The 72,089-nt window shown below is 38.7% G+C and overlaps 4 protein-coding genes across 6 annotated transcripts in view; all 4 read right to left on the bottom strand.

Moving 5' to 3' along the window:
• LOC141444384 (proton-coupled amino acid transporter-like protein pathetic) overlaps nucleotides 1-17,068 on the bottom strand; it is a 127,154-nt gene extending 110,086 nt beyond the window's left edge. Inside the window, exons 1-9 of one of the 2 annotated variants that reach the window (XR_012453170.1) lie at nucleotides 17,007-17,068; nucleotides 12,693-12,841; nucleotides 11,174-11,318; nucleotides 10,383-10,513; nucleotides 9,592-9,815; nucleotides 8,744-8,941; nucleotides 8,222-8,330; nucleotides 7,872-8,088; nucleotides 193-1,559 (exon numbers count right to left, since the gene is read on the bottom strand). Coding sequence is in view for 1 of the 2 variants with exons in the window: in XM_074109939.1 (XP_073966040.1) it covers nucleotides 1,362-1,559; nucleotides 7,872-8,088; nucleotides 8,222-8,330; nucleotides 8,744-8,941; nucleotides 9,592-9,815; nucleotides 10,383-10,513; nucleotides 11,174-11,318; nucleotides 12,693-12,841; nucleotides 17,007-17,027 (1,392 nt within the window). In the remaining variant the exon portion in view is untranslated. Of the gene's footprint in view, nucleotides 1,560-7,871; nucleotides 8,089-8,221; nucleotides 8,331-8,743; nucleotides 8,942-9,591; nucleotides 9,816-10,382; nucleotides 10,514-11,173; nucleotides 11,319-12,692; nucleotides 12,842-17,006 lie in introns of both variants that reach the window. The other variant, XM_074109939.1, reaches the window with a different exon arrangement.
• An 11,429-nt stretch (nucleotides 17,069-28,497) lies between these two features.
• Nucleotides 28,498-41,195, bottom strand: LOC141444171 (proton-coupled amino acid transporter-like protein pathetic). Its single transcript, XM_074109630.1, has 13 exons — nucleotides 41,018-41,195; nucleotides 38,967-38,999; nucleotides 36,611-36,765; nucleotides 35,543-35,687; nucleotides 34,071-34,201; nucleotides 33,368-33,452; nucleotides 32,769-32,919; nucleotides 32,298-32,495; nucleotides 31,990-32,095; nucleotides 31,376-31,489; nucleotides 30,935-31,034; nucleotides 30,676-30,770; nucleotides 28,498-30,167 (listed from the first exon to the last, which is right to left on the bottom strand). The coding sequence occupies exons 1-13, from the start codon at nucleotides 41,036-41,038 to the stop codon at nucleotides 30,077-30,079; spliced, it is 1,425 nt and encodes a 474-aa protein (XP_073965731.1). The 5' UTR covers nucleotides 41,039-41,195; the 3' UTR covers nucleotides 28,498-30,076.
• Nucleotides 41,196-45,077: 3,882 nt separating this feature from the next.
• On the bottom strand, nucleotides 45,078-51,695 carry LOC141444163 (uncharacterized). Of its 2 annotated transcripts, none has more exons than XM_074109618.1 (3): nucleotides 51,586-51,695; nucleotides 48,197-48,391; nucleotides 45,078-45,535 (listed from the first exon to the last, which is right to left on the bottom strand). In XM_074109618.1, exons 1-3 carry the CDS (start codon nucleotides 51,616-51,618, stop codon nucleotides 45,095-45,097), a joined length of 669 nt encoding a protein of 222 aa, XP_073965719.1. In that variant the 5' UTR covers nucleotides 51,619-51,695; the 3' UTR covers nucleotides 45,078-45,094. The 2 variants fall into 2 exon arrangements, with proteins under 2 accessions (XP_073965719.1, XP_073965720.1); XM_074109619.1 differs by having other exon boundaries at nucleotides 45,078-45,523.
• A 4,218-nt stretch (nucleotides 51,696-55,913) lies between these two features.
• Nucleotides 55,914-58,540, bottom strand: LOC141444343 (uncharacterized). Its single transcript, XM_074109876.1, has 3 exons — nucleotides 58,406-58,540; nucleotides 57,804-58,013; nucleotides 55,914-56,224 (listed from the first exon to the last, which is right to left on the bottom strand). Exons 1-3 carry the CDS (start codon nucleotides 58,448-58,450, stop codon nucleotides 55,943-55,945), a joined length of 537 nt encoding a protein of 178 aa, XP_073965977.1. The 5' UTR covers nucleotides 58,451-58,540; the 3' UTR covers nucleotides 55,914-55,942.
• Nucleotides 58,541-72,089: the final 13,549 nt, after the last annotated feature.

The raw sequence follows: 72,089 nt of genomic DNA, 5'->3' as shown, positions 1-72,089 counted from the left end.
TTCTTTTAAAAAGTTAGTTTTATCACTTATCTAGATATTTTTTGTTCAGTACTTTTCACAACCAGGTTAGAATGTAAAAATTGTGAAAGCTCAGAAGTATCGGCAAATTATCTTGTATTTTTGAAACATTTTATTTTAATTTTTAATTAATTTTATTTTTAATGTTTAAATTTACAGGCGTCGTTATTTTACAATATTATTTAGATACTTACTTGGTTATTTATTATATTATGTTTTATTTTAAAGAATAAAATACCTACATTGTTTATTTTTTTCTTTTGTTCCTCATGCGGATGATGATTAGTGACGAATGAGGCATGTTACTTTTCCCTAGGAATCCATTCGTCCACTATTTATCCTTTTTTATCTTTTCGTTATTTTTATCTTCAACATTATTTTAAACATGAAAAAAGTTGCTTCCCGGTGTCTGTCTGTGAGACAATTTACATGAAATTCCCCGTTAAACATGCTGGAGCTACCTAATTCACTTCGAATCGAATGATCTTATTGCAAATCAATATTCATTTGTACAAAATGTTCGGCATAGCATTAATTGTTGCTCCCGCCAGTTTCCTTCCTTCATTCAGTGGTTGTAGCACATGTAAGCGTTTCCTTAACCTTTACCCAGTGCCTTAACCTCTTCAGTCGTGCCAGCCACGGTTATCTATACATGACCAACATTCAACTCAAAATTAATCTTTCTGCAATGGAATTAAAAATCAAGATGATTTTTTGGTGCTTTTTCTGTGGCGTACCTATACGTACAGAGCACGTCAAAGAGGCAGAGAAGAGGTTAAATGCGGGGTGATAATGTGCTCTGTGGCGTAAAAGTAGATTTCCAATTGAATTTCTGGCCATAGTTTCGGACGATGCTTATTGTGTAGTACTTTTCAGTTTTTTTTTTATTGAGGTCTTGTGATTTTATATTTTATGTGTCGTTGTTGGGACAGTAACTTTCTAATTGTGCATTTTATAAAGAAAATTCACACAGTTCCAATGGACAACTTTGAACTCGCTAATCTTAGTTTAAAAGATCATCTTTAACGCGTTCATTGACGGCTGTCAAACAAGAGACTTCTTTAGGTGCCTTAAACTCATACATAAGTGTCCTATATGCGTTATAAAACCTGCAACATTATGAGAATGGCACTGGGCAAAAGCTAAGTGAATGCGTTAAGTCTTTTTCTTTCTTGCATACAGATAGGAATACTAAATTCGAAGGCCCACTTGCACAAGTAGATTGAAACCTGGGAGACTGTACTTTACCTACTTACAAAAGACTAAACAAAAACTTAAATTAACTCTATGAAACATTTTACATCTAGACGGCAAAAACATTTTCAAGGTCACTTTGTTGCAGCTCACTTTAAACTAGATATAAGCCCTTTAAGATTCGAGTAAGTCCCAGCAAAGAAGAACAGTACCCCAATAAGGAGCACGATGATGTTCTTCCACAGCCGCCATTTGTATTTTCCCAGACCTGGGTCTTCCCAAACGACTAGCAGCTCGATGATAGCGGGAAATATGAAGCCCATGTTTGACAGGCAGAAAGCGCCTAGCTGTGAACAGAGAGAGGAACTGTTAGCGCGGCCACATAAACTGGGAATTCCGTTCTGGGGATTCAGGATTTCAAACACAATAAATCCATACAAATCTATGGACCTACCACGGTTACCACATACAGATAGTAGTTTTCCGTCCGAAGTTTTCTCCGATTCGGAATACCGCATGGTGGCACAGAATAGTAATAGTACAAGTACAGAAGCTTCACTGCCGTACAAAAGTGACGTTTAGGCATAAGAATCGTGCCTACTTTATGCTTCTCTGTCTATCGCATAATTCGTATTCATTCGAACGCGGCACGTGTAGTGCTAGGGTTGCTACTTGTTGCTACTCCCGGAATACACTAGTGAAGGTTAGAAATGTCATCATCATCAGATGTCTTTTGAGCATAGTTGCACAAAATTCACAATTAAATTAAATGAAATTTACTGCGTATGAACTAAGGTACAGACGATTAGGTTCATATTGCTTAACGTTACATCAACCATCACAAAGGCAGCCACATTGTATTTGTTTTTTTTTTGTGTCAAAATTCTATTTTTCAAGCCCTCTCACTTGATACCCATATGTAATGGAAAATCATTTTGGATAAAAAAAATATATACCTACTACAACTTTTCACATTTTAACGTACGTTACTGTGGTAAAATGCAGAATCTTATTGCTTTATTCTTCAACAGGTTAATACGTAATAAAATAACGCGACAAGTAGGTAATGTTAACATGCAATTATTCATTTTATTTACAGTCCGTCTTTTTTTACACACACGTATACACTTATGTTTATTGTTGTTATACACACGTATGTATGTTCCGACAATCGGCTGCAATGCAGTATTTTTTTGGATACATTTTGCCAATTAAAATATGACACGCGTTTGCGACGTAAAGTGAGTCGTACTGCGTAAGAGTACTTGTACTATTACTTATTCTGTGGTAAGAGGCGCGCGCGTGCGCCACGGGTCAGTGCGCGGCAACCACTGAATCGCCTCAACGTTGGGGAGGCCCGATATGTACTTATAGCTCGGCGGCGGAATGGCGTAGTGACACCCCTGATGGTGGCCTGCGTGTTGGAAATTAAATAAACGTACATGTGTGATGTATTTACGGAATCCCGAATCGATATTTCGAATCAAAGTTCCGAAACGGAATTCCGAGTGTATATGGCCACCCTTAGACTGCGTTTCCACCAGAGATGTGCGAGGATATTTTGCGAGGAAATTGTTTTACATGAATCAATTGAAACGTTTTATATATTATACTCGCACAGCACATCTCTCGTGGAAGTAGCTGAGCGGAGCGAGGGTAGCTAAATGAAACGTTTCTAATGAGGGCTATCGTTTTTTATCTCACTAGATGGCGCATTGTTGCGTGAGGTTTTTAAGTATGACCACGTATGGCTTTCAAAGTCTATTATTACGGACGTGAAAACAAAGTTTAGATTAAAATCAAATTTACTTAATACTGTAGGTTTTTAAGCAGAGTAAATGAAATACAGAAAGCACTTTACTTGTTTAATTAGTAATAATAAGTTGGATCACAAAAATAAGGCATGCGGTGAAGCCGCGAGCGAAAAAGCAGAGAGAGAGGCGCCACTGAGCGTGCGGCGAGGAAAAAAAACTAAAATTGCGTTCCATTTCTAACACCCTCCCCAGAACGCAAACCCATATTAGTTACACAATAAACATGCTTATCAGCTGTAGTGCCTTTAGTTAAAATATCAGAAATATTTTCAGTGCCCCTTACATAGCAAAACTTTAAATTATTGTTATTGACATGGTCTTTCAGAAAATGAAACCTTATGTCGATGTGTTTCGACCTAGGCAGATAGCAGTCATTCGCGGTTAGCTTAATAGCACTCTGGTTGTCGCTGTAGACTAGGAGTGTGTCGGCGCCCTGGCCGAGCTCGTCCTGCAGCTGCCGCAGCCATAGCGCCTCCTGCGCCGCACTGCCCATGGCCATGTACTCGGCCTCGGCGGTCGACAAGGCCACGGTCTGCTGTTTGCGGGAACACCAGGAGATTGCACCTCCCTGTAACATAAAAATATATCCCGTGCACGACTTCCGGTCGCGCACGTCGCTGGCCCAGTCTGCGTCACAGTACCCAGTGATCTCGCATTTACCACTCTTGGTGTATGTTAATTTATATTCTTTGGTACCCTGGAGGTACCTCAATACCCTTTTGACAGCAGCCCAATGTTCGGACTTAGGTTCTTTGTTATATCTACTCAGAGCATTGACAACATATGATATGTCCGGTCTGGTACCTTGTGCCACATATAAAAGGCTTCCAATCGCTTGCTGATATGGGCAGTCAAATATGTCTTCTTCTGTATTGTCACAAAATTTAAGTCCAACTTCTACTGGTGTCTTGACAGTCTTGCAATCTGACATGTTGAATCTTGACAATATTTCCTTTATATATTTTTCTTGATCTAGCATAATCATATTCTGGGATCTAGTTATATTTAAACCGACACATTGACTTGCCTCTCCAAGATCCTTCATGTTTAGTTGTAATTTAAAATTTTCTTTGAGTTCATTTATATCCACTTGCTGTGATGTAAATAAAATGACATCATCAACCCAAACCGCAATGAAAATCCCCTTCTCAATATTATAATAAATGCAAGGGTCGGTTTTTGATTGCTGTATTCCCATTTCCTTAAAAACATTACTTAGCTTCATGTTCCACAGTCGGCTTGCTTGTTTGAGGCCGTAAATAGACTTCTGTAGGTGGCATACCTTTGAGCCCTCTTCATACATCTCAGGCTGGAGCATGTATATGTCTGTGTCTATTATGCCTTGTAAAAAGGCTGAAACGGCATCCATTTGTTCAATGCGAAAGTTATGCTGGGCGGCTAAAGCAAATAAGTAGCGTATTGAAGTGTACCTTACGACTGGTGAATAGACCTCCTGATAATCTATTCCCTTCTTTTGTGCATAACCCTTGATGACAAGTCTGGCCTTGTACCGAACAATTTTGCCTTGTTGATCTGTCTTTGCTTTAAAAACCCATTTATTAGGTAGTGCCTTTTTCCCCGAGGGAAGATCCACAAGTTCCCATGTGTCATTCTTCATCAGGGAATCAAACTCTTCATCCATTGCCCTTTTCCACTCTTTGGCGTCTGAGGATGACAGTGCTTCCTCTACTGTCTGTGGATCAGAAGAGCTGGTATACAGACAAAACAGGCTCTTTTTGGCTTTACCGTCTCTATCACGAGGTCTCAGTTTTGTGCGGTAGGTACTACTATCTTGAGGTGAGATTGTTCTACTGAGGTAGTAACTATCATCAGGATCATCAGTTTCATATTCACTAGAGGTTTCACTGCCGGCTCCTTCCTGCGTCTGAGGCTGAGGAGTGATGACGGACTCTTCCATGTGTTTTTCACCCTTTTCTTCTATGCTGCTGCTGTCTTCTGACTTCTCTGATACCTCAGACTGAGTCTCTGCAGATGTGTTCACTGGAGTAACATATTCACATTGAGGTATTTTTTCAAAAAATACAACATCTCTACTTTTGATGACCTGATGTGTTTTAGGGTGCATTACACGGTATCCCTTAGTATTGTCGCAGTATCCTACAAAGATCATCTTCTCAGACTTTTTGTCCCACTTCTGTCTGCGTTCCTTAGGGATATGCACCATAACTTCGGAACCAAATATTCTCATATGAGACAGTAATGGTTTGCGACCTGTCCACATCTCGTATGGCGTCATTTCTTCCAGAGACTTTGTCGGCGACCTATTAACTATATATGCGGCTGTGGCGATAGCTTCAGCCCATATGGGTTTTGGTAGATCAGCATTGTACATCATGCACCTGGCCTTCTCTACCAGGGTGCGGTTCATTCTCTCAGCGACTCCCGACTGCTGGGGTGAATATGGATTTGAGGTCTGATGTGTTATTCCACAATTAGCTAAGAATCGCTCAAAATTAGTGTTGCAATACTCCATCCCATTGTCAGTTCTTATTGTTTTAATTTTGCAATCGAGTTGATTTTCCACTTTCGTTTTAAAATCTTTAAATATATCCAAAATACTTAGCTTGTCTTTTGTGAAATACACATGTACCATCCTGGTATAATCATCAATGAATGAAATAAAGTATCTCATACCTCCATATGATGTACTTTCCATCGGTCCACACAAGTCGGAGTGAATCAGCTCAAGTGGTCTTGTAGCTCTGGATCCAACATTTTTGAACGGCAGTCTGGCCTGCTTCCCTTCTTGACAGGCTGAGCATTGCATCACCTTCTGACCATCTTGCTCCAGTGTGACACCCTTGACACAGTTAGGTAGTTTCTGCAGATCTGAAATATTTAGATGTGCCATCCGAAGGTGCCACAGATTTAAGTCACTGGATTTCACTTTACAAGAGGCTATGTGGGCAATTTCTTCCTTGGGGTGCATGTCCAGAGCATATAACTTGTTTGATAATGTAGCTGAACATATATTTTGCCCATTAACATCACTGACATTGCACCCTTTCTGATTGAATGTGACTCTGTATCCACCTTTTGTGATAGTGCTGACTGATATTAAGTTTGCGGCCAGTCCGGGCACATAGAGCACATTTCTTAACTGAATTACTCCTCCTTGTGAAATCTTGACATTAATTTCTCCAGCGCCCATTACAGGCAAAGGCTCTCTGTTCGCCACTGTGATAGTTTTAACTGATGGCTCACGGACATTGTACATCAATTCCTTGTTACTGCACATATGCATAGATGCACCTGAGTCAATGTACCATAACTTTTTACTTTCTTCACTGGTTGCCGAAAAAGCTGCAGCAAAACTTGAATTTTCTGTTTTGTGATCCTCCTTTTTATGCATTTTCTTAGTTGTGTTTCGACAGTATTTTGCTAGATGGCCATAGCCATTGCAGCTAAAACAACGGGGGCCCTTTGCTTTGACAGGTGGCCTCGACTTGATTTTTCTTGAATTTGAGAACAATGCAGTGTTTTTATCTGGTGTTTCAATTTCTTGCAGTAATTTTGTCTTGATCAGATCTGCGCTGATTGTAGCTCCGGAGTTCTCAAGCCCCATGATCATTGGCTTGTAAAGGTCGGGGAGTCCAGCCAACATCAATGTCCCCAGCCACTCGTCATCCACTTGGAAGTTTATGTTTCGAAGCTTGTGAGCGGCGTTCATAATCCGACTGACATAATCTTCAATGCCATTGCTAGACTCCAATGAAGTGTTGATCAATTCCTTTAATAAACCGACTTTTCTCGTGAGACCATTATCGTCGAAAGCTTTGTGTAAATTATTCCAGACTTCTAAAGCGGTTTTGCAGTCTTGCACATGGACGTAATGTTGTGGGTTTATCAGCAAAATCAACTTGGATTTGGCTTTGATATCTTTCGCCGGGTCGATTTTTTTTCCTTCCGCGGGCTGCACGCATTCCCATAAATTTTCGTGCTCAAGATACGTTTTGACACAAAACTTCCAGGTGGCAAAGTTTTCACGGCCGCTAAGTTTTTCGAGACTAAACACATTGTTCGCCATGATGAAAGTTTTTTTTTCCTAACCTCAAAGTTCACTTCACACTTTAACACAACGACGGAGAAATTTCAATGTTCAATGTTCCTGATATTTCGTCACTGCACAACCACGCTCTGCTACCATGTAGGTTTTTAAGCAGAGTAAATGAAATACAGAAAGCACTTTACTTGTTTAATTAGTAATAATAAGTTGGATCACAAAAATAAGGCATGCGGTGAAGCCGCGAGCGAAAAAGCAGAGAGAGAGGCGCCACTGAGCGTGCGGCGAGGAAAAAAAACTAAAATTGCGTTCCATTTCTAACAAATACACCTTAAAACCGTACCATAAAAATATCTAGCATGCCACAGTGTTGCATAGTCCCCGTTTTGTTCGGAAAAAAGGGAGGACAAAGGTTTCCAAAAGACAAAACTGTCTCAAAACACAGACAATCATTGCCCCGGAATGCATATTTGCCATAATTAATTTCAGATATTGCAAAATATTCACAAAATTATTCTAATTATAAATAAACCCGCGTATCTCACCCAAAAACTATGAGATTTGACATTTCGGAGACCTCACGCTACACTAGCGCCTCTAGTGGCGAATTCATACGCGATAGCCCTCATTGATTCAGAAAAACACTTTCCTCGCAACACATCCTCGCACATCTCTGGTGGAAACTGGAGTCTAATTGGGTAGTTTACTGGATAAAAAAAGTATTATTTAATTTAGTCCGTCATTTTGATTATCAAAAAATATTGGACGATTGATTGAATATGAGCGAGTCTCACGGTAGCTTCACGGTAGTCCAAACTTACCAATCCCATTAAATTCCCAATATTAGGGAATCCAATGGCGATGGCACTGATGATCACGATGAACGTAGCCCGGTACACTCGCTCCCAGAGCCAGTGTTTCTTGGGGTCGTGTTTCTTGGAGACGTAGTGCCACACCAGGTTGAAGGGAGCCCAGAAGTTTAGGGCAAATGTGATGAAGATCATAAAGCCCATCAAGCACTTGAGAATTAAAGGGAATCTGAAAATAAAACGTTAGTTTCCTTTGACGAATTCAGTGTATACAAATTGTCCAATGTTTCTTTTCCTCGAAGATTTATAATATGCACAACGAAGAACAGTAAACTATGTTTCCTTAAGCTTAGACAACTTACATGCTATCTATAGGAAAATTAAGAGTAACGGGTGATCGAGACCGCTCTCCAAAGCCCCAGTAGCCGAAAAATCCGACTAGAATTAGGAAGGAAACCACCACGCACATGCCTGCGAACAAAAATTATGTAATATGAGAAGATTGGACTTCATTTTTGAATTCGTAGCTAAGATAAAGTGTGAAGTAATACTTTTATAAGACTACAATGAGTTTCTAGTTACTGACTAGATCTTCAAGCTAAGATAACAAGCTAGTAAGCTACATTGTTTCTAGTTAGTTTGGTAATACCTACATGAAGCCAAACTTGCAAGCTTGCTCAGTTTACACAAGCCAGAGATTACCCTTATCCTAACTTTACTTATTATTATAAAAGCGAAATGAATTCTGTCTCTCTGCTTGCCTATTTGTTACCTCTTCACACTTTTATTTATAGATGAAAAAATCAAGGAAAATCTAATAAGGGTCTTTCTTCCCCTCCCCCCTAAATCGTATCGTGGCATACAGAATAAAGATAGTAACTTACTAGCGCAAAGAACTTTGGGGAACTTGAGTGGATCCTTCATGTTGTTCTCGATGGGCAGGGAGACACCAATGCCCTCCATGCTGAAGATGACTATGCCACTGAACTCGAAGAGACCGATGGCGTCCTTCCACCCTGGCACTGAGCTGATGGGTGGGGCGTCACGCATGCTATAGTATACCGTTGCTACCACGCAAACCACTGAAACAGGGTAGAGATGGGTCAATTGCCAAAAAAAGTGGCCAAGTGGTGAATGATGGTCTTTAAGCGCTACACTCAACAAGCATTTGCTTTTTGGCTATACGAGTAATAAGATGGCAGTAAATGATGATAAAAGAGGTTGTGAGGGTGTGAAAGCCATGGTAGGTGGAGGTGTGAAAGTAATTTTCATCTATATGACCACTCATCATACTACATCGGATCGTGAGTTTGAACCCGTGCTCGCACTGCAGAGGTTTTGGAAATTAAGTATGCCAAATTATTCTTTATAATTTTACCGTAAGAAGGAAATTATCGCGAGGCAACCTGTATACATTTGCAAGGTAAATTTATTATGTTTAAGCTCCCCAATCTCTCTTGTAAATAATTGTCCAAGCACTCTTATTCTGAGAAGAGACCTGTGCCCAGTGGTGAGAGGTGTAAAGGTCGGAAATTATGCAGATGTAATCGCACACGCGTTCATGTAACATTGGTATGACTTCCCAAGTGTAAAACTCAGTTTAGACTTGCAAGATAAAATTGCAAGTTGTATTAGGTACATGTACATTGCGAGGTCGTAATGGGAATGAGATAGAAGTTTTCAATCGAGTACAGTTAATGTAATGATAATGGGATTTACAAAATAAACTTACCAATAAAGACATCAGCAAGCAAAGTGAACGGAGCCAGATATTTCAGCGTAGTTATCATACACAACAGCAGTATTGGCACCAGTAGTACCAGTACGTACAACCGGAGTCTGTTCACATCATCCTCATTGCCTTCAGCGACCTGCTGGATTGTCTTAGCTATGATGATCTGGTATACGCAGCAGGCTCCGAACAGATCAATGCAGATTGCCAAGTCTACTGCATATCTGAGGAATAATAAAGTAACCTTTGAATTAAAAGTACAGTCAAGGACTTTAAGTCACCATGGAACCATTTCACAGTAAACGTCATAGTGACGTAGTAATTAACAAGGAAAATCATAATGACTTTTCCTTTGCAAAGGTCCCATGGTGGTTCATGAATTAGAGTCCATAACAGGAACAAACAAAAAGTACCATTGAATTAAAAACTGACGATTTTTTTTCCATTCGACTGGGTGTCAAACGAGCAAGTGGGTCTCCTGATGGTAAGAGATCACCACCACCCATAGACACCTGCAACACCAGGGGGATAGCAGATGCGTTGCCAACCTAGAGGCCTAAGATCGGATACCTCAAGTGCCAGTAATTTCACCGGCTGTCTTACTCTCCACGCCGAAACACAACAGTGCAAGCACTGCTGCTTCATGGCAGGATTAGCGAGCAAGATGGTGGTAGCAATTCGGGCGGACCTTGCACAAGGTCCTATCACTTGCTAACGGCTAACGTATAACGTATAAGTTTATTCGACAAAGCCTTTGAATGACGGCGATATAATTGAAAATACCATCCTACCTGAACCACTTACTATATTTTCTAAGTTTGGGAAATGGTCCTATTTCTAAGGACGCCTCAGCGACGTCTGGGTACGACATTGTCGTCAAATGCAGCCTCCTGTACAGCACTTGTGCTGATTTTACTAATATCTGAAACATGAAGGGTTTAAAAAATTAAATACCTCCATAACATTTTCTTAGCCATTATTTAAGCTTAAAAGATACAGAGAGCGGTGGCAGGGCGGTACGGCGCGGAGGCGGTACCGGTTGTAACATTCGAGCTAACATGAAAGAGGGCATAGAATACCGCGCGGGAAACAAGCGTGACGCGGAATTCTGTGTGAACTCTTTCACGTTAGCTCGAATGTTATAACCAGCACCGCTTGCGCGCCGCGCCGCAGGTCGCTCTCCGCCTCCGGTCAGTGTGTTTCTAGCTAAAGATAGAGACGAGTGGAAATAAAAAGGGGAGATTGCTCAGCAGCGGGGTACCTCATAGGGTAATTAAAAAAATATGCCTTTCGTATTTTCACGCACGCACATATAAACACTTTCTGTTTTCATCTAACTAATCCTCCTTATTTTTGTCATTATACTATTAAGTTTATTTGTACCTGTAACTCTACCTAACCGAGTTTGTTTTAATTTCAAGTTAAAAGAGAAAAAAGTGGAAAGAACAATGTTCTGAAATAAAGACTTTTCTATGTCCAAAGTCTCAAATTATCTCCATACAAAATATAATCTAAATCAGTTCAGCGGTTTAAGTGTGAAGAGGAACAAAACAGAAGTAAAGATATTTATAAAAATACTCACATGAACACAGTAGGTTATGTAAAACCCGAAGATAATAGTTAGGACGAGGGACGTCCATAGTCCACACTTCATGTAGGCCTCGTGTATGCCAAGTATACCGCCCCCTAAGCAGCCTTTTATAAGGTGGCCGAACGTTTCTAGTACACTGTAACAAATGAAATAGATAACTAACAAAATTGTAGTCAAACATACGTACCTAAGTTACCGAATGGTTGGGTACCTAGACCTAATAGACGGTAACTTGGAGGGTAACTTTGACCTACATAAAAACCACGTAAAGAAGGGTCCAATAGAGGGTAACTTTGACCTATATGATAACCACATACCACATTTTTGTCGTTTATTCTTATTTTTAAATTTTGTTGCATTTTGTTGGTGTGTCTTTGTGAATCTGAATAAATGTCTTCTTTCTTTCTACATAAAGAAGGCTCCAATAAAAACATAAAACTAACGCCAACCGCATGCCAATGTGCCCTACTTTCAAGCAATAATAAAACCTGAGGTTTTACTGTCTAAAGCACTTGGAATCACAATCGTTTTCACTACTTCTTTCTGTCTCACGGTGTAAGACGAGGGTAGAAAGAGATGGTGGATGCGATCGGGGACGTCAGTGCGTTAGACAACGGACCCTGGGCAGAGTTAATCCCAACTACGACCCTAGCCCTCTTATTCTGAGAGGAGCCCTGTGCCCAGCACGTACAAAAGCTGGGATGAACAGTGAATGTAATCAGGCTTCGTAGTCAGATTTTCTAAGCACTTGGTTATGGGGTCGTCGATTGTCTTTTTATTAATAGTTCTGTGGCTATGGCACTTAAGCGCAGAACACACACAGGACAGCAACGGGTCGGGAAAGCGGGTCGGTTTGGGAGTGTGGCGGGCCTATTTACGTGCCTGTATATGAACAACACTGCCAGACATCGGGCTAATTGGCGATGCGTCGTGAGAGCATTATTTATAAAAGACTGAACTAATGTTGCGGAGTTTGACGAGGACGATCTATGTTTTAATTTTTTGCTTGTATAACAGGCCACACCCGGTATTACATACAAGCAACATTTTTTTTTGTTACACGTACCTACTGCTTGAAATATTTTTTTTTCAGTGATTGTTCAACAGCTACGTAAATAAGCCTGCCGCAGTCCCGACCCGACTTGCTCCCGTCCTGACCCGCTGCCATCCTGTGTGCTTTACACTTTAATAAAAGCCGTGGTGGCCTAGTGGTTTGACCTATCGCCTCTCAAACAGAGGGTCGTGGGTTCAAACCCCGGCTCGCACCTCTGAGTTTTCCAAATTCATGTGCGGAATTACATTTGAAATTTACCACGAGCTTTGCGGTGAAGGAAAACATCGTGAGGAAACCTGCACAAACCTGCGAAGCAATTCAATGGTGCGTGTGAAGTTCCCAATCCGCACTGGGCCCGCGTGGGAACTATAGCCCAAGCCCTCTTGTTCTGAGAGGAGGCCTGTGCCCAGCAGTGGGACGTATATAGGCTGGGATGATGATGGTGATTGTACTCACTTTGTAGGCTTCTTTATACTTCTTTCGGCAACAAAGTCGTATGGTTCTTTATTATGGTGGTAGACAAACTTTTTCTGATCATCAATCGGTGGCGGTTGCGGCGGCGGCTTGATCCTTGGATCCACTACCTCCGTCTGTGTATGGTTGTTCTGCGGAAAAAGGTTTTTACTTCATTTTGATAAAGTACAGTACGATAAGACTTGGAGTTAACACTTGACAGATGGGCGTGCCTTCAGTCAATTTTCAACTTTGACGTCATACAAATAAAATAGTTTTTACATAATTTGTAAACGTGGGTTGCGGTATACTAAAATGGCTTTATTTGTATGACGTCAAAGTTGAAAATTGACTGAAGGCACGCCTATCTGTCAAGTGTTAACTCCAAGTAATCGTACTGTATCTACTTATGTATATTTTTCACTAATAATTACTGGCAAATCATCTCTGTGAATCTCATCCTCAATCACGATAATGTCACGACTGATTTCAACAGTATCTTTGTCGGGATCTCAAGGTCGGGGTTGTATACTCTATAACCAAATACATTCCTACCCTACTTACTCTCATATCAACAACTAGATGGCGCTACGGTCGTTTTGTTACTTTCACAACAATATTTGCAGTGCTACTTTAAAAAAATTGCCAAGAGCGTGTTGGACACGCCCAAGATAGAGTTCCGTAGCCTTTAAGAAAAAATAAGTAATATTTTTCTAAGGATTTGGTAACTTGTACGGAATTTTTCAAGTTAGGTATATTTCATAGTTATGGCTGCTATTTATTCTTATACTAAGTACTAATACTTTTCAAGTAAACTTAGCCATAATAGTTTTTCTTGTAAATTTGATATACTTACCATATACTGTACCTGCTTTTATTGCAAAGTACCTATAATTGTAAACGCGCTTTGATAGAAGTCTTGCAAATTGGATGAATATACCGCTGCCATACATTTAATACGACGGGAGATGTGATAATGACGTGTAGAGTCAGCAAAAAAGGTTTACGTGTTAGCACGGGAGCGTAGCGTGAAAAACAAAGCCTACCAATATTCTAAACGCAAATGTCTGTACGTTGTATGCGAAAGTATGTGTGTTTGTTTATTTATTTATTTCATCATCATCATCATCATCTCAGCCGTAAGACGTTCACTGCTGGACATAGGCCTCTTCCATAGACCTCCAGTCGCTTCGGTTGGCAGCGACCTGGATCCACCGAGAACCGCGGCTTTAACCAGGTAGCCGTCCATCTCGTTGGTGGACGTCCTACGCTGCGCTTGCCAATCCGCGGTCTCCACTCGAGAATTTTTCGGCCCCAACGGCCATCTGTTCTCCGTGCTATTTGGCCTGCCCATTGCCACTTCAACGAGCTTCGCTATGTCGGTGACCCTTGTTCTTCTACGTTTCTCCTCATTTCTGATTCGATCCCGTAGATAGTGAAATGTTTTCTTTTTGTAATTTTAGCTTAGGCATTCAGAAACTTAGGTAGATTACATTGCAAAGTACTATATTTTTTTGGTATCGTCTTAATTACTAAGTACAATCATACTTAATCTTTATGTATGCTCTGTAATATTGTAGCTTAGTAAGTGAGTTTTAGAATTTGCAACAAATTTAGAAGACCAATGAACTTCATCCCCCCTTTCAATCTTCGTTAGGATCAACATAGGTACTTATTTACCAAAATTGCAAATCAAAAATGACAAAAATATATTTTTTGTAATCTTACTCAAGATTACTATGACCCTCCTAACCACATGTTAAAAATACTGTCATCTTATGCAATAAGTAAGAGGTTAATATAGGCTCAAGTTTTTTTAAGATTACCTTCTACTAATAATAATTTAACTATGTTATGTATTTATACCATGTGTTCTGTTAATAAAAAAAACAATTATTTATTCATTCATTCAGAGTTAACATTAAAAAACTATCCAAAATAAAACGTCCAGCTCCCGTCCTACTACAAGCCAGAATAAACAAAATTCATCAAAATAATCCCTCTCCTTGCTGACTGTACGTCTACGAAACGAGGCTTATTTACCACAGACTAGAAAATCCTTTTTGTTCAAACAGAGATAATGTATCTCGGTGAAAAATTAAATGACACCGTAACGTGGAAAATAATAAACACTCTTTACAATATTATCTCGTATTGTAAATGGCGTGAAATAAAGTAACTTTGTTTGTCCATTTAGTGTAAGTATTTAAACGCTGTTTTATCATTGCAAATGATCTCATCAAATCGTCAGTACATCAAATACTTTGAAGAATGGAATTCGCTCCAATTGTTTGTATTTCCAGATCATACAAACTAGAAATATAAAAAGAGTGCAATTTTTAAAGAAGTTTTACTTCAAAAATACGTATTAAAATACAACGGTTTTTGCTGACTAGCAGGAGTGATTGAAGTCTAAAATATCAGTAGGTACGAGTATGTAGGTGAAGTAGACGACTATAGGTCCACTCCTGCTGTCTCGTGCTGAGGCACCGACTTCAGACTGGTAGAAAATTATTTTCATGGTTTTTTGTAGTCGGTTTAATTTTATGTTATAATTTTTTTTTCACGCTTTTTAGTGTAAATAATCTAAGATACAATAGTTTAATGTCAAATCGACACTTTTTACGAAATATTGCTTTTTCTGATGCAGAGACGTTCATTATTGAGGAGTCCTGGTGCTTCACCACCCGTTCCATTGTACCATATGCATTACGAAATTCAACCCGTGAACTACTTGCTATTGAGTAGTAGCTCTGTTGGTCAAATGTGGTCTTCATCATCAGTTCCACTTCACCAAAATATGATTTTCAAGAGCAAATGCACGAGTTACTGCTAAATATATCCAAATTACCATAGGTGTCCCAACAATATTTGAAGAGTTCCCTCGATTTCCTTAAGATCCGATCATCAGATCCTAATTTGGTGCTTATGGGACCTAATTGAAGGCATTCATAGACGAACGCTTTTCTTATTGTACAACCTCGTTGCCATGGTTACGTCCCTTGTTTTTTTTTTGAAACTATGACTTTCATGTTTTTGTGGTGTGGTTAATTTATCGAGCGTAGGTACTTACTATTTTATCGTAGTTACAAGCCTATTATTAAATGGACTATCTCCTAAGAACATTATTATAAGTATATCCTACTTTCTACTTTATATTATAAATGCGAAAATTCGTGTGTGCGTCTTTGTGTGTTTTGTATGGATGAAATTTTGTGCGTAGACAGCTGGACGTCTGGAATAATACTTAGTAGGCTACTTTTTATCCCGATATTCCCACGGAATAGGGATAAAATTTTGAAATTTCAACCGTTGGGTATAGATTCATAAAAATTTATACGCTAAAGTTGTTCATCACAACATCAATGAATATCACACACACACAAACATCACGCCTGTAGATACCTGGGGCGGTAGCAATGGGGCAGGCAGAGCACACGAAACGTTACCGTTTCGGAGACACTTTTAGCAATTTTAGGTTTAAAGTTTGACAAAAACGGTACAATAATGACAGGTTGCTGGTCTGTCGCCTACGGTGTACCTTAACATCCTCAATGAAGATCAGGATCATGATATACATTTTGGTAATTCCCAGGGGAATTTTGTGAAATCTCGGAATTACAATTATTGTAACTAATCGAATAGTTTAGTGTGTGTGTGTGTGTGTGTGTGTGTGTGTGTGTGTGTGTGTGTGTGTGTGTGTGTGTGTGTGTGTGTGTGTGTGTGTGTGTGTGTGTGTGAACTCTAGTATTATAATAACAGTTTTTAGGGTTCTGGAGCCAAAATGGCAAAAACGGAACCCTCATAGTTTAACCATGTCTGTCTGTCTGTCCGTCCGGCTTCATGAAAATTTGCACTTTAAAGTTGAATATTTCGCAAAAAAATCACTGAATCGAAAAATCGTCTTAGCAAACTCCTAATGATTTTAAAAGACCTACCCAACGAAATATAAATCACCCCCACTTTACAGTTTTTTTTTTTATTTTTATTGTACCATTTTGTCGGCATAGTTTACATACATATTCGCGCAAAATTACAGCTTTCTAGCATTGATAGTCCCTGAGTAAAGCCGCGGACGGACAGACAGACAGACAGACAGACATGGCAAAACTATAAGGGTTCCGTTTTTGCCACTTTGGCTCCGGAACCCTAAAAATACCTCAAAATCATTAATTCACTACTTGAGAAAAACTTATCAAAATTAAGCACTACTTAAGTGTCGTGGTATAAAAAATACAAGTAGCTAAAGGAGGTAACTAAACTAAATCAAACAAGTCCAATCACTGCCATAAATAAAATGATGAATGATTTACTTACATGAGACGGAGTCAGTTCCATTTTATCTTCAAAAGACAACCTCCTTTGTCGTGCTTCTGGTCTCTATTAAGTGTCTCGAGGCATTTGCATGCACTGCGACCTTGTGGAGTACAGTCGACCGGAGTTAGGAGATAAATAAATTATTTAAATATTATTTTTGTGATAAATAAATATCACGGGCATATTAAACACCCAAGACCCGAGAACAAACATTCGCCCATTACAAATATATGCCCCGACACGGGAATCGAACCCGAGACCTCAAGATTCGTAGTCAGGTTCTCTACTTAGAACTTTAGAACTTTTTTAAACTTCTGTCGTAAAAAGAGTGGTGTTATGAGTTTGACACCAATGTCTGTCTGTCTGTCTATCAGTCTCTCTGTGGCATCGTAGCTCGCAAATGAATTGACCGATTTTAATGCGATTTTTCAGCATGAAACTGAGTTTCCTTGGGGTGGTTCTTAGCCATATTTTTATTAGAATCGGTTTAGCTATTTTTGAGATATTGAATCGGGAGTTTTTCTACTTTTCTAACTTACTCGTAGTTAGGATATTTAACTTACAATGAGTGATGTGTTGTCTGTTTGCATGTTAGTTTGTGTAAGTTCACTTTTAGATATCAAATTGACTTGAAATTTGTTGAGTATGGAGTTTGGTAGTTTGGATCACAATGTAAGTGCAATTAAGTAAAAGTATAGTCAACACAAAAGTTTCTATTAAAAGTGCAGTTATATAAAAAACTTTTAAAGTCTTAACTTTGGTATGATAAATTAAAAGGAAAATTAAACAGGGTTAATGTTACAGCTTTCATCTAAATCCGTCCAGCCATATTTAAGTGAACTAGTGACAAAATACACACACACACACACATATTCACAAACTCTCGTAGTTGTAATATTAGTAGAAAGTACACAAAATATACTAGTTGGGAATTAAGGAAGTCGGCCTAAGAGGAGGATTGTGTCCAGCAGTGTCACGTAGGTACGTACATAATTATGCTGGAGACAATGACGAAGCTGTATATTATTTACAAGTTTGTATTATATTTGTTCCTTCCGTAATTAGTTTTAAGAAAAATTTAGGTTACACACACACACACACACAACTTCACAACTGAATTCCCAAATGGGGTAGGCAGAGCACACGAATCGTTACCGCTTCGGAGCCACTTTTACCAATTTTAGGTTTTAAGTTTGACAAAAACGGTACAATAGTGACAGGTTGCTAGCCTGTCGCCTACGGTATACCTTAACCTACATCCTCAGTCGCTTCTTAAGACATTCACGGAAGAAATGGAGGTGTAATTCTAACCCGACACCACACGAGTAATTCAGGTTTATCAATAAAAATGTTGCTAACTGTACATTGAGTTAAATATCAATATTTCCATTGATTTAACAGGTCTTCTAATAAAAGTTCAACAGGTTTAAAATTTAGTTTTCACATAAATATAAAATATACATTAAAATTGTTACAGATTCTCTTTAGGTTACAATTTATAATGCAGGTCAATAACCTTAGTCAGTTATTTAAAGTAGGTACCTACTCAAAGTTATCGTGGTGAAATTTGGTAGAGAGTTAGTTTGAGATCTTGAAAAAGACATAAAGTATTATTTATCCTAGAAAATTTTATAATAAAAGAATTTTTCTCAGACGAAGTTGCAGGCCACAGTTAGCTACCGATAATTTTCACGTGACCATAATACTGATAATCGTCTTTCACTACGGATATGTTTCTGTTTAACGCGTCTTAAACACGGTCTTATCACTTGAAATAATTATTTTCCAATAATTACTTTTTAAGTTTCCGTACACAAACGGTAAAAATGGAAACCCTATTACTAAGACTTCGCTGTCCGACCGTCCGTCCGTCTGTCACCAGGTTGTATCTCATGAGCCGTGATAGTTAGACAGTTGAAATTTTTACAGACTGTGTATAACTGTGGCCGCTATAACAACACATACTAAAAACAGAATAAAATAAATATTTAAGGGTCTCCCATACAATAAACGTGATTTTTTTGCCGGTTTTTGCTAATTTCTTGAATATTGTATAGATGGTACGGAACCCTTCGTGCGCGAGCCCGGCTCGCACTTAGCCGGTTTGTCTTTCTTCCAACGTCACCGGTATATGGCATTGACTTGCTACACTCATAGTTTCTACCATACTTTAAAGGATCTACATGGAATCCTATCGCTCTTGCGTATCTGTTGGTTTGTCTATCTCTTTCTGTCATAAGGACAAACAAGTTTTTTTTTACATGGACCTCTTTAACTCTAGCTCTGCTTGTAGGTACCTATTGTCAGGACAGGTTTGTATAAAAAAAATAGCTCGCTTTTTGTTTAAAAGAAGTGAAAAGTTTTGGTTAAAATATCTCAATACCAAAAAAGGGTGACACTATTTCCCGGTACGGAAAGTACCGACATGGAAATACCGATCCGATGTTCCCATAAAAACTGGTTTCAAACTGACAAGAGTTTCTATGGGCGTGTACACGAAATATCATGTCTGTATTTCTATGTCGGTATTGTACGTTCGGTGAATAGTCTCACCCCTAAAAATTAGTGAATTAGCGGAATAGAAGATGCTTGATGCTTGACGAGTACCATCTTGCTCGCTAATCCTGCCGTGAAATAGCAGTGCTTGCACTGTTGTGTTTCGGCGTGGAGAGTAAGACAGCCGGTGAAATTACTGGCACTTGAGATATTCCATCTTAGGCCTCTAGGTTGGCAACGCATCTGCAATCCCCCTGGCGTTGCAGGTGTCTATGGGCGGTGGTAATCTCTTACCATCAGGAGACCCCCTTGCTCGTTTGCCATCCAGTCGAATTAAAAAAAAGCCTATTTAAAGTTCCACTGCTGGGTACAGACCACCTCTCAGAATGAGAGGGCTTCGGCCATGGTTCACACGCGGGCCCAGTGCAGATTGAGAACTTTACTTAGTTACTTACTTTTATCGGATAGACGATAAGAACAATAGCTGAGAGGGTCAAGGAACATATTGCAGCTGTTAAAAATCGCCAAGTGAGTAAGTCAGTCATAGCCGAACTTTATTGGAGTCAGGACCAAACCACTGGATTGAGCTTCACAATCCCAAAATCCTCTCCACGGAACGTCATTGCTACTCATGAATGGTGGTACGTAAAGCGGTTGACATAAAAAAAGCCAAAGAGAGTATAATATACGGGGAAAAGAGAGCCCTCTCTCGTCTCATTCATGCAGACGGTTTTGAAGCGCCGTCTGCATTTCGTAACTAGTACCATTGATGTATATATCCATCCATACGTATAGCTATTAATAGTCACAGGTATTCTTTTACTTTACTGGATTTGCTTCCCAGCTCAAACCACATAAAAACTAAAAACAGGGCTGCAAAGAGAAGTGAGACCGCTTGAATTCAGTCTTCTTAAGTTTAAACCAGCCTCAATTTTCCGTTTGCAGCACTGTCTTTACTTTTTATGTGGTCTGAGTTTCGATTGTAACGTAGCCATCTTGTTCCTTGTTGAGCGCGAATAGACGCCTGGCCTGACATAGAGGGTTGCTACACAAAAAATATTTGTAACGACTGAGCGGATACAATTATGTGACTTTTATATTAGAAATTACAATACGATTGTCAATTTCGAAGATAAAGTTCATTTTTGCGGTAATTATGAACGACAAAATATTTTTCAATAAATAAAATTTTGTGGTCTCAAACTTACAGTGACATCTATCTGAAACAAACGACAACAATCTGTTTTGTTTTAGGTTAAATAAAGGAGATGCGGCGCTATCGACGTGAATTAGTACGATAGGCGACTGTCCCCCCCCTGAAAAAAGCACAAAAATTTCAACCGGGACGATGGATATAAGCTTTCGTCTTCATGGAATCCTGTCATAAATAAGTGTCGTGGCGGGATGAATGTTCGGTCGTTGTTGGTGTTGTGTGTCGGTGTGATGGAGTGACAAATAAAAATGACCAAGTGCGAGTAGCTCGAAGGACTCGCGTTGCTAGGCAGACTTGTCACCCTACACTTCAGTCTACTCGTGACCACGGCCACTGTAATGTGGTTGAATTGAAACGTCGAGGTAAATGTTAGTTAGTGGTATTTTGAATACTATTGATACGCTTCGCAGGTTGTGCAGATTCCTCCCGATTTTTCCTTCACCATAAAGCTCATGGTAAATTTCAAATATAATTTAACACATGAATTTCGAATACGGCTGTTAGCAACTAAGACGTGAAAATAACTGTCATATAAATGGAACCATGCAAGAACTAAATATAGTATCAATATTGGTTTCAATGATATTGAGTGTCATATTGTGATTGTAGCAATGGGCGTCACTTGAGGCAATTTCGAGACGATGGAAACTAGCCATTGGCTAATTAGACGTATCGAAAGGTTAAACTTGGCTCAAATGGTTCAGAATCAGGTTCTAAATCAGTTCAGATACTGTCGTATTTGTAATATTAGTAGGATAGGATGAATCATAATATCTTAGATTAGAGGATATTGATGTTGCAATTTTAAGAAGGCACTAAAAAACAAGTTATATTGATTTACCTAAAGGAAAATGATCTAAACGAGTCTCAGATGCTATAAACACTTTTTGATGGAATTAGAAGAGACATGCCTAAAAAAAGCTTTAATAACAACTAGAAAGGAAAAAACAAGTCTAGTAAATGCCGCATAAGAAGTAACCTTTAGTTTGGATCAAAATAAGAATTTTATTTTGGAATCTTATACAAGGGAAAAAAAATTTGAAGATATTTTCTTGCTAATTTGCTTTTTTTGTCAAGTTTCCTTATCTATAGATAGAAGTCATAATCATACAATGTATAAGCTAGTAACCGTCAAACAAGATCTCACAGCACAAGTAACGTGCGTGCGTAAAGTTTGTGCGTGAGTGAGTGAGTGTGTGAGTGAGTGAGTATGTTTGTTACTCCTTCGTGCTGAAACGGTTGGACAGATTTGGATGAAATTTGGTAGGTATGTAGATAGCTGGACATTGGAATAAAACATAGGCTACTTTTTATTTTTATTTATTTTATTTTATTTATTTAGGGCATCAACAGCAATACAGTACATTATAATAGGACTTAGGTACTAAACAGAATGCCAATAACAGATGTCCACAGAAATACGATCATGTGTGTCTGCGTGCGTGCGTGCGTGCGTGCGTGTGTGTGTGTGTGTGTGTGTGTGTGTGTCTGTGTCTCTCTCTGTGTGTGTGTGTGTGTGTGTGTGTGTGTGTGTGTTTGTGAGTGTGTGTGTTTGTGAGTGTGTGTGTGTGTGTGTGTGTGTGTGTGTGTGTGTGTGTGTGTGTGTGTGTGTGTGTGTGTGTGTGTGTGAGAGAGAGTGTGTGTGTGTATTACCACGGAATAGGGATAAAAATCTCGAAATAACAAACCGCTGGGCTTAGACTCGTGACATTTGACATGATTGTTTTTAATGTAACGTCAATGAAAACCACGATTTAATTTTCGGGAATTGCCACGGGAACTTTTAAAAATTACGAAATTTCAATTAAAATAGTTTGTAATATTAGTAGAATTTCAATTATCGCTACACAGCCTATTTTTGCGTTCTTGGACTAAAAAAAATCTACTAAATTCAGTAAGTAGGTAACAAGATACTCGCGGCATGAAATTGAACCAAGGTCGTATTGGTCGTTTGTCTTAATTCTCCATCTAATTTGGTCAGCGGTGACACGAGCGAAGTTATTACACCATTATTTAGAACACTAAAGACAACATTATATCAATGGAGCATTCCATAAGGCAGTGATCAATCGATTTTGTGTGTGTGTGAATAAACGTTTGTGGCCGCTTATTATTTTTAACCGTTAAATAATCCTCTTCCTACTGATATTATTATAAAATTTATAAATGCGAGTGAGTAGTGAGCGAGTGAGTGAGTGAGTGAGTATGTTTGTTACTCCTTCACGCTGAAACGTTTGGAAGGAATTTGATGAAATTTGGTATGTAGATTGCTGGACATCTGGAATAAAATATAGGCTACTTTTTATTCCGATATTCCCACGGAATAGGGATAAAATCTAGAAATAACAACCGCTGGGCACATAGTCATGAAATTTGACATGATTGTTTTTAATGTAACGTCAATAAAAACCGCGATTTAATTATCAGGAATACCCACGGGAATTTTTAAAATTCTCGCAATTTCAATTCAGCTGCTGGATCTAATGATTTACGCGTGCGAAGTCGCGGATAAACGCTAGTATTATAAATGCGAAAGTTTGTGAGTGATTATCCCGATATTTCCACGGGATCTAGGGATCTAGGTTGGCAACGCATCTGCAATCCCCCTGGTATTGCAGTGTCTATGGGCGGTGGTGATCTCTTACCATCAGGAGACCCACTGGCTCGTTTGCCATCCAGTAAAAAAAAACATTAAATATCATCATCATCATGCCGCCTATTGCTCACCTTGTAATTTTCTCTCTGTGTATCTGTTTTCTGTATCGCTTACTATGTCTGGTGTACAATAAAGAGTCTTTGTATTGTATTGTATGTATTGTATCATAATCATCATCAGCCTACAGCAGTCCACTTCTGGGCATAGGCCTCCCCCAAAGAGCTAGGCATCCATCCAGCTTCTACCAGCAGCCTTCCGCAGATCGTCACTCCACCTGGCCCGAGGGCGCCCTACACTACGTTTGCCAAGACGCGGGCCACACAACATTAAAATATAGTGTAAGTAGAATGTAGATTATATCTTAAGGGGCTGTTTCACCATCCATTGATTAGTGTTAACCGACGGTTAAATGTGATGCAGTCTCCGTCTATTCGAACAGAACAAATAGAGACGGCATCACACATAACCGCCAGTTAACACTAATGAAAGGATTGAAACAGCACCTAAAGATACAATATCTAAATCAAGGATGATGCTGCGCTGTTAGTCAACAGCGGGCCTGTGTAGTTATCATTAGACTTAATTGCCTTTTCTATTTGTTTATACCTGACGCCATAAAGATTCCATTTGTACAGTCAGCTGTGTTTAGTTTAATATATATCGTTATTATTTATGCTTAGGTAAGTAGTTACCATTAAATATTACTTAAACGCTCGTGAGACAAATTGATAAAATTAGTTGAATATTTTAATGATTCGAGTCGAAACTAGTCGGATCGTTCTAGCTTAATAATACATTAAATTAAATAAGTATTATTACGATTTCACAAAAAAATGTTTAGAACCTTGCTTCTGTGTCCTTCTAGAGTCCAATGTTATCTGGAATGGATCATAATTAATTACAAAAATGACGATTAAATCAACGGTTATTCGAAAATTTTATCGATTAAATTATAGTTAGTCATTCATGATGACGCGTGCCGTGGTTCTTAATACAATGTTATTAATGTCTAATTTTCTCATAATCACGCGTCTTCGTGGATGGCACTAGGTATAGTCGCGATTAGTTATGTGACGGATGATTTTTCATTGAAATAATTACCTACGTATATTAAAAAAAAAATATTCAAATAATGGTCACCGCCCTATTTTCCCTTGGAGCTGTGAGATTCCTAAAGTTTGGACTTCCTTCCTTTCGAGGACAGTTTCTAACTCGTAATGATAATTGCTGTCCCACATTCTTGTAGTTTCACGGGAATACTCGTATTCGGACGGGCCCGGCGATTCCTTTGCGATACAGGGCCGTCTTACGATTATCTAAGGTCTTAGGCCATACTGGGGCTCTTTGTCACACAAGAACTTGAGGCCATTTTGGAAAATAAAGAAATTAAGAGGTACATTTTTCTGCGGTGAATGTGATTTTTATTTATTTACTAGCCTTGCTACCCGCGATAAAAACTATTCCATGTCCTTCTTCGGGTCTCAAATTATCTGTATACCAAATTTCATCTAAATCTGTTCAGTGGTTTAGACATGATGAGGTAACAAACAACCAAATAAACAAACAGACTTATAAACTTTTTATAATATTAGTGGGACTTTTTTAAATTCGACTGGATGGCAAACGAGCAATTGGGTTTCCTGACGGTAAGAGACCACCACCGCCCACAAACACCCGCAACACCAGGGGTGTTACACACAAAGTCAAATATTATAAGTGTGATTAATATACGGGATTCTTTTTGAGCAAAATATTCTATTATAAGTTTTTGTCTTGAAAATAAGTGAATATGTCGGTCTATCGGGGGCCCTTGAACTGGGGGGCCCTGGGCTGGGCTCATTGGTAACAAAATACTTAGAGGTTTTGTCCTCCCCCAGGGTTTCGAGCTGAACTGAATGTAGTTCAGGACTATTTGAAGTTATTCCTTCACCAATGCTATTAATGAAACTACTGAGATTTTTGTTCTCGTGAGATCTGTTGCAGGCGAGGAAGGAAGGTTATTGTAAAGGAACAAAAACTAAAAAAAACTTAATAGTTCCAAGAACTATAGCGACTAATCCGTGGTTCCACTGGAATAAAAATTTGCTAAGACAAGTGCATCAGGAAAACTATACGTAGTGCAAAATTCGAACTTCGTATCTTGCTATCGTATGTAATGGCGATCAACATTGTTCGCGTTGTCTGCTGATGCCATAATTGTAATTGTCATATGTCAATGTCAAATTATTCTTATCTTTTTCATTACACTGTTGCCATGATAATGTGGGCTATACAGCCAACTTATATTTTAGTCTCGTAGCTATTTTTGTATTTGTTTTGTTTTGTGTGACTTTCCGTAATTTCACTCTCCTGTGGCCCGGCGGAAGACCAGTGCTGGTTTTCAACCAGCGATATGCTGAGCCGGGACCTTTTTATAGCGGCAACACTTCTTTTTGTTATATTTACTAATTTATGTTTCATTGCTGTTATAAATAAATTATTTTCTTTCTTTCTTTCTTTCTTTCTATCCTACTGACGCTAATATTATTTAATACGAGAGCGAGAGAGACGGTACGATATGAACATCGATTTTTCAATTTCGTAGTAGCCCTGCAATATTATTTCCTAGAGACCAGTATTCACCGGAGCTGTGTGCAGCAGACAAAAGTGTGCCAGAAAAACTCCGCCATTCGAATATTTACTTATCGTTATCTTGTGGTTATCTTCCTAGTCCAGATCAGCGCAGATCTAGCGGGAATGGACTGACACCACTCTAATAGAAATAAAAATAGAGCTATATTTTATTTAGGTATAAATTACGCATTTTACGAAAAACACAGCATATATTACACATATTATCGACATTAGAATGCACCGTCATAAAATATGATATTAGCTACCTTACCTAGCGTCTGCCAAGAGCGAGTGTTGAGCGAGTCTAACTTGGTATCCGTGTTGTTTATTAGGCCCAGAATAAGGCTTCCAAGGGTCACCACAGTTAAGTTCTGAAGCAACTCAGCCAGCAAGGTTTTCATTGTTAGCGTTGTTTATAACGGTAGAGTCACCCTCTGTATTAATGTCTTTTAAGAACTAAAGGACTGGAGGTAGTTTTATGACACTACTTTTTCTAATGAGTGGATACTCTAATATACTACAGTAATATGCTGCAGTACCGAGGGTGGACATGTACCTGGCTCGGTTGGACAAGAAGACGACGCCTGAGAAGGTGTTCGAGCACGTCCGCGAGGCAGTAAAGGCCCGGTTTCAAGGAGCCCAGCTAGAGCTGTCCATCATCCCGCTCGAGTCTCAAAGGGCTAACTATTTCAGCTCATTTAGACTCCAAGTGCCTGCCAAGCACCAGCAGATGTTCCTGCGCTCCGACTTCTGGCCGGAGGGTGTAGTGTTCCGTTGTTTTAGGGTAGCGACGAAGACGACGTTCAAAAATCCCTAACTATTCGCAGTTTTTTTTTTCAAATATATTTTATGTCTTTTTGTTTTGTATAATTTGAATTTTACAGCGCATTGGTGTCTAACTGTAATGCTGTAATTTTTTGTTGGAATATATATAAATAAACAATACTGTGGGGCTGTTTCACCACCCATTGATTAATTTTATTTGACGGATAAATGTGATGCCGTCTCCGTGTATTCAAACAAAACAAATAGAGACGGCATCACATTTATTCGTCAGATATATTTAGTCAGATGGTGAAACAGGGGGTAAGTAGGGAGGCACTATCCTATCGCTGGCGAGTAGCAAGAAGATTCTGCGGGCGCGGGTGCTTTACCACTACCATGAGTTTACAGTGACCGTACTCGATAGAGACGGCGTAAATTATGTGTAGAGGCGCTGTACAATTCTCCATACAAATAATTTACGCCGTCGCTATCGAATACGGTCACTGTAAACTCATGGTAGTGGTACTGGTAAGATCCGTCGCACGCGCCGCGTGCAGTCAACGCTGCTCATACTATTTCAACAGGCGTTAACCCGCTCCGTGCGAACCGCGTCAGCTAGCGTAGGCCCTTAGTATGAACTTTTTAATTAGTTTTTAATGCTTTTTTGTCGCCGAGCGACCAATTTTTCATAGGTACAAAAAAAAAACACGGGACAATTCATACCAATTGACCTAGTCCCAAAGCAAGCTTAGCAAAGCTTGTGTTATGGGTACTAAACAACGGATAAATATAATTAGGTATATAGATATAGATAACATACTTAAATACATATTAAACACCCAAGACCCGAGAACAAACATTCGTATTTTTCATACAAATATCCGCCCTGACACGGGAATCGAACCCGGGACCTCAAGCTTCGTAGCCAGGTTCTGCAACCACTAGGCCATCTGGTCGTCTAAATAACACTATCATCTAATTCCTCCATCTCCATTTTGCCAACGGACTTCCAGGCGGGGGAGCGTCTTCACCCTTATGTAGTTAGTGTTCCATTGGTCCGCACATAGCGGTTTGCTTCATCTTCCATAATGAGAACTGCTAAGGAATGGAATTCGCTCCCGGATAAATACAGTCTACGGGCTAGAATGAATAGGCTAGTTACTGAACTTGTGAGATACACCTTTGGCCTCATCTGCACTTAACAACAGGTCCCTCACGTCAATAACGGTCAGTTTCATGTACCAATAAAAAAAACTCTCCTTGTTCTTCGCTGGCGGTACCTATAAGGACTATAAGGAGGTGGTGCCATACCTACTTCTCAATTGCTACACTCTAGTCGTGGCCGTTAGATATCTTGAATGAGGATCAGTAGTGAACCTTCATGAAAATCTTCTAGGCTAATACCCAGTTGGACTGTTTGCTGGGCACATGCCTCCTCTCAGGATGAGAGGGCTTTTGCCGTAGTTCCCACGCGGGCCCAGTGCAGTTGCAGTTTCCTCACGATGTTAACCGTAAATCACGTGGTAAATTTCAATTGTAATTTTGCAGATGAATATCGAAAAACAATGAGGTGCGAGCCGGGGTTCGAACCCACGATCCTCTGCTTGAGAGGCCATGGGTCAAACCACTAGGCCACCACGGCTTCCCAAACAGATTGTCTACAACAGCAGCGTTGAATTCCGGAGTTCGTATATATTTGGCAATAGAGGGCAATGTAAATAAAATGATTTTTTGTCTGTCATGGAGTATAATTAAGATTCATTATAATACAAACACTTATAAAAAATATTCGTGGTTACATAAATAAGCAGACATGATTTGTATGATTAGAACAAAATCTGTGATGTTTTTGATCAGTCGTCAATATTCTTACTAAAATAAACCTTATTGCAATTTAACGAGAAGGAATGCTGAGTTTCTTAACTCTTGTGTTGGTGGCTGTACATTCCAGTGGAAAAATATAAACTTATCTTAAGCTTCATACTCCTTATTCCGACGTAATAAAGCCTGCGATAACACTTTTTGAGCGGTTCGCATAGATACATATTTTAACACTTGACTGTACCAAAAACATTGAGATATTATTAGACTGCGATGAGATTAGGAATGGATATTCTATACACCTACGTTAAGGCACTAGTTTAATTGCCAGCCAGCAACAAAAATAGAGTGCATTTAAGTACGAAATTTACATCGCTTTAATTTTTTCATATCTACTATGTAAAAGGCTACTCGCTGGCGATGGGACTAGTGCCTAAATTGTATACGAAGAACCAAAGAAAGCGAGGTAACCCGAAGTTTTTTTTTTATTCAACTGGATGGCAAACGAGCTAGTGGGTCTCCTGATGATAAGAGATCACCACCACCCATAGACACCTGCAACACCAGGGGGATTGCAGATGCGTTGCCAACCTAGAGGCCTAAGATGGGATACCTCAATTGCCAGTAATTTTACCGGCTGTCTTACTCTCCACGCGGAAACACAACAGTGCAAGCACTGCTGTTTCACGGCAGGATTAGCGAGCAAGATGGTGGTAGCAATCCGGGAGGTCCTTGCACAAGGTCCTACCACCTGCAAGAATGCCAAATACAGTGGGGTTGGGTATTTGGGTTGGACACATTGCTCAAAGAACTGATGGCTGTTGGAGCCAATGCCTTCTTGAGTGGTAATCATCACATAGAGAAGGACGCAGAGTAAGTAGGCACTCTACAAGATGGACTGTTGACCTAGTGAAGGTAGCAGGACAGGGCATCGTGACGTTTTCTTCGTCCATTGACGATGGCGCTGGTAATGTTAACGAAATGGCAACTCCTTCAATCTTATTCACATCTCAATCTAATAATGCATACGGTACTCTTTTTCAATGTTCACTGATACATTTTTAATAAAAAAATATACATGCATATTTTCTAACCGTCTCTTTCTAGTGATCAGCCAGATATAATGACGTTCGTTAATATCAAAGTTCTCGAATGGAGACCGCAGATTGGCAAGCGCAGCGTAGCATGTCCACCAACGAGATCGACGGATGACCTGGATAAAGCCGCGGGTTTACGGTGGATGTAGACCGCTTCCAACCGAAGCAACTGGAGGTATATGGGGGAGGAGGTATATGTCCTACGGCTGATATGATGATGATGATGAGTGCCCAAGCATGACCAACGAGGAGACACTTGACTCCGTTTAATACTTAATCTGTTTATCTGTCTGCCGAGTGCAGCGATGAATTCACAGTCGAGCTTCTTTTAGAGAATCACTAAACTTCCACAACCAGCCACTAATTAGGCAATAAGTAAGCACACGTGACTATGAAAGCATCTTTTCAGCTACCATTTTTCAAATTTGCACGAATACAAAGTCATGCCACAGACTGTGCTACCAAAAAAGACCAGTAAGATGTTCTTGAAGAGTCTCCATCTGCAACAGAGATACATTTTAATTCAGAGACAAGCATAAAGGCAAGACAAGATAAGGTAAGATAATCATTAATTTTTATACTTTCTACGGCAGGCGAAAAAACGAACTGAACAACGAACAGAGCCAAGCATAGGGCTAAACATTCCTACGAACATTTACACGTGATTTAAACGATTATTATACTTCAACTTCAATTTAAACTTTTTTATTTTTCGCTACCGGTCGCTTTAGGTCAGCAACCACTACTGCTAATGACTCCTAACAGGGAACACTAGTAAGTGCTCGTCAAATTATTTATTATTTACGATGATGTCAGACGGATACTCCGCAAAAAGTTTGAAGCAAATTTACCGTCATTTCGCTGGAAGCTCGCTAAGACGCTCCTGTTTATTTTGTGAGCTCTTACCTGTAATGTAACATTCGCTAGAATGCTCATTACAAGTGAATATTCAAGTTCAGACAACACCTCAATAAAGACAAGTTTTAGGGTGTTGATAGAAAAGCAGACCTGACTCGTTTTCTTCTATCTTCTCGCCACGTCACCAAACTTTCGATGAAGGCAGGGAATATAAACCCGACAAAAGCACAGAAGACTGCACCGAGCTGCAATGACAATAAAATAACATTACCTTAAATAGACTAGGAAAGCCACGACAAATCTTTTAATCTAATTTATGATCTCATAAGTGATCCACTTTAACACACATAAAATGTCTCTGATACCAAATATAAGAAAGGTATGATAATAAAAATTAGAATATACGTACGAAAGTCATCATAAAGTTCACTTTGGGGAATGCGATGGCGACACCGGAGATTAAAACAACATGGATAGCCCTGTAGAACCGCTGCCAGATGCCACGATTTCTGATTAAAGATTTTTTTTTTAAAACTCAGTGCAAAGCACAAAACAACTAGATAAACTTGTCTGTATTGAAACTAATGAAGTTATGTAAGTCTCATTTAAAACGTCAGATACAGAAATAGGTACGGATTAGCTAGTTTTCGCAAAAGATGTCCCGTGGCTGAGCCCTAAATCAAACGTCATTGCAATCGCATCCACCATCTCTTTTTACCCTTATACCATTTGATAGAAGAGACAGAAAATGCAATTGTAACGGTGTGTCTGTGAAACATTTAAAGCAGGATATTCAAATCATTCAGGAACACGTCTCCCACATTTGCACAGGGTGTTTATAACAAATTACCTTTTGTGGCATCTTCCAACGTATGCCCATATTATCCGGAAAGTGACCCAAAATTGCAAGGCAAATGTGATAGCCATCATAAATGCTACCAAAAACGGAATTACCAAGGTTTCACTGGAAAATAAAGGATAAATGTAGCTTAATAGATTTGTCTTTTGTTTGAAATAACAGTAGAAACTATCCCTTTTGTAAATCGCTATACTCTTGACAGAGTGGTCGTGTTTGTCTGGTGAGAGAGGATCAGTAGTGATCCTTCATGATAACTTTTTTGAGAGAAGGTCTACGCTAAATTGATGATAGTATTATTGCGAGCATAATAGTGAACTAACGTCACCGACATAGCTCGAAGAATGTGTAAGTTGATGTGGCAGGCAACACATTGCTCGAAGAACAGATAGCCGTTGGGGTAGAAAAGCTCCCGAGTGGCAACCATCCACCGGAAGAAGAAACATTGGCTGGCCTCCTTCGTGGATTAAAGACATTGCGAGATTTGCGGGCAGCCGGTGGATAGAAGGTGCGCGTTGTTCATTGTTTCTAAGGGGGAGGCCTTTGTTGAACAGCGGACTGCTGGTGATGTGGATGATGATGCATAATAACTCTAAGCAGTTCCTTACGTTAAAATTGGTATGTGCATGGTTATCGGCGTCTGGCAATCTTCTCCGAAACCCCAGTAGCCGATAAATCCGACAGCAGCAATAAGAAATAGGACGGCCGACATTCCTGAGGGAGAAATGAAATTTCAAAGTATATTTCACCCACGCCATTTATTAAAGACATGGAATAGAATAAAGAGGATGTAAAGGTCCTTTCACATTTTCACATAAATAGTAGACGTTACTTGGGCCGAAACTAACATAATTTGTAGTTCTAAAAATAAGACGTTAGAGTTGGGGTAAGACGAGGTTAAGAAAATGCAACTTACCACATTGAAGGACTGTAATGAAGTGTTTTGGACTTTTCATGCTGTTCTCGAGAGGCAGAGCTATGGGAATGCCATGTATACTATAGAAACACGTGCCAAGGAACCTGAAAAGGCCTTGGAAGCTCTTCCACTTTGGCCTTTCTGTTATATTTTTCTTTAATGATATGCTGTAGAATAACGTTGCGCATACGCAGAGCACTGAAACAAAAACACCCCCGCTTTACGTGTATGGGAGCTACTTTAAAAAAAAATTGTTTGTGTTTTTTTATCCTACCACTTTATCGGCGTGACTGATATGTATATTCATGCCAAATTACAGTTTTCTAGTACTAACGGTCTCTGAGCTTAGCCGCGGGCAGACAGACAGACGGACAGACATGGCGAAACTATAGGGGTTCCCAGTTGACTACAGAACCCTAAAAAGTAACAGCTAGTAAACTAGTTATTATATTTATATAGCTATAAACTTACTGATAAATAGATACGCAGCTAATGACAAAGGCGCCATGAACTTCAAACTCCTAATCATACAAACGCATAGAAGCGGCACGCTTGTAATTAAAATGTACATCCTTAAACTCATATTTAATTCCTTGATTTCTGATGAAACTGCTTCCAGGACCTAAGTAGCAAAAAATTCATTTTGATCGAAGGAATAAAACTCACGGTCATAAATCTTAAAGTAGTAAAACAACAATAAAATAATTGATCGATGTAGTTTTATATGTAGCGTTACTCTTTGAATGTTTCTCTACTTAAACACACATTAAACAAAATAATGCGTTCAAAAAACGTAAATTGTGGCTAGCATAAAGATAAACTGTTCTTTAAGAAATAATGTCTTATATGTGAAAATATTATTGCATACTTACCCATAATAATAGATAACATTGAAAATTTTATTGAAGTTAATAGCAAGCCGTTTAAACCTTAGCTGTCGTAATTTAACGATGTAACAAGGATGTAACCTTTAAACTTTGTATTTAATCTTTAAAGCGACATAGGCGTAGGTCGAAGAGAACAATCTGTTTCTAATTAGGCCAGAGAATTAATATTTTTTTGATCAGTACCTGTTTTAACGTGCGTGCAATCATAATCTCGAAGAGACAGCATGATCCGCACATTTCAATAAATAAACACGCGTCGACAGTATACCTGGAGAAGAAATTACTGTCAAAAAACTGAAGAGGAAAGAAAACCGCAAAAAACTGCAAATTAAACAAAATGCATGCGGTTTCATAATTCAAATTGAAATTTTAACTAAACCGGGCATTATGTAGGTCTAGAGAGGAGGCGTTTGCCTAGTTGTAGGACATCATATCAAGCTATTTAATTTAAAAAATCTACTATTGATGTAAGTTTCCGATAACTCTACTATTTCTCCGAAGGCCTCACATTTCTGTCACCAAATTCAGTATCGATCATGTTTTTGGACTTGCTTAAAAAAGACAAATACATTTATTAAGACTGGTTTTTGGAGTCTTTTTGTATTTTTTAATTCAACTCCAAATTTTGTTACTTTTACGGTCATCCTGTAAAATCCATATCGAAAATACAAACTGAAACTTAGATGCACAGAAAAACCAGAAAAAGAGACCAGCGCTGGGATTCGAACCCAGGTCCTCAGCATTCCGTGCTGCGTGCTATACCGCTACACCACCACTCCAGTCCACTCTTGTCCAGTGTACAGTACATCTATGTTTTTTTTTCTGTACATCTATGTTTCAGTTTGTATTTTCGAAATACATTTATGACAAATCAAGTACGTGTCACCTGAAAACCTTACTAAACCTCCTCAACTTCTTCACGGGACCCGTCGCTAGTGCAGCTTCAGCCAAGTCGGGATAAGACAGTCGAGGCACTCGTATCATCAGATACATCCTCTGAGCTGATTGGACCAGCATCTGTACGCGAAGTTGTCTGTCGCTTATTATATATTATTATACAATAGTTATTTGTGTCACAAGGGAGCAAAACGGTGTATTTACGGCGAGGGCGTACATTGAATCCAGAATGTAGCGAAGGATTCTACAATAGAATCCTGAGCGTAATGAGGGATTCAAGTGTTAACGCCCAAGATGAAAATAATTTTGCTCCCGAGTGGCTCATACAACTTTTCACACCGAGCATTAAGAAACTTGAAAAATATATATCTAAATATCATTAAAGAACAACCAGCATAAAAAATAGCGTGGTTTTACAATTATCAACTTCAAACATTGTCATTTGCAATAAAACACTTAGAAAAGCCTTGAACAGAAAAGTTACACTTTGCTCCCTCTCGACAGGGAGGAAAAGTTACTTTTCTGAAGGAGAGGTGTGAAAAAGTAATTATGTAATGAGTTATTTAGCAACAAAACTGCTGTGCTAACATCCTTATGTGGGTCAATCAACTTTTGAGCTCGTTGCCATGGCATGTATTTATGGGAAACAAATACAAATCCACCAACAGTTAAAAATTTGTGACAGACAAAAACCAATTCTTTCATATTATGTAGGTTGTTTAAAAAATACAGTGCAATATATTTTTTTATCGGTTTTCCCCTAAGTAACGGGACAGAATAATAATACTCAAAAGTTGATTGAGCCATGTCTTGACGTTGAGGGTAAAGGTTTGCACACACTAGGTAAACCCCGTAGAACTACACCATATTATCCACTACACTAGCAACTATTACCCCAGTGGCGTGCATTGGGTAAATTTTACGCAGCTCAAGGCGTTGCCTAACCTGGAATGAGGGCTATCGCGTAAGAATTCGCCGCTAGAGGCGCTAGTGTAGCGAGAGGTCTCCGGTTTTTGGGTGAGCTACGCGGGTTTACTTATAATTACAATAATTTTGTGTATATTTTGCAATGCCTGAAATTAATTATGGCAAATATGCGTTACGGGGCTATTAATGTCTGTTTTTGAGACAGTTTTGTCTTTCGGTGGATGCGAAAAGCCCAAGACCGGTCTGAGTGGAGAGCCTTGGGGGAGGCCTATGTCCAGCAGTGGACGTCTTTCGGCTGACATGATGATGACTATACTTCAGGCAGGACCTTTGTCTACAGTGGCGCCAACTGGTGAGCGCGAAAACGGTAGCCCTCATTGCCCCAATGCACGCCTATGCCCCTGACAAGGTCCATTCAAACAGTTATAGTGGAACGTGGTTTGTGCTCGCCCAGATACGCAAACGCGACATAAGTAGCGTTCTTCCAGGATAGTTAAGCCCACGGTATTACCTATCGTCCTGTTCGTTACTTACTAACATGGTATAAGGCACGATCACGCCGACCACCAAGGTTGCAGCCAGGGACGTCCAGATACCTCCATGCATGAAGGCTTCGTGTATACCAAGTAGACCAGCCCCAAGACATCCCTTTACCAAATGCGCTGTGGCTTCTATAAGACTAAAAAAAATATAGGTAAGAATACCTAATTACCTTTACAATTTCGTATGTGGCACTTGACAGAACCCTGTCACATGGAGCCTCTGGCTCTGCTCATTTATTTTTCTAAGGGCGGTAAATGCTGACTGTAACAAGGTTCTGTAGGGTAATAATTATGCATATACAAATTTTGAGGTAGGCATAAAATTACATATTCTTCAGTCAGTTTCTAACTTGCGTTTCATTGACATTGCAAGTTCTATCAAGTCTCACATACGATCTTGTTAAGGTATAATTTGTTAAATATACTGTAACTGAAATCGAGTATTTATACTTTCTGAGAAAGATTCAATAAAAGTACCTATCTAAGCACTTAGTGTCTCCCTAAACCTATCGACGCGAAATCACCTTAAAAAGACGTCGATCGCCGCGGCCGAGGCGAAACGACGTTTACCGACGGGAAGATGCCTTCTTCGCTCTTCATCATCATCATCAGCCGGAAAACGTGCATTGCTGAACAAAGGCCTCCGCCATAGAATGCCACAATGAACGACAACTCTCACGATGTCGTCAGTCCACCTGGTGGGAGGCCTGCCAACGCTTCGTCTTCCGGTTCGTGGTCGCCTCTCGAGGACTTTTCTTCCCCAACGGTTATCCTATTCTTCGAGCGATGTGGCTGGCCTATTGCCACTCCAACTTGCATATTTTTCCAGCTATGTCGGTGACTTTAGTTCTTCGACGAATTTCCGTATTCCGGATTCTATCGCGCAAAGAAACTCCAAGCACAGCTCTCTCCATAGCTCGTTGCGTGACTCTGAGCCTCTCTAAAAGGCCAACAGTCAAGAACCACGTCTCACGTCTCTTTTTCACTCTTATTGCCACATAAAGCGTTTTTGGTCGGCTAAAGCCGATTTCGCGTCAATAGATGTGATAGATAGATTTACTTAGTGGAATGAGGATTCTGCCGCTCTCCAATGTAGTCGTACTCAATAGGAGCTGTCCCGGGATACACGTCCAGAGTAGGCTGGCTGTTGGTGAGGATCTCTTGCTGGACGTACCGGCTGATCTCCCTGTCCAGGGAGTATGTGGGAGCTATGCGCTGGGTTAGTAAAATGATTAAATAATTGATTGAGTCCAGTGGACTCCAGCGTTACTTTTGGAGGTAGGTATAAAATGAACTAAGTAGAATTTTGTAGCGCGAACCACAGATGCAAGGTCTGTGTTTTTAACGGTTTTCCCAACTCACGATTACCAAATGTTTCATTTGCCGAACTGTTTCATTTCCCAACTCACGTTTTTTTTTCTCCAAATAAAAAAACAGTGTATTTTCTTATGGTTCTATAGAACACAGTAAGTTAGGGTAGGTTAGGTAGATCCGCCACGGGGCGTTGCCCCCTGACGCTCAGCTTCCAGTGGTGGACTCGGGGGAGTCCGTCACAGTACGGGACGGAGGCAGACGAGGAAGATGCGCCCTACCATCCTGGCGCGTCTTCGAGGTGGGCCGCCTAATGGCGACAGCCGCTGGCAGGGTCGCAGAAGTAAGCCACAAGCGTTCCTGTGGCCCTGCCGCTATGCGGCGAGCGGAATTTCCGGGGAGTTTTTAGTGGGTAGGCCGGGGCCTTCTGATCCGGGAATCCCACATACCCGTCCCGGTCCCCCGACCGGGTGAAATGAGTAACTGCATTTTCTACCCGAAAAAAAAAGTTTATTTTATGAAAGCTCCGGAAAAATACAAGGTTTCGTAGAAAACTGTGAGTTGGGAAACGAAACAATTTCATTTCATTAGCTGTAACGTGTTTCATTAAAATTGATTCAGATGTTTTCGAGATATTGAATTTTAGAAGAAGAGAGAAGCAACATTATAGACACTCAACTATTACAAACACTGTACAAAATACTATTGTGCTCCAAGTTACGAGTATGTACAGTCAAGTTTAAAAATATAAACTTATTCAAAGTTTCAAAAATAATTACCACAGACTCTTATTCCGACACGCAATAACGTATAGTAACTTATTTTTGAGTGGTTCGAAAAGATACTTATTTTTGCACTTGACTGTACACTACTCTGTTCTGTGGACTTGATATAAAGATTTGGAGCAGTTTTCCGCGTGAAAAAACATAAGCATACATTTAATGCACATGTAGTTAATAGCGGAGTACCATGATTTCCGTTTCTACGAGAAATGTACTGTACGAGGATGTGTTCCGAGGAATGTGCTTTTCATGAACCAATAGAAACGCTGCATTTATCTATCCTCGCACAGCACCGCTCTGGTGGAAACAGCTGAGCGAAGCGAGGCGAGATAAATAAAGCGTTCTTATTGGTTCATTTAAAATACATCCCTGACAACAACATCCTCGTACATCTTTTGTTGAAACGCAGCCTTAAAGGACGTGGTGTAAAAGGTTCAATGAAGCAATGAGGGCTATCGTTTTTTGTCTCACTAGATGGCGCACTGTTGCGTGAGGTTTTTAAGTGTGGCTTTCAGAGTCTGTTATTACGGGCGTTAAAACAAAATTAAGATTAAAATTATATTTAAAACACCTTAAAACCGTACCATAAAAATATCCAGCAACCACAGTGTTGCTTAGTCCCGTTTTGTTCGGAAAAAAGGGAGCACAAAAGTTTCCGAAAGACAAAACTGTCTCGTCAAAACACAGACATTAATTGCCCCGTAACGCATAATTGCCATAATTAATTTCAGGTTATGCAAAATATTCACAAAAAAAATCTTATTATAAATAAACCCGCGTAGCTCACCCAAAAACTATATGAGATTTGACATTTCGGAGACCTCACGCTACACTAGCGCCTCTAGCGGCGAATTCATTCGCGATAGCCCTCATTGGTAGAGCTAATTATAACTTTTTTTTTATTTGACTGGATGGCAAACGACGTGGGTCTCCTGATGGTAAGAGATCACCACCGCCCATAACCAATTGACAGTCCGGAGCGCGCGACCAATATGCCTCAAACCGTCCGGTTTTTTTTTTATCGACGGACGAAACGCGCTGTGTGTGCACAATTTTTTAACTACAAGGTTTTGAATTAAGAAGAAATACTGAGACGTACATTAATGTTTACTCATTCAAATACTATTTATAAAACAGTAGCTTGTAATTTATGATTTATTCACAAAACTTACGGTTAAACTTTACGACACTAAAGTATCTACGGACGGTTTGAAGCATTTTGGTTTTGGATACCATGGTATTGTCGGACTGTCAAGTGGATAAACATCTGCAACACCAGGGGTACTGCAGATGCGTTGGGAACTTATGAAGTCTAAAAATTACCTCTTCAGAATTCTCTTCAGAGCCGATTTCCGTCTAAAAAGAAAAGAAAACTGTGAAAAATACGCTACAAACGGCCGTCATCTTGTATTAAATGAAAATAAATGAATATAACGGGACTCTAGACTTAGACGAGGGACGGGGGACTAGCCTTTAGAAGACCAGATAACCCAGTGGTTAGGGAACCTGATTACGAAGCTTGAGGTCCTAGATTCGATCCCCGGTCGGGGCAGATATATGTACGAATAATACGATTGTTTGTGCTCGAGTCTTGGATGTGTATACATTCATTACATATTATAATATGTATTTAAGTACTTATAATTGTATCTATCTATTTAAAGAAAAGAAAGAAAATACATAAAAGCAAATAAAATATTTTTATCTTTTTTTATCTTTATCTTTATCATTTATTCCCAACACCTAGTGGTTTGACCTATTACCTCTCAAGCAGAGGTTCGTGGGTTCAAACCTCGGCCCGCACCTCTGTGCTTTCGAAATTCATGTGCGAAATTACATTTGAAATTTACTACGAGCTTTACAGTGAAGGAAAACATCGTGAGGAAACCTGCACATACCTGTGAAGTAATTCAATGGTATGTGTCAAGTTCCGAATCCGCACCGGGCCCGCGTGCAACTACGGCCCAAGCCCTCTCATTCTGAGAGGGCCTTTTAACAAAGTTACAAAGGTTTCAAAATAAAGATTAAATAGAGAAAGACAAAATGGCGTCTGACGTCACTCACCAGAAACCCCGTACCTACTACATAGAGAAAATCGTTTGAGAAAGTGATCGATATAAATATATTTCAAAAAACACTAAAGTTAAATTCATTTTCTTGTTTTTCAGAATATCTTCCCCGGTTACTGAACCCCAAAAAGTAACTTTTATAATGAACCTAGACTTGAATAACCTCTTTTCTCTGAGTTAAAAATAATTGTGTTGTTTTATTCAACATTTCTACTAAATTATTTCGTGAAAGTAGAGAAATATTCAATAAAAGAAGATTATTTTGCCAACAAAACCTTTTGGGAGGTTTTCAGAAAAAACAGTTTTCATAATTTATCATAAATAACGAGGTTGGAGTAGGCAAACAAATTAGTTTAATGTAAAGTAGCTCCCTAGGGTCGCAAAATGAGAATCTTGTTTCTTTCCATTTTAATAAAAAATTGATAGTTAACGTTAATTAGGTTACTGAATTTAAGCTAAGAGAATAATGAAATGAAGTAGGCTCAATTTTAATTGGTTGACTGGGAATGCTTTACTTGTAATTTAATTTTATTTGTATCGTTTGTTGTTAGACAACGGTGGCAATAACACATTATTCCCTTCAAATAGCGAACCTACTGTGTTAAAAATAAAGTTGTGTTATGATGTATAGATATCATTTAATAATATTGTAAATCTGTTTAAAAAAATATACCTCGTTGAGTTTCTTGCCAGATTCTTCTCAACAGAGGTTTTTCCGAACAGGTGGTAGATTTTTTTTGACATTCATAAGTGCTTGTTATAGCCTAAATTGCATAAAGATATTTTGACTTTGACTTTGACTTTTATGTATACTTTTCAATTATAAGTATATCTGTTTTGGTTCTTGAGATACAATATGTTTAGAATAAATTTAGATTGAGTTAATTATATGATTCTCATGCTAACGTCTGGATTAATCCGCCTCGAGAATAATGTTATTTTCAGTAAATAAATAAACCAGGACCAACCAGGAGGAACAAATGGGTCAACGAACTTTTAATCGTAACGTCTGCCTGAGTTACTCAATAAAAAAACAACAAAACAAAAATAATGCAAAGGCGAACTTATCTTTAAAAGGGATCTTTCAATAACTTGAACCTGGTGTGATTTTTTTTAACCTGGTTTGAAAAGGAAAACTTAAAAGATAGGCAAACATTGCAAACTTTTTTCTAACGAAGTGTAAACTGATGTCTGCTGACCTGAGTAACAGGACAGAACAACGCACACCAAATAGTTGATTGACCTTAATATACCCCTCCGCAAAGTGTACCCAGGGTCTTTGAAAAATAAACTTTGAAAATGTACCTCCGCGTCACCCGACATCATCAGTGTCCGTTATCTAAGATCTAGACAGCAGCTTGGCAAAACATTGTTAAACGGTCGAGTCCAACTTTCCGATAAACTCAGGCGTTCGTATTTCCCACTTTGTTTACCATGATTGCTACTTTATTCCAATTTTCTTCGAGTTATATAACTTTTTAGATTGTTCGGTAGGAACCAGCGAGATTATGACAGAATCGGTTGACATTTCAATGTTTCGATGACGTCAGGCGGCCATAAATTTAAATTATTTGAGTAAAACGTCTTTATTTACATTATTTGTGTCTACACCACTCACAGCATTTATGACTGGAGATGGTTACTAATGCGTAAGTGTGATTCAACCAAAGTTCATCCCCAGAGTAACTCAATCGTTCACCATGCTGCCTAAGGCTTTAAATATGGTTTGAAAGGATGTGTTGCTGAAGATGAACTTTGGTTGAATTCGAAATGTATCAGTGGAGTGTGGTGGTCGTGATAGATGGGTTCGTGTGATTTATGTGTGTTCTTACAGTGTGGAGGAGGAGCTACAAGAAGACACATAATTTGTTGCGAAGACATAGATCCTTAGAGCAACGTGGGCTTCCTACGGGAAGGAAGTAGCCTTAGCGGTAGATTACCTTTAAAATAGTTCTGGCGTTTGTTGCGGGGAAATGTGCACACAAGTGCAGTTCCGCACACTTAAATGCAAAAACAAAACTGACAACACTGACTGTAATGACGACGTTAATACATAAATAATTTAACAATAATTCGTGTACATACGACTTAAAACTCACACATTGACATTAACATCACTAAGTTGTTCATCGGCGAAAAGTCGGATTTATCGCTTGGCCGATCCGAAATTTGTACGGATTAGCGGACTCGATGTTGGTAAACGAATCCCACAATAATGTACGACTTTGTTGTTTACATGTAATTAAATAGCAATAATCTATAACAATTTATTTACATGTGAAATGTAACACCATCTTTTTGCAAGCTTGATGTCCCAGATCTCTTTTTACAGCAGAAAACCGAACACTCGCGCGTCTCTATTCGGTCTAGTTTGAAATCAGCGCGCCTTGTTTTATAAAATTCGTATGCCCAGTTGGCCTTGTACTTTGACAGAGGGGAACGCGGCGAATGGCTACTACCTTCCGTAGGAAGCCCGCGTTGCTCTAAGCATAGATCATAAGGTCACGGGTGAGCAAAGTACCTAATTGTTTGCAGCTCACTTATATGGACCTGTGCAAAGTATCGCCCGATTCAATAAATTACACAAAGTGATTCTATATAAGCGTTCCGTTTTGCCGATTAGTAACTAACTAATTTGGCTCAGGGACCCAAAGAGGGTCTTGGCCCCCGAAACGAGAGCATGCCATCTGTCCCGATCGTGCGCAGCCTCTTGCCAGTCGTCGACTTGGAGACGTTTTGCCGATTACTAGGTATACCGAATCCTAAAAGGTGTTTAACGTTATTGTAGTAAGGTATATCCGCTTGCACGCAGTTTCTCGCTGCATTTTCCCTTTACATGCCACTGCACATTCACCTTAATTTAATTTTAATTAAAATACGAGTACATGCCGCGAGATACTCGTTTAATTAAATTTCATAATAATTATGGCTATCAATAAAAACGTGGTGCTATTGTGGCAGCTTAATGAGTAATATAGCGCTGTTCGTTCGCGAATGAATTTTCGTTTGGCGAAATTATGATCATCAAACAGCTGCGGTAGGTATCATTGTTTTTCACACATTGACCGACTTCAAAAGAAAAAGGATCTCAACTCAACTCTAACCCTGTAACTTTGTGACAAGAGACATGTTTATACGCGCATTCTTCTCTTTAAATTTAATTTTAAAAGTCGTAAAACTTGGGTGCCTTAAAAAACCTAAAAGGAAAAACAAGTGTACCTTGTACGTCTAGAACTCTGTTTAGTAACTTTTTCAACAGTCGGGACCCATTTTTAAATCGTTACCAGCTCAATAATGTCCCATAATGGGTACCGATTGTTGAAGTTTAAGTTTTTTGCCAAACATAGTTCTAGATTACTTAGAAAGGGCCGTCTTTCACCGATTTGAGGCCCTGGGCACAACATGCTGCATTCGGTAAGCCTGGTTTTCAGGCAAGAGTGCAGTAAGTAGCTATTGGTCATCGTTTGGTAATGGAGTAGGGAATAGGGGGCCCAAATGCATCACGGGGCCCTGGGCACGGGCCCAGTGTGCCCAGTAGGGAAGAGGGGCCAGCACTTAGACTTGATTTGTTATTTCATGCTTTTATGGCGTTCATGTGAAAACAGGTGCTTTAAAGTATTATTAAATACAAAGTAATCGTATCAGTATTAATGAGATTAACCTTTAAAAACAAAAAATATTAAGTGTATGGTCACTCTGCAATTAAAAGTGTTTATACTGAAATATGATCGTGGATGATCCAATTACTGAAGGCGTACGGTTGATCCTGCTCTCGTCTCCCAAATGACTCTGTATACCTATATATTTGGAACGGGGAATTTAGAAAAGTCCCAAAATAAGAAATGAAATAGGAAGGTCAGCTAGAGACAACTCTCGTAATAAATGCTTTGTGACACAGTTTAATTTTGGAAATCAATAAAACAACCCAATACCATGATAATTTAATTCAACACTTCGTGCATTCAGGTTTCTCAATTATCTTCAACTCTCCCTTAGTTCGTCGCAGCGCAGGTCTGAACCAATGCACGCTTCTTAGGCGTAGTATATAGGTTCCCCGCATTCAAACTAACATAGCGTCATACTCAATGATTACATTTTCTGCCAATTTGTCCTCTAACTATAAAACAGCGTGATTGACTGATGCTTTGATATTTAGAAGACATTCGTAGAAGATTATACATAGAGTTGCTAGAGAACAGCTAGCTTTTTATTCTTCAATAGAAACCAAGTCGTGAGATAAAGCTACTTTGAAATGAATTATTCCTTGAAGAAATACGTTTTGTAAATGTAACTGTTTTAAATACCAACGGAAAGTAGTACTGTAGGTTCAATACTCACCGATATGCAAACTGATAATGATGATGATTATTTATTTAGGTTAATTTCTACTTAATGGAAAATTTATGTATCTACACTCAAGGGCTACTTTAACAAGTGATTTGTAACACAGAACTTATCATTATGGTTATCAAAATCCACAAGTTTAGCCACAGAATAACTAATAGTACTACCGTAGTCTAGCTTTATAATTATTCTGTTGTATTCTTGATTGCCCTGAAAACCAGCGCCATGACTGAAGAAATTCAGACATCGGCATTTGCTGAGTGGCAACTATTTTGGTGCACTGTTAACTACTGTTATATATTATTTAGATTAGGATTTCATGTACAAAACTTTTTTTATGCACCAAATGTTTTTTAGGGTTCCGTAGCCAAAATGGCAAAAACGGAACCCTTATAGTTTCGCCATGTCTGTCTGTCTGTCTGTTCGTCCGCGGCTTTGCTCAGGGACTATCAGTGCTAGAAAGCTGCAATTTTGCACGGATATATATGTAAACTATGCCGACAAAATGGTACATTAAAAATTCGTAAAAAAATTTTTTTAGGGTACCTCCCATAGGCGTAAAGTGGGGGTGATTTTTTTTCTCATCCAACCCTATAGTGTGGGGTATCGTTGGATAGGTCTTTTAAAACCATTAGGGGTTTGAAAAGACGATTCTTCGATTCAGTGATATGTTTGCGAAATATTCAACTTTAAAGTGATAATTTTCATGAAAATCGAGCGTCCCCCTCTAAAATCTAAACCGGTGGGTGGAAAAATTTGAAAAGATTCAAGATGGTAGTAAGTATATCAAACTTTCAAGGAAAACTATAACGGCTAAGTTTGCTTGAGAATTATTAGTAGTTTAAGAGTAAATAGCAGCCTAAGGTATAAAATATACCTAAACTTGGTAGATTCCGTATAAAATACGAAATCCTTAGAAAAATATTACTTATTTTTGTCGTAATCGCTACGGAACCCTACTTTGGGCGTGTCCGACACGCTCTTGGCCGGTTTTTTTCTATTTTGAAATGAAACACCCCAATACCATCATCATTTAATTCAACACCGCGTACATTCAGGCTTCTCAGTTATCTCCAACTCCCCCTTAGTGCTGCCTTGGTCGTCGCACTGGTTTGTTGAATCATCGCACGCTTCATAGTCGATCGCGCACGTGTCACAATTCTTAGGCGTAGTAGGTTCCTCGCATTCAAAGTTAACTTCACATTTAATAATACACTTATTCTCTTTTGCCCCCTTGTAGTTCTGACTGCATTCATCCTCGCATTCGTTTCTAGCTCCACATTGCAGTCTGTTCCTTAGGGATAAGAGACTTCTGTAAATAGGTGATCGGAGAGCGCTTCTTTCTCTGTCGTCTTGTTTCTTAGCGTAGTTGTAGTTGTAATTGGTTTGGCTGGGTCGGTAGCTGCGGTCTTTGGTTTTCAAGTGCTTGTGTGGAGTTGAGTAGGATTTCGGATGTGATTTTTGTACCTGCAAGAAATGCTAGCTTTTGAATGTCGGGAATGAGAATCAATAAAATGATAGTGATACGTTTAAGCCTTAAGCTAAAGAGAGAAAGAGTGTTGACCAGTAGCACGTTGAAGGTTGAAGGAGGGAGAATGGATTGCCGTTGAAAAAGCATCTATTTTCAAAATTGACGATTAGGCACTACTGACCTATCTACTTGTACTTTTAACGTAACAAATAAATGTTTTAGTTCCCATCAAAACGTTTTTTTCATGACACATGGGATAGATCTTAAAGCGATTTGGTAAGCAGTCTAGTGTAAGCCTAGCATAATGCACTAGGTATGTGTTTAGTCTGGACAACACCTTGGTTCAACTTCCATACAAAAGTCAGTCAGTTCAGTTCTGTTGATGTTGAATTTTCAAAAATCTGTCCTGACAGATGGTAGTGCTTATATCCTACTAATATTATAAATGCGAAAGTTTGTGAGTGAGAGAGTATGTTTGTTACTCCTTCACGCTGAAACGGCTGGACGGATTTGGATGTAATTTGGTATGTAGATAGCTGGATATCTGGAATAAAACAAAGGCTACTTTTTATTCCGATATCTTACGGGGTAGGGGTAAAATCTCGAAACAACAGCCACTGGGCTTAGAGTCATGAAATTTGACATGATTGTCTTTAATGTAAAGTCAACGAAAACCACGATTTAATTTTCTGTAGGTAATTCCCACGGGATTTTTTAAAAAATCTCGCAATTTCAATTCAGCTGCTGGATCTAATGATTTACGTGTGCGAAGCCGCATCTAAACGCGAGTACATTATAAAAATAAGCTGTACAAAATTTAAAGCTTTTATTCCCAGTATTTTGAACTGTGCGTTGATATATCAGTCAGTCAGCTTAATTCCTTTATACCTGATGAAAGATTCAGTGCAAAATTGCAATCTTACATCACAATAACCCAATGTAATCACGATCAAAGGATTAAGGACAATCGCTCAAGTCATGTGAGTATTAGCGCGACTGTTCTTGATGGAAACACTTCCTTTTAGACAACAGTATAAATCAGTAACTAAACCTACAAACAATGCCCTTCTCCGAAGCTCAAACTCTCTCTTCTTCGCTGTATGAAACTTGGTCATTTATTTATAAAATCACGTGTACACTGTAGTCTATTTTCTGGACTGGCCCTAAATTTTATTGTGTGTTTTTGTGACAATACTGTCACCATTTTCGAAAGTTCCGGATTATGAAGGATAAGGTTCAAATCGATCTAGAGCGAGTGATCTATTGAGTGTATAAGTTAAATGTAGCAATTGTTGACGAAGTAACGTGCTCAGAGTTAAAACAGTTACATACATTTTTTTTACTAAGGAGTGACCTCACGGGTCATCGGGATCATTTTTGGTTTGATTGACAAATGAAAAAAACCGGCCAAGTACGAGTCGGACTCGCGCACGAAGGGTTCCGCCATTATCTATACAACATTAGACATTAGCAAAAATAACACGTTTGTTGTATGGGAGCTTTCTTAAATATTTATTTTATTTTAATTTGCTTATATATTTTTAAATTGAATATGTGAATAAATATTCTATGAATATTTCAAGCGTCTACCGGTTGCCGTTATTAATATCGAACAAAAACTACAAAAAAAAAGTTTGTTGTATGGGAGCCCCCCCTTAAATATTTTTTTTTGAGTATTTGTTGTTATAGCGGCCACAGGAATACATAATCCGTGAAATCTTCAGACTTCAGAATACAGACGTCAGAACTACAGACCTACAGACAGACGGACGGATAGCGGAGTCTTAGTAATAGGGTCCCTTTTTACAATTTGGGTACGGAAAACTAAAAATACATAATCAATTTTTTTCTGATAATTTAACTGCCGGACTAAATAAAATATTATTTATTTTACCAAGATCTACGTTAATTTATGTCCCTTGTAGATCAGTTACTTGTGTAGGTATATTGCGCTTATTTTCACGGATCAAAATATTGATAGCAGACCCATAATTAGACGGAAATGGATTTTCGCGATCAAAGTGCCTGCTATTGATATGTGCGAAGCCTTGTGAGCACTAATTAAATGTACTCAAAGCACACTATACTTGAAGCAGGAAATGTTTGGCTTGGTCAATAGGAGTTAAGATATTTGGATGGAATTTTGTCATGGACATTATTACATTTAGAAAATAAATGAGAATCTTCTAATAATATGTATGTAATCCTTCATAGTGCAAAAAAACACAATTGAAAAACATTGAGATACATACAGTCGCGAACAGAGATTATTGGGCCACTTATTGTTACCTATGGTATTACTCAGCTAAAGAAGAGTGGCGAGTGGCTCAACAATCCTGGTTTGTGATAGTACATAGGCAAACCTATCCCTTTAGGGGATTACTATATATACCAGCAAAACTTTAACCTTTTAACAGCCACAGTCACAGCCGACAAAAAAAAATCTGAAAATCGTCCCATATGCGCCACGAAATGCCGACATGGCCGCTATGGCACTTTTTTCAGCTGTCGTGTTTTACCGACCGTGGCGGTCAAAGGGCATTTAGATAGAAACCCACAAAGAGTGCTGATTAAATTGACTAACTGATAGATTAACTGGCTGATTGACTGACTAATTGACTAGCTGACTTACTAATTACCTACTACCCTTTATCTACTTAAATACAAACCAGGTGTTCCAGCAGATACTGCAAAGAGTCATCAGCTTCTTCCGAGCTCTCCTGGGCACTGATTGTCCGGTCATAGGTGAGGGGACGGAGGGAGTTCCTGTCCAATACCAGGATTAGAGGACTAGCATTCTTGGTGGTCTTCTTGAAGAGACGGGACAAGAGGGTAGAAGTATCACGGGAATAGACGCAAGTGCTCTGAAAAAAATACAATAAATTAAATAAATATAAATATCACGGGACACTTGACACCAATTACCTAGTCCCAAACTAAGCAAAGCTTGTACTATGGATACTAGGCAACGGATAAACATACTTATATAATATATAAATATATACGAGTAATTAAACATCCAAGACCCGAGAGCGTTTGCTCTCGAATGAACGAAATGAATACGAATACGAATACGATACGAATGTTTATTCGTATTATTCATACAAATATCTGCCCCGGCCGGGAGTCGAACCCGGGACCTCAAGCTACGTAATCAGTAATCAGTAATCAGTAACTCTATTTGCTAGAACATAGGTAGGTACAATAGTGGATGGTGGTATTTTACATTTTGGTCGCTATTTTGGGCGCCGCCCGTCCGTATCTACTTACCTGAGCAACGCTGCGGGAACGAGCCAGCGAAAGATAAGCCGACTTTAATAACTTTAGGGATTTAAAAAGATACCATAAACGTGATCAGCCAAACCTCGACACCAACTACCACCCTGGGTAAAAATTATTGTACCCACTACATAATTAAGTTGCCCTACTGTTAAGGTACGATAAGTGACTCCGTCGTTGAAAACGGAATTGAATAAATTACGTTACTAATTTCTGATTTTCCTTGGGGTTTACCCCGTATCCTAGTAGGGTGGTCAAAAATATTATCATTACATGGTCGTAGTCAGGTTCTCTAACCACTTGGCCATCCGGTCGTCAAACAATGTCTTAAAATCATCATCATCATCTCAGCCGTAGGATGTCCACTGTTGGACATACCTACATAGGCCTCCCCCATTGAACTTCAGTTGCTTCGTTTGGCAGCGGCTGCATCCACCGTGAACCCGCGGCTTTAACCTGGTCATGTACATCTCTTTGGTGGTGGTCTCCACTCGAGAACTTTTTGGCCCCAACGGCCATCTTAAAATAAATTGAGAATATTTCAGTAGTTCATCATCAGCCGAAAGACGTCCACAGTTGAACAAAGCTAGGTCTCCCCTTGGAACGCCACAATGAACGACAACTCGCCACTTGCATCCACCGGTTGCCACAACTCGCGATATCGTCAGTCTATATGAGACGCCCAACGTTTCGTCTTCCAGTTTGCGGTCGCCACTCGAGGACTTATCTCCCCCAACTATCTGTTATTCGAGCGATTTTTCGAGCTATGTCTGTGACTTTAGTTCTTCGGCGAATTTTCGTATTTGCCTCTATGAACGACAACTTGCAGGCCTGCCAATGCTTAGTCTACCGGTTCGTGGTCGCCACTCCGAGGACTTTGGTCCACCCAGTATTTAGGCATTTCAACAGTTAATAAATTATAATAATAAAAGCGCAAGGCTGTAACGACCCCGTCACGCACTCACCCACAAAATAAAGTGGGTACTTGGGGAATTTCAATGACAAAAAGATTGTTTTGACTCGTTAGTCTAACAAAGCATGGTGATCAGTTGTGTTCCTCCGATGATGAACTCTGGTTACGTTCGAAACGCGTAAGCGTATGGTGGTTGTTGCATGTACGTAGTTATAGTAACGTCGCACTGGTGAGCAAAGTAATTATTAATAGTTCGTTTATTCAGAAATTTGCTAGAATCCCAGAATCCGCGGGTTAAAGAAAGAAAGAAAGAAGACAGTTATTCACATTCAGAAAGACACACAAACACAACAAACAGATACATAGTTGTATTATAATATGAACTGTATAACACTTCTATGCCGTAACTTGAAATTTAAATAGTGTTCGCTAACATGTTTTCTTTATCCGCAAAAGATTTAGTCCAAGACAAGATTCAAGAATTTATCGGTCCCCCGGGTGCTATCCGGCTACTGTTTCAGTATGTAACAACGTGTTACTTTATAAAATACTGTAAAAGTCTAAGCTAGAGAATCTTGAAGCTCTTGTTTATACGGCGATGTGTCTAGAGCTAAAAATAATGACGAAAGGAATAAGTATGTTTCACTTTGTTACCGTAAGATCCGATTACTTTAGCCCTGAAGGGTGAAATGAAATGAATGAAATGAAAAATGTTTATTGGACAGCTAGTGGATTAACATACATTCCGACCCCAAACTAGGTAATGACCTGTGTCTTGGGGAACAGTGATGATGAGTTCTCCGACATCTACGATACAAGCATAAGTACATGAATCGAAGAACTGCCTATGAGAGTTGTACAATAAACAATAAATAATAATAATAATGATACTAATAATGATAAAATATATATAACCTCGTTTAGGATACTACTAAGAGGAGATTTTCGGTGTCCTGATAACAAAGGCTTTGCAACCATTTTTTAAGTTAAATTTTAATTTAACTTGGCCATTAAATCGTTCCAGGTTTTATTATTGCATTGAATATTATGACACATTGCCATATCATGGTTAGTTTTAATTGGCCGCCCACGCTTTATTGTTTTTATTAGATCCTTCTATGTGTGGTTTTCATTCGGGTTATATAGGTACTGTACACCTATTGCCAGCTTTATGGTGCCGACATACGGACAATCAAGTCTGTTCGAAAATACAAATTAGATATGATAATTACTTGATAAAATTTTGCTCCGAATTTTCTAAACTAGTACTACGCCTTTTCCGTGACGCACAACTGAGCTCTTCAACTTTCCTCCAGTCCCTGCCCATACCAGCCGTGGGACGTCCGTTGTTCGATATAAGCCTCCCCCATAGACCCCAGTTGCTACGACTAGAAGTGGCCTGCATCCACCGTGAAACCGCGTCTTTGGGCCAATCAACTATTTTACCGACACTTTGGGCGTCTCTGCAAAATTGTCTCTGGCGTTACCAAAAAATCGTACTTCCAACAAGATATTTCACGGTTTAATAGGTTGAACTTACGTGGGATGGCATGGTACATGCATGCATAGCATGGTACACCATCTATTAAATTACAGAAAAAACATGTTTACTTACAAAAATCTGCAATTGTTTGAAAAATATCGCGGACAGATTAGTGTGGATCAAAAAGTTGATTGGCCCCTTTAACAGGTCTCTGTCCAACTCGTTGGTGGACCTACGCTGCGCTTTCCGACCCGCAGTCTCCATTCAAGAACTTTCCGGCCCCAACGGCCATCTGCCTCTGCTGTCCTGCCCGCCGCCTTGACATAATGATAGCCCCACCCCATTGAGGTACAGGATGCCCAATAATAATTAAAAAGACTTACAATGACCAGCAATATGAAGACTGACTTCAACATTGTTATCAGTTTGTGTCCTGACTTCTTTCTGCTCGGAAATGCTGAATGGAAGTGTTAAAACTACAGAAAGTACTAAAATCTACGCTGATCAATTGTTAAATATAATCAGCCCATGTTTTGTTCTAGTATGAAAATAATCAAAATTAAATTGGTTTTCTATGCAATTTCCGCTCGTGATAAACAGTTAGAAATTATAAAAAAAATCTCATTAATATTATAAGAATCGAGTCATAAAAATATCATTTTCTTTGTATTAGTCTTAGTTACTCCACATAATAATCGAAGACAGGTACCTACTTAACTGACAATGACAGAAATAGTTTGTGATCGACGACAATAGACACATTAAATAAATTATACTTGTGGTGAAAAATATCTTATTTAGTATGTCAAGGTATAAATTGTACCTTCGCATGAGTATTTTCGTACAATACACACCGCTTAAACACATATTCAACGGTTGTCTAAGGTTTTGCTAAGTAAAAATAATCTACGCTAAGTAAAAATAATCTACGAGTATTTTATATTACAGCAAGGCAGTTAGGAATTCGGCTTTCCTCTAATAAATACTCATTTTCTCCGAACAGGGAGTGCACCTTATCTTCATTTAACTTTCAACTTTCTAACAATGAACAATTGTTTGGCAAGATGTGTTTAGATATTCTTGTAACACAGTCACAAGCAAAACACACTTTTAGTTTTATTGTACAGTCACCAGCACCAATATCTGACACAACAAGCGTGCTGATCTGATACGACTCTATTTCTAGAGCCGGAAGGACGTGTCAGATATTTTTGCACGCTCCTTCTGGTGACTGTACCGTAAAACGGGGTGAGTAGGGAAAAAATTTGAAGTTCAAACCTCGATAGTAAAATATTTTCATGTGGCAAGTTGATTTTTATAGATAACAAATGTTCCGGTGGTATGAATTTTAGTTCAAACCCTTTTCTTGTACAAGTATCTAATAAGATATGTAATTTTAGATCATCTTTTTGTGTTTTTTTAAAGTTATTTTTGTTAGCTCTACGAGAATCCAACGAGGCTTGAATTCAGTAAACTTGTTTCAACTTGCCAAGAAAAGGGTTTAAACAATAAACACTAAATATAGGCAAATCCCAGCTCACCCCGTAGTGGGGTCAGAAGGGATGGGAACAAATAAAAAAAATCACAATAACAAATTACCAGAAAAAGAAGATATGATATAAATATCACGAGACAATTCACACCAATTGACCTAGTCCAAAGTAAGCTTAGCAAAGCTTGTGTTATGGGTACTAAGCAACGGATAAATATAATTATATAGATAGATACATACTTAAATACATAGTAAACACCCAAGACCCGAGAACAAACATTTGTATTTTTCATACAAATATCTGCCCCGACACGGGAATCGAACCCGGAACTCAAGCTTCGTAGTCAGGATATGTCTAAAAATATAAGTAATCTACTTTTTGAGCAAGCTGATCTAGAAATTTTATGTAGAAAAATGTTAGTTCTAGCTCCACTCCCCCCGCAATCCCTTCTAATCCCGTTTTACGGTAATTACCAGTGGGTAGTTTGCTAAATAAAATTGTTTATTATCATTCATTATCAGTTAATACAATGCGTTATTTTTGATTTTGAAACTCTTAGGGAAAAATGAACAGGTCTATTAATAAATGAAGTTACTTCAAGACATTATTTTTGTGAATAATAATATCCACCAAGGTCATGGAAATTTCTCTAAAAAAAGATTGCCTACAAGCGTAGTATAAACTTTGAGAGTTAAACTTTCATAAAAACCTTGAAGAAACTTGGTGAGTTTCATTATACAGGAAAGTATATCAGGGACAAAATCAACTTGTCATGCTATTTATAAGACAAAATGTTACTAGGTAATTTTTGGGTGTAACCGGTGAAATTGTTACATTTGATCTATTTACTTTTATTAACCTCAGAGGCACTTCAATGGTGTATGTGGAGTTCCCAATCTGCACTAGGCCCAAGTGGGAACTGGTTGCCCAAACATTCACATTCTGTACTCAGCAGTGAGACGTATATAGGGCCCCTCTGGAATGATAATGATAAATGATGATAATGAATATTCAAATCGCTTAGACTGGCTTAGACCACGGGTTTAGACTACACTACAGTGTGTGGTCCAGAACTGGGCATAATATTAAAAACAGATGCTCTAAAGATCACCGGTAGTTGGATCATCATGGTCTCACTTAATTAGAATCAAAACTTAACATTTGTTTTTTTTTTGTAACAAACTTAATCATAAATTCAATGTAGGTACGCCATCCTAAAGAGCTCCAAACTGACGTTGTCGCACTACAAATATCAAAAAAAATTCTTTAGATTGCTTCTTCGAATAAACTTTAAAGTGTAATAAAAATAAAAAATAAAACTAATTATTTTTAAAAGTCGCTGAACTGATATTGTTCAGTTTGACCAGTACGATCTATTTATATCTATTTGCTCATGTTAAAGGCCACATCCGGTATATTTAGGATATCTGACAGTCAGTCAAACAGCATACCACGTTTTATTAGGTACCTAGGCAGAGAATTATGAACAAAAAATATTATTACTACTTTATTTGTTTTATGTTATTAATAGTAAGTAGGTAAGTATATTTGTAAATTAGGTATTATACTTTAAATATATAAGGTGCTACTCTATCGTATTGGGTAACTGTAACGATAGATGTAATGTTATTAGAAATAAATATATCACGTAAAATTTAATTTCACACTACCCATTAAAACCGACATGTTTTATGACACCATTAACATAAGTGGATGCACTTTACAATTTGACAGCCGATTTTACGGTGTCCAGAAACATAAAATGCAAGGGGTTCGTCTACGTAAACCACCTACTTGGTTATTAGCACGAACATAAACCTTAATGGATTACTCTAGCTATAAACCTATAGGGCATGTAATTGGTATCGACGACCCATTTTTGCGTCAAAAACATTTTATTGCAAACCTTTTTGATAACTGCGCTGCCTATAAATTCATTGCAGTTAACACACACACACACACACACACATGTACGCAGGGAGTCTCTGATCATGGGGCTTGAAATCCAGGGTTCGATTCTACTCGCATAACAGAGCTACTTTTGTTCTACTACTTTTTGAAAATATGACCACTGTTAATTTAATTTTTTTTATACAAATTAAATGTAATTTTCAATGTATGCGAACCAGCCCCTTAATGTTTGTGATTTTATATTTGATTGAGAAAAGAAAAATACTCGTACGCGCCCAATATTTCCTGATTATCTGAAGTGACAAACTAAACAATAATATTTTTATTTACCCAGTGTACAAACTACCCAATTTTGCGTCGTAAAATAGCGCCTCAAATTTCAGTAAATATTAAATTTTGCAGTAAATTATTTGGCAATAACGTAAAAGCATTTAAATTTCACTACGCGACATGCTTGTCAGGCATTCCTGGCAAATACCTCAATAATATGCTTTGGTATGCCTTTGAGAATATATAAAAGGGTGGCATTGATTTCAACTCAGTTTGTATTCTTGGGTGTTTGTGTATAATGTGATAAAATAATGATCAAGTTTTAAAAGGGGTTAGAAGAAGGTTAAGAGTTTAACCCTTTACGATGCCATTAACAGACATTGGCATCATTAAACCTATAACACTCCTTTTTGCGTCGAGGGTTAGAAATTAGGCTCGTGTATCCCGGGCTTATTCTCCGACGCAGATTTTAGTAACCAGGGCATTTTTATAAGCAACAGCATATTTATTTTTTAGTACAGGGAAATGGGATATTTTGGCGGCAAAATATGTACATCAATGAAACTTTGTTTATAACTTTATCTTGGCACTAGCAATCAGTATTAACATCAGATTCACATCTTCAGAAACTATTGTTGGTAAGTGGTTTTTAGATTGTTCTATATTTTCAAAAAAACCGTTAATATCTGGCAAAATATTGGTCCTGTAAGTATAAGTATGGTCTCAATCGATTCAGCGCAAAAAAATAAATAGAAAATGACACCTCACTCGCCTAGTTTGTAAAATTTGCATTTCTTAAACGTTGGCCCCTGCCCATACCCTCTGGGAGGGGGTAGGACGCCTAAATTTAGGTAGGACTCGGCAGATTCTCATTTCTAGTGCCAAAATAAAGTTATAAACAAAAGTTTAATTGATGTACATTTTTTGCCGCCAAACTGTCATTTAAGCCCTACTTAACCCGTGCTATTTATTTTTCCAACGAGGAATAAAGCCGAAAAAAGCTATTTAGATCCGAAAAACATTAAAAATAAGAAAACTTTTACAACATCTGAAGTGATTTGTTTATTTAAAACATCAACCAGGATGGCGGCATGGTCTTCCCCCATTTTTGTTTTGGTTTACAATTAAATTCGAATTTTCCGCAAATAGGCTCGGGTTCTTCACAGACGTTTTCTTTGTCGAATTTCTGTTGGCATTGCACCACACAGGTAAACTTCTTGACCGGTGGACAGGTCCTTGTACAGCTGTTCATTTTTATGCACCTGGAGCGTAGAGCAGCGCGGAGGACCTGCTTTGTCTCCTTCAGTTTTACTACTTCACCTGAGCTTAGGCCGTCTTCGGGATGTGACTGTGAAAAATAAATCGAGTACTGCTTTTTCGCAACGTAACGTTTGGCAACTCTAAAACTGTGAATATTTCAGGATTTATTTCAGCACCATCGTGCCCTTTTGGTTAGGTTAGGTTAGTTTTATAAAAATCCTGAAATATTTACAGTTTCACAAATATTAAATAGTTGGGAAATGAAAAGTTGTGAAATGAAACAGGTTGCCAAACGTTATTGGCCGAAACATTAGTAAACCAAAATAAATGTATACAATAATCATCATTTGGTTACCTGTCTCAGTTATCCCATCCTACATATATCCCACTGCTTCACCCACACCACTGAATTGCTTAGCAGGTTTGTGCAGGTTTCCTCACGATGCTTTCCTACACCGTAAAGCTCGTGGTAAATTTCAAATGTAATTTCGCACGTGAATTTCGAAAAACTCAGAGGTGCGAGCCGGGGTTTGAACCCACGATCCTCTGCTTGAGAAGCCATAGGTCAAACCACTAGGCCACCACGGTTTCACGGCTATCTAACTGTGAGATTAAAGACCACCAATATAATTGTATATAATCTCCGGTCCTCTTCAATGGACAGGGAGTTAGTAACTAGCTTAAAAAAAGTTTTTGGTAAAAATTTCATTTTTAATACAAGCTTTTTTTGCTGACTGTACTTTGGTTGATTGAACTTGCATTGCCACCCAAACTACATTTGCATACCAAATTTCAAGTCGATGCCATTAACCGTTAAAGAGTTCCGTCCTTTGGAGACGGTATTGGCCGAACTACCAGGATGTCACTACCAGATTATTGTATTGTCATACAATTTACATTAGCATGCCAAATTTTAAGACAATCCGACTACTAGAAGTAGGTTATTAACTTGCAAGATTTGACCCGCACATACATACATAGATACATAGTTACAAGATACATTGCAAGTAATAGCTTTTAAAAGTCATACAAAACTGGCAAGCGGCACGAGGACGAGAATGGGGAAGTGGGGAAGGTCCGCGTACTTTGCATTACTTTTTCGCTTCGTTCCGCTATCTAGATTCCATCTAGCTTCGCTATAAAGATACAGTTCGCAACTCCGTCCACCACTTCTCACCACTTCTTTCTGTCACACGGTATGAGATGAGGGTAGAAAGAGTCCCGTTAGAGAATACGGCCTCTGGTCTTGAATAGCTAGCTTCGTTACTATTTGAACCAACTTAATGAACTAAAACAATAACAACAAACAAACTTATGCAAGATATGCGTGTTCATGCAGTTCCTCCACCTAACATCTGGTGCTGGTGGTGGTGGTGGTAATCTGTTGTCTAACATCTGGTAGCATGGTGTACGGTTCGGTTGCTCTAAAGATGAGCTCTGGTTGAGTTCAAAACGCGTCAGTGTAGTGTGGTGGTGGTGATAGATGGGTTTGTGTGATTTGTGTGTGTTCTTACAGTGTGGAGGTGGAGAAACTGCATGAACAAGCATATCTTGCATAAGAGTAGCTATCATAAGGTCGCGGGTGAGCAAAGTAATTGTTTTAGTTAATTGATATGGACTCAACAAAGTACCTAACGTCTGATTGAATAAATTATGAACCAACTTACTCTCAACTGGCTATACAGTTGATAAGTCTCTTCATCATCTGAATCATCGGCCCTCTCATCAGATACAGCTTGGCTCTCATCACTTTGATCCAAAGTCTGACCTCTGGTGTCGACGATCACTATGATGGGGCTTTGGTAGTCCAAGGACCTTGGGCTCAGCAGATGGCGAAGGATGTGTGAAGAGCTGTGCGTGTGTTTTGCTTGGATGTTCTGGAAAACAAGGTCACTTTTAACTATGTCGTGCATTAAATAGGCAGCTGAATACAAAGCAAGGGTAAGGCTGCTGGTAGAAGCTGGATGCGTCTAGCCGAGGACAGGGCGCAATGGCGCGCTTTGGGGGAGGGGTGGGGAAACTGGATATTCTTAGGCCCACGTCCCATTGGTGGCCACAGGTCCCAGAATCAGGGTTGGATTTAGGTTAAAAAAAGAAATGGGCTAGCAATAATTCGCTTTTTTGTTTAATATATTTTTTGGCCCTGATCTGATGGTGGACTTTTTTGATGCCCCAAGACTTTCAGACCTTTAAATCCGGCCCTGCTAAGTTTTCAAATATACTGAATTGTTTTTAAAACACCTTTTATTATGCCGTTAAAAATACTTACAGCTAAAATTAACACAAAAGAAAATATGAATACAAACGGCACCATGTCGTAGTAATAATTTACAAGGAATAAAATTTTTGCTACACTAAAAGTTTTGTAACGCTTCGCTTAAGCAGAACCACGGAAATTAACGATAAGGTTCTTTAAATTTTGATCAAAATGTAAACTGAAGCAGTCTGTCCTTGAGGTTCTTAAAGTATTTATGACAGGAGATGGCAGTTAGTGTTTTCTCTCTGACAAGTAACTATCACATAGATCATGAGAAATGTATATATACAAACATTTGAAACTAAGAGGTCACGACAAATTTGGTAAGATAAAGAGCAACTCTCTGTTGCCTACATGTTGGTCGCCTGCGCAAACTGGTTTCTGTGACTAAATTATAACATTTAAAAATGAAATATCGTTACGTTAGGTACTAAAAACACTTTCTACCTAGGACATAGATACTATTTATACCTAGGATTATAGGTGACAAAAATTAAAAAAAAATGGGTAGGTACTAAAAAGTCAGCGGCCGTTTCAATTTTTCGGGGACACACAAAATTGTGTATTTTCATTTTTGTGTTTCTTTTTTGTCTTATTTGTTTGCTGTTTATTGTTTTTTTTTAATTTTGTTGTATTTGTGTGTCTTTGTGAATGTGAATAAATGTCTTCTCTCTTTATTTCCTTCTTTCTATCATAAGGTCGCGAGTGAGCAAAGTAATTGTTTTTAACCTCCAACGACAAAAAGAGGGGTGTTATAAGTTTGACCGCTATGTGTATCTGTCTGTCTGTCTGTAGCACCGAAGCTCTTAAACGGGTGGACCGACTTGAGTGCGGTTTTTTTATTTGAAAGCAGGTTTTATAGTAATGGTTCAGCCGTTTTTGAGATATTGAACTTTGAGTTCATTGACATTGACCTCCGCAAAGTAACGCCTCATTCAATAAATTATTTACCATGGGACTTTAATAAAATCTCAGAATTTTAATTCTACCAAATTCAACGGTTCGCGCGAGCGGGCAAAATGTAAACTAAACGCAAAACCCACGGCAACCGAATAATCCCAAACAAATAATCACAACGGGAAATGTAAAATGATTTGGGAATCCGATGCAAACAATCGGAATTAACGTTAATACGTTTATTCGTATTTTTGCATTTAAAGTCGGGAGCGCGTACTAAATCACTTTACACGGTGGGCTGCGTGCGGGGAGCTACGAATAGCCGCGTGATGGACACTGAAAACGAGTTTCATTTTGGTTCCTAAGTATAAAATGAAAAAATTGGGGTTCACAATATTTTAGACTATCGCGCTCATTACTAATTTTTCATCACACTTGCACGTAAACAGTGTCGTAACATGCAGGCTACCTTGGTTGCAACCCCCCAAATAAAACCCTCTACCTTAATGTGCTTGTCATGAAGCCCGTGTTCGGTAAATGAGTCATTGCGCGTACAAATTTTCTTGTCATGAAGCCCAAGGTAAATGAGTCAATGTGTGTTTGATACTGCTGCGTGCGCAGCTGCAGGCCCACCTGCACACGCACGTCAGGCGCGTGCTGCGAGAGGGGGAGATCAGCGCTGCCAAGAGCACAGCGTAAGGTATCGCCAATATTTGGAACAATTATGTTTTTTCGTTTAGAAATATAAAATTTTACTCGCAAATGTGATGAAAAACATTGTATGTTGCACGGGCGGTACTAGAGTTACGAACAGAGACTCATTAAAGCCTAATAGACTCTCGTTCGTAATTCCTTATTTACCGCCCTTAAGACACAATGTACTATTATGTATTAAATTCGGGTTTTGTTCCGCGTACCTTGATTTTACCGAAGCTCGATATTACGGCACAGTTGCATGCGCCATGATCACGAGACGACTACGGTCCGCGACGACGCGGCAGTCACGACCACGACACGATGACGACGACGGACGGTACTTAGTCGGGCGGTACGGTACGGGGTACGTTAAAAAATTACGATTTCTTCCTCACAAGATTTCGTGACGTTTTCCTGACGTCAAGAAATTTTGGATCTTTTATGCAGTTTATGTTTTATGATCTCGTCCTTAGTGTTAATAATTTCTTGACAAAACTGATTTCTGGCAATTTCATGACTGGATAACTTTTTGAGAAATATTCACCTGGCACAAAAAACTACTTTCTACCTAGACGACATAGTTTTCTCACAGTGTGTTTAGAGATCAGTTAATCAGGACAAACGATAATATACGAGCTTTAAAAGGAAGCTAATTAGTTGCTAAGTGAAACGTTTAAACATCAATCAAGCCTATTTAAATCCCGTTTAATATCCCACAATTTTATCAAAACCCAATCCGTTTAAACTAGAGCTTAACATCTTCCGGAGGCGGTATCTGCATCAGATATTGAGGATCAAACGAACCTCCTCATAGATATAACGAGTCTTATCGGCCATCAAGGCCCTTGGAGGCCCTTCGGGGGGAATAGAAGAAAGGGCGTTTGTGGAGCTTGGGCTGGGAATTATATAATTTGGTGCTATTTTTGGAATTATCCTGAAATCTGGCCAAGTGCGAGTTGGTCCGATGCACTGAAAGTGTTGTACAAATTTGTAGGTAGGTATTTATAAATCTACAGTTTTAACAGAGCTCTTTTAAACAAATTGTACGCAGTGTGGGGTCATACGAGATGATTATTGACATAGACCGAGAGACGTACCAAAAAAAAATAATGATTTTCAGACTTTAACGGAGGGCTGGCTTTCGCAGACTCTGGGGCTATTACAGATAAAATCAAATGTGGAACAAATAAGTAAATACGTGCAAACATAAACGGACTTTGCCGTAGCCGGGTAAAAAATAGACAGTGACTTTTGTACCTTAAGGGGCTGTTTCACCATCCATTGATTAGTGTTAAGTGACGGTTAAATGTGATGCCGTCTCTATTTGTTTTGTTCGAATAGACGGAGACGGCATCACATTTAACCGTCACTTAACACTAATCAATGGATGGTGAAACAGCCCCTAAGTATACTTTTCAAAGGTTGAATGGCAGAGATCCCTTCAGGGATAAGTCCGCCTTTGTACTTAGCACTCAATTTTTTTGTAACCTTTTTTGTTTTTCCTTTTTGTACAATAAAGAGTATAAACAAACAAACAAACTTTTCTGTTTTTAACATACTTTGTATTGTATTTTCTATTTGTACAATAAAGAGAATGATAAATTTATTTCTCAAACATTACATTTATTTGTCAAAGAGATTTAATACCACCGCTACTACTATTCCTACTATTACTACTACTACAATCATCCCAGCCTATATACGTCCCACTGCTGGGCACAGGCCTCCTCTCAGAACAAGAGGGCTTGGGCTATAGTTCCCACGCGGGCCCAGTGCGGATTGGGAACTTCACACGCACCATTGAATTGCTTCGCAGGTTTGTACAGGTTTCCTCACGATGTTTTCCTTCACCGCAAAGCTCGTGTTAAATTTCAAATGTAATCCCGCACATGAATTTGGAAAAACTCAGAGGTGCGAGCCGGGGTTTGAACCCAAGACCCTGTTTGAGAGGCGATAGGTCAAACCGCTAGGCCACCACGGCTTTTTACTACTACAATTACTTTTTACTACACGGTACTACTACTACAATGGTATAAAATAATTCCTAAATCGTCGTGAGCTCCACTTCTTCCTAGCTCTAGGCGTGAATCAATACACTTGTGAGTGGTGTCCCATAAAAGCAGGTTTTCTGCGTAATTCGTACATAAATAACCACGGATGGACGCCCAGCCTAAATAAATAAGCGATAAACATCTGAGAGACAATCCGGGGATTTAACTTGTATTGAGAATCAATATGCGACGGGTTATAATTTAATGGAGGGTTAGAGCGGTTACTCTAGTGTTCGCTAAATTGAAAAAAATGGAAAATAGCCATGGAGCCTACTAAGTTTAACATAATGTTATATTATGTTATATAATGCCCTGACAGGGTAACAATGTACCTACTGACATTGATAAATGTAACACGTGAAATGTATATTGAACATGGTCGCAATAAACGAAATACAAATACAAAAATATTGTCCAAATACAAAAAGAGTGTCCTGGTTTCAAATCCAAACTGTGACGGAAAACATCATGAAGTTTTTCATATAGTTGCGAAGCAATTCAATTTAGTATGTAAAGTTTCCAATCCACACGGGTACAAGCGGGGGGGGGGGAGGGGGGGGGTTGATCTAATCTACAACCCTAGCTCTCATTAACGCCTTATCCTCCGACTAAACTGGTTTTAGCGCCCAATCGTACATTATTACGTTTTTATTTATTTATACTTCCTTTAAAATCCTAGTACTTATATGGCCATTGGAATAGGCTATACAAAGCACAATACACTTAGCTATTTATTAAAACCTTATTATTACAACACTTCTGTTTATTTAGGAGTGGGTACATAAACTTTTAATTATCTTTAACAAAAACTATGAGACTCAGACATTATGTAATGAACTTTGTGAGTGAACCCTTAATTCCTGAGAGAAACAAAGACCACAATCTCAAACTTTAATAAATAGTATAGTATATTCCATAGGTTCTCAAACTGTGAAACCAGAATTCATCCGTAGAGTAACAACTCTCTCTATCTCTGGTTGAGATCGAAACGCGTCAGTGTAGTGCGGTGGTGATGATAGTTAGGTTTGTGTGATTTGTGTAGATTTTTACAGCGTGGAGGAGGAACTGCATGAACACACATTTGTTGCATAGACGTAGCTGTCATAAGATCGTGGGTGAGCAAAATAATTGTTTATAATTCATTGGTATGGACCTCCAGAAAATAACGCCTGATTCAGTTAAATATTCAATAGCACAGTAAAAAGTGCGTGCGAATCCAGTTCAAAGATTTCATTAATGAAATCTTAAGTATTAAGGTAATTTTAAATATTTATACTACCTACTCAAAAGAAAATGAGAGCCACTAAGGCAGTTGTCTCACCGCCGGCGAGGAAACGATTGGCTATCGACTATTTTCTCGCTCAAGAAACGAACAAAAGATATAAGATCCTGTGTGAGTAAAAGAGACACATATATTAATAGTGGATCGCTGGCGGTTCACACTGCCGGCGAGAACTCGCTCTTACATCATTCGTCGCAGCGACAAGAGCTATAAGACTCGCTGAGCTATAAAACTAGCTCAGCGATACTCGCTCAACGCTGTTAGCTTGGTGGCCGCCCGGCTCGAGCGAGTAGAGCGAGTAATCGCCCGTCGTGCTCGAACACTCGCTTCTCGCTGCTCGCCCACTCGTTTCTAGTTACTCGCTCTGCTCGCTTCTCGCTCATCGTCGGCGGTGGGACAAGTGCCTTAGTAGTGTTTTTTTTACTGGCTTCAATTTCTGGAAAGAGGTTGAATACTGAAGTATGTGTGACATCATTAATTAGCCACTTATCAAGTTTATGTCCAAAAATTAACACTAAAACAGAAATATGTCAGTGGCCCTTATTTTGTTTTGAGTACATACAATGAAGCTAATAGCTATCGTGTGTTATAAATGTAGACTTTTAATAATGAAACCCCAGTACTAATTGAACTTCTTTCAATTAATTATAAAACATATTCAAAATTACAATCCAAAACCGCATTTCTATCGTATTCCATGACATTCTTTGACAAGACTCTCTTTTAACCCCCGTCGCAAAAAGAGGGGTGTTATAAGTTTAACCGCTATGTGTGTCTGTGTGTGTGTCTGTCTGTCTGTGGCACCGTAGCTCTGAAACGGGTCGACCGATTTGAATGAGGTTTTTTTTATTTGAAAGCAGGTTTTCTAGCGATAGTTCTTACATACATGTTTTATCAAAATCGGTTCAGCCGTTTTTGAGGTATTGAACTTTGAAGTGACAAAGTCGGGGGTTTTCCAACTTATTTTTGGTTAGGTTATTTATTTTGCTACTTCCATAGACATCCTTCACATCCTACATAAAGATTGGAAACCTTTGACATAGGCACTTGTCCCACCGCCGACGATGAGCGAGAAGCGAGTAGAGCGAGTAACTAGAAACGAGTGGGCGAGCAGCGAGAAGCGAGTGTAGTTTTGTCGCTCGGCGAGTGTTCGCGTGCGACGGTGATTACTCGCTCCACTTGACTCGCTCGTGCGGGGCGGCCGCCAAGCTGACATCGAGTTTTTGTAGCTCTTGTCGCTGCGACAAAAGATGTAACAGCGAGTTCTCGCCGACAATGTGAACAGCCAGCGATCAACTATTAATATATGTGTCTCTTTTACTCACACAGGATCTTATATCTTTTGTTCGTTTCTTGAGCGAGAAAATAGTCGATAGCCAATCGCTTCCTCGCTGGCGGTGAGACAAGTGCCATAGTCTGTATAGATCGAACTGTCAAAGCGACGTCATTATGCAAGGTCGCACCACCGCGATTATTGCCGAAGCCAGACTTAATTGCGGCACGCGCTATGCAACAGCGCACCAACGCTTAATTGAATTCATTAAGTTTGCATGAAAACATTATTTCGTTATTATGATAAATTAACGTGCGAAAATGACGGTACAAAAGTATTGCTTGCTTTAAATAATAAATGAATGCATTCGCATTATTACGTTCGGGTGCAATGTTTTGTGAATTTTATAAGTAGGTTGGTTATTTGATCCGTTTATAATGTACAATGAAGTTGTTATTTTATCGATTTCAAAAATTCTGTTGCTATTGAGTTGTGACATATCTAATTGTGAACTGCGTTCACGAGCAAACTGATCAATATTATCAAAGGATTCTTGTAAGGTACGTGAGAGTTCAAATATACAAATACGTATACAGTTAATATTATACCCTCTAATTACGACCCTTTTAGGATTTTGGAACTACTACTTGGAACACAGAAAATAACATGGTAACAGCGCATCGACTGACAAGGAAAATAATGTTCATATTATATAGGTTTGCAACAGTTCTAATAGCAATTCGAATATACACTAATTAAAAAAAACTTGTTTAATGTTGAAACAGGTTCGTAAAAAGTTACCAGGTTTTAAAATGAATGTAAAGAAAAGATATAACAAGACAGAAACTTAAAAAAAAAACAATCATACGATTTTACATTCTAAAAAGCTTGAAATAAGTTATTGGTTAATGATATTTTAATTATTCTCTGTTCAAACGGCAGGCGAAAAAACTTACTGCTATGGACAACCTTTCGCATGTATCTCTCAACGTCATTCTAAAACATGATACAACAAGTTTTATTATCTTGAGTAACCACTAACAGCCCGTAGGTACTTTAAAAGTTCATACTAAGAGCAAATGATAAACAAGTGCATCGGATAAAACATATACTTCTTCAATGTTCGTTTTTTTTAACAGAGCACCTATAGTAACGCGGTGGCTGGTTATTTGCTACCTACAGCATAAAGCTGTCCAAAGTTCCTAAGTGACATTTTGTACTGTTAATAATTTGTTTTCTTCGTCGAGCAAGGTATGATTTAGGTATCAGAGAGTCTACTGCGAAAACTTCAAACATGTTTGTATTGCACCTACCTATTACCTTAATTTTATTTGTAGCGCTTTGAAATAGGTTCGTCTTTGAATACTTTGGCGCTAATAGCCAGTTATGATGATTTCCTTCACCGTGGAACGCATAGTAAGTTTCGAACATCGAAAAATTCAAACAATGCGAGCCCGGGTTTCAACCCTCGATCCTATGCTTGAAATCCATTGGTCGAACCACTAGGCCATTATGGCTTTTCTCATCAATGATCCATTTGTGATTGGAAATGTATAGTTGTGTGTTTTTTACGAGATGGTATGTAGGTACGTGTTTCTAAGTAGGGATGAAACTATTTTTAACAAGATAATTGTGGATAAAGAGACAAGAAACATAGGTACAGTCAGCAGCAGAAGTAGATGAGCGGTTATGGTGCTCAAAATGATTTAAGCACTCTCTTATTACCTTGACAGTAGAGTCGTGTGTACATCATTTTAGCACGTAACCGCTCGTCCATTTCTGCTGCTGACTGTACCTATGTGTTTATACTTACCACCGTCGTAACGATTTACTGTTATTTGGTGCAAATGGAAAATGAACAAATTTAAATTATACGTTAAAGCAGAAAAATGACAATTTCAAATACATCAACAAGGAAAATTGATCAATATAGTCGAACGAAAATTAAATCTTGTCCTATAGTAAAATTGGCAAATTTGATGTACCTACGCAGAAAAAGAAACGATCACTTGTATTTACGTACACTCAGAAATATGGCGAATTGTTCTGTTTCACCCGAAATCATTTGTTTTGGGCCTACAATCAAGTTATTTTATTACTTGATTTAGGCAACATTCATTTATTGCTTATTTCATTTTGCTCTCAGGTACTTTATAATTGACAATATTCTATTTGGGTTTAATTAATTTACATCAAAATTAAATTTGTTTGTAAATATTTTTCAGCGCAATTATATTTTGACAAAATTCACTCTGGATGGTTTTTGGTTTTGGTCCAAATTCAAAATGGTCAGTTCAAGTGAACGATTTTCCATTTGCATCGAAGAAGGACAGTAAATTGTCGTAACATGTTTGTGTTTGCAAAGATGTTTCAAGGTTAAATACTTGTTAAATCTACCCTCCAATATAAACCGAACCAGCTGGCTCATAATTCGTATGGAGTTGCGAACTATAGTTCTATCGCAATTACGCGCCAGTCGTTATGGGTGACAAAGTGTGTGCGACAAGGATGGCGTGGTGTTTATGCTAGCGGGCGGAATTTTTCTAGGAAAGAAAACTAAATTAAAGAAAACCATTTATTCGTGATAGTAGCTGTTTCCCGCGACTCTGTCCGCGTAGAATTCGTTTTTATCGCTATCCCGCGGAATTATGCAATTTTCCGTTATAAAAACTATCCTTTGTCCTTCCGGGATTCAAACTATCTGTAAGTACTTATACCGAATCTCATCTCAAAAAAAATTGACGTGATAAATATAACAAACAAACAGACTAACTTTCGCATTTATAATAATGAGTGGGATTGGTGGTGTTAAGTACAAGCAGAAGGGAAGGAAAAAACAAGCTTACATTAGACATAATTGTTATGGGATGTAACGAAAACATAAAATGGTGGGTAGCTCAGCACAATAACAGCTTTTCAATGTTAACTTTCTTTGCTTTGTGGACTTTTTAGTGTTCAACCGAAACGAATTTTGGTTTATGCTCCATGTAGATATGTTTGGTTTATGATCCGCCTGCCGAAGTTAGTGACAATCTAGGTATCTAAATAAGAAAAACACTTGCCGCTTCTCCAGTTGCCTATATATTACAATTCGTTTTATTTATTGCAGTTGGGTGTTTCAAGATCTTACATACTCGTACATATGAATACAGTTCTAGCATAATGTAAGGGCACAGTAACATTAGGTAAAACAAGAAAATACTTAAGTAATCTAAATAATGCATGCAACACATACATAATACCTATATTGGTCTCGCCGGAAGACCAGCGCTGGCTCCACCAAAGGAGTCCGCATTTTATGCTGAGGCGGGACCATTTCGGGCGCATATATATGTTTTTTTTTTTATTATTTTTGTATTTTGTAATCTCATTTTATTTCATTTCACTTTATTATTATTATGTTTTTGTTCTGTATCTATTATTTATATGTGTGTGTCCCGAATAAATCTTTTCATTTTCATTTCATTTTCATTTTCTATATGCAACTATACTGGTCATGAAACTACCGTGAGATTCACTTATATTAAATATAATGACCCGGATAACTCACGTCTCAAACATGTCGAGCTAAACTCGATTTAAGACGTGAATTATCCGGGTCATTATATTTAACTATACTGGTATTTGCCCGCTAGCACTGATCACCTACCTCATTATATTTGTTAAGGCGGAAGCATGAAACTGTGAACAACAACGGTAACTTCGTTTATGAATGAACCTCGGCAGCAGCTTCCTCGCCTTAACTTACGGAGATGACGGCCTTTGAAAAGTTAAACTATCAATATGACTATGTATGCGGAATATCTCACAAATAGTAAATGTTTGGAATTGTCATGCTACCATTGCAGTCTCTCAGTACTCATCAAGACAGTAAGGTCGCGTCGATAAATTGATAATCGATATTAGGGTAGTTAAAACCTAAGTTAGTATTTTTATTTCATTTTGTTTAGGTACTTTATATAATTTGATCATGGGTTATTGTGCCTGCGCACAAGCAGCAGCAGTGCCCTTAGTGTAAGTTTTCGGTTACAAAATACGTCTCGATCGCGTTCGCGTTAAAATCTCAATTTGTATGCAAACACGAACAACGCCTCAAGCGAAACGTTTGCGTTGTTCGTGTTTCCATACAAATTGAGATTTTAACGCGAACGCGATCGAGACGTATTTTGAAACCGAAAACTTACACTAAGGGCACTGGTCGACGCGGGCGCAGCTCGTGGGGTAGACACACCTACCTAGTTAGAGTTAATGCAGGTCATTCTCAATGGTTCTTGAACACATGATAGAGGATTTAATATATGGATGTAGATAAAATATTGCATGCAACTGTACTTAATTAGGCCTTAAAACACTCGTGTGGCTACGCCTCGTTTCATAACACCACACTCATGTTTTAAGGACCCCTATTACGATACAGTGCATATGTATATGCATTTATATTTATTCAAATGTTTTGCTCTATTTGTCGATCCTTGTTTTTTGATTGCTCCTCTACCACTCAAAGGTTGACTGGCAGAGATCCCTGCAGGGATAAGTCCGCCTATGTACTTAACACTTTACTTTTATTTATGTAACCTTTTTGTACAATAAAGAGTATAAACAAACAAACAAACAAACAGTTGTATAAATAACTATTAACAAATAACAAGACACGACGCTTTTTACGCTTCACTTTGTCGCTCACAGTGCCCTTAGTGTAAGTTTTCGGTTACAAAATACGTCACGATCGCGTTCGCGTTAAAATCTCAATTTGTATGGAAACACGAACATCGCAAAGTAACGTTCCGCTAGAGGCGCTGTTCGTGTTTCCATATAATTGAGATTTTAACGCGAACGCGATCGAGACGTATTTTGTAACCGAAAACTTACACTAAGGGCACAGAATTCCGTCTTTACTTTTTATTTGGTGAGCTAAAACTTACTTAACGTCATGTAAATCCGCAGACTTAGCTTCAGTTTATGGGCTCGCATGAATAACGTCTTTACCAGCAAGACGCATGGCGGCTGCATCGCTTTAATGCACCTGAGGGATGCTGTTAATAATGCGTCGGGGTGTATTTTCTGGTTGCATGTGCAATAAACTTGATTAAGGGGTTTAGTTTTAGAAAGACATATGGGTACGACATATTGCAGTAGAAAATGGATGTAAAAGAAGTAAACAACACATGATATCGTTTCTTTTTCCTTGCTCGTCTGCTAAGTAATGTCAAAGTCAACTACGTCTGTGTAAAGCCGTCTGTGTGTTTACGGACTTGCAATGTACCTAATGCAACTTGCACGATTTTTCTTGCAAGTCTAAACTCTGCTTTAAACATGTCATTGTGTTTCATGCAGGAACCAGTCCTCCTCCGTCGTTACTAATCCTTACTAATCCATACTATATACTATCCATACTTAGGTACTATTTAATATTATAAATGCAAATGTGTGTTTGTGTGTTTGTCCGTTTTTCACGCCGTAACGGAGCGACGGATCGACGTGATTTTTGGCATAGAGATAGTTTATGGGCCCGAGAGTGACAGGCTACTTTTTATCCCGGAAAAATGCACAGTTCCCGAGGGAACAGCGCGCGATAACCGAATACCATGCGGGCGGAGCCGCGGGCAAAAGCTAGTATTTTATAAATGCCAAAGTAATTATGTCTATCTGTCTGTTACCTTCTCATGTTTATACCGCCGAACTGATTTGGATCAAATTTGGCAAGGAGAGAGACCATGAATAGGACATATGAAAGTTTTTATTCCGCAAAATTGTATAGTTCCCGACAAACAATTCTGTTACAAAATACTTTATAATCCTCTTATTATTATAATTCTGTAGATTTACACGTAGCCAGCAAAATAAAATTAAATTAAGAACCTGGTACTATTATAAAACAATAGTAGATTGTACAACAAGAGCATAAAACGAGTCATTTTACCCGAGTCGTTCATATAGCCATGGTGAATAGATATGTCGAGGGAAAAATGGGAGTAATGCTTGAGTTTTAAACTCTACTTTTCACTTCGATTGTGAGGAAATTAAATAGCAACAGTGGATACAATTATTGTTCACAGTAGGTACCTTTTATTTTTATTGATTTACTTTGATTGATTTTTGATTTAACATAAAATAAAAAATATTAAAAAAATTATAGAAACCTTTTTTTTTGTGGCTGTTGACACTGAAGATTTTGCTTTATGCACTAGAGCATAAAAATGAATTTTATGTCGCCTAGATCCAGCATAAATTCCGACTTTACGAGCAGGAGAAGTGAAAATTATTTTTTAGTTTTTGGTTTAGTAGATAGCGCTGGCCATACACGGGGCAATGCTGCTGAGGTTAAGAGCACTTTTGACCCGGGTATGACGCAGAGTGGTGGTTTTTAATACGATTAGGTATATAAGTAGTTTAGGTGTTTATGCCTTAGTTTGTAATTATAAGTTTGAGTTAATTATAAGTTAGGTTAAGAGAGGCAACAGGCAACCCTCGCGCCGGCAGCTTTCTCGCGCAAAGAATCTCAATCGCAGTTCAACGCGGGAATGCTGCCTGCGTGATGGGCACCATGCCAAGAGGCCCACCTCTCTTTTTTAATTAATTAAGCTTTAGTTTCAGTTATTGTTTCTATTGTTATTTTGTTTTGAATAATCATACAGTTTGAGTTAATTTTTTTGGGATAATGTTTGGTCAAACTGCATGTAGTTTAAAAAAAGTTTTATCCACTTAACATTTAAAGGCTGTTTCACCATCCATTGATTAGTGTTAACTGACGATTTCATGTGATGCCGTCTCCGCCTATTCGAACAAAACAAATAGAGACGACATCACATTTAACCGGCAGTTAACACTAATCAATGGATGGTGAAACAGCCCCTTAATATAATATTAAGCAAGATAAAATAAATATAATAATATGTTATAATGAACATTAACAGATTAATTTCTAAATTTAAAACTTATCTAGAGTACCTTTCACCGAAGCCAAAAAATAATTTACAATTTTCTTGTAAACTTCGTACATCAAATATTTATCAGCCTTATAACTTTTTAAAGAACTTTTAATGGTAAACATGTTACGTGAAGACAACGACTCCCTAAGGCCCTCTGTAATATGCAATATAAGCTTGTACTTTAGCATATTGGGGGTTCAAGGGCATCGTCTTAATTTCGCATTAGTGGTAACCCTGAGCGCTATGAGGTGCGTCGATGTGTGCAATTACGACTGTATGGACGGAATTAATGTTAGTGTGTGCGTTTTGGTAGGTTAATTAAAGATGTCAATGCGTCAGGGTTGTCAAAATTTTAACCAACCTGCTTAAAATTTTACGAAATATTATGTATTTACCTATATCTTGCTGGTAAAACAAAAATATTCATCTTCAGCTTGTGTTCCACTGCTCGACACGGGCCTCCTATCAGAAAGAGAGGGCTTGGGCTGTAGTTCCCACAAGGGCCCAAACCATTGATTTGTTTCGAAGTGTGTGCAGTTTTCCTCTCGATGTTTTCATTCTCCGTAAA

Source organism: Choristoneura fumiferana, chromosome 29, assembly GCF_025370935.1.
Source record: "Choristoneura fumiferana chromosome 29, NRCan_CFum_1, whole genome shotgun sequence".
Lineage (NCBI taxonomy): Eukaryota > Metazoa > Arthropoda > Insecta > Lepidoptera > Tortricidae > Choristoneura > Choristoneura fumiferana.
The sequence above is the reverse complement of the archived record's forward strand: the minus strand, read 5'-3'. Positions and strand labels throughout refer to the sequence as shown.

What these genes read in the sequence shown, in the direction of transcription:
- LOC141444171 (XM_074109630.1), bottom strand. Translation starts at nt 41,038, where the DNA reads ATGATGTCGGGTGACGCGGAG. An exon ending in GTTGGAAGATGCCACAAAAG is followed by an intron (nt 31,035 to 31,375) that starts GTAATTTGTTAT and finishes ATCTTTAATCAG; the next exon opens with AAATCGTGGCATCTGGCAGC. An exon ending in GATAGAAGAAAACGAGTCAG is followed by an intron (nt 30,168 to 30,675) that starts GTCTGCTTTTCT and finishes TCTCTGTTGCAG; the next exon opens with ATGGAGACTCTTCAAGAACA.
- LOC141444343 (XM_074109876.1), bottom strand. Translation starts at nt 58,450, where the DNA reads ATGGTGCCGTTTGTATTCATATTTTCTTTTGTGTTAATTTTAGCT. An exon ending in CTTTTGTGTTAATTTTAGCT is followed by an intron (nt 58,014 to 58,405) that starts GTAAGTATTTTT and finishes CTTGTTTTCCAG; the next exon opens with AACATCCAAGCAAAACACAC. An exon ending in AACTGTATAGCCAGTTGAGA is followed by an intron (nt 56,225 to 57,803) that starts GTAAGTTGGTTC and finishes TATTTTTCACAG; the next exon opens with TCACATCCCGAAGACGGCCT.
- LOC141444163 (XM_074109618.1), bottom strand. Translation starts at nt 51,618, where the DNA reads ATGTTGAAGTCAGTCTTCATATTGCTGGTCATT. An exon ending in TCTTCATATTGCTGGTCATT is followed by an intron (nt 48,392 to 51,585) that starts GTAAGTCTTTTT and finishes TATTTTTTTCAG; the next exon opens with AGCACTTGCGTCTATTCCCG. An exon ending in AGTATCTGCTGGAACACCTG is followed by an intron (nt 45,536 to 48,196) that starts GTTTGTATTTAA and finishes TTCAAAAGCTAG; the next exon opens with CATTTCTTGCAGGTACAAAA.